The sequence below is a fragment of the Nicotiana sylvestris genome, chromosome 11 (genome assembly GCF_000393655.2).
Source record: "Nicotiana sylvestris chromosome 11, ASM39365v2, whole genome shotgun sequence".
In the NCBI taxonomy this organism is placed as follows: Eukaryota; Viridiplantae; Streptophyta; class Magnoliopsida; order Solanales; family Solanaceae; genus Nicotiana; species Nicotiana sylvestris.
The window spans coordinates 97,944,054-98,016,142 of record NC_091067.1 but is presented as its reverse complement, the minus strand read 5'-3'; the positions used below and the strand labels follow the sequence as shown (position 1 = coordinate 98,016,142).

General features: G+C 36.7%; 5 protein-coding genes and 1 long non-coding RNA gene across 9 annotated transcripts; 4 read left to right on the top strand and 2 right to left on the bottom strand.

Moving 5' to 3' along the window:
• Window positions 1-16,701: 16,701 nt before the first annotated feature.
• LOC104249334 (pentatricopeptide repeat-containing protein At1g26900, mitochondrial) lies at window positions 16,702-20,199 on the top strand. Of its 4 annotated transcripts, none has more exons than XM_070162602.1 (4): window positions 16,702-18,732; window positions 18,815-18,889; window positions 19,036-19,112; window positions 19,360-20,199. In XM_070162602.1, exon 1 carries the CDS (start codon window positions 16,734-16,736, stop codon window positions 18,534-18,536), a length of 1,803 nt encoding a protein of 600 aa, XP_070018703.1. In that variant the 5' UTR covers window positions 16,702-16,733; the 3' UTR covers window positions 18,537-18,732; window positions 18,815-18,889; window positions 19,036-19,112; window positions 19,360-20,199. The 4 variants fall into 4 exon arrangements, with proteins under 4 accessions (XP_070018703.1, XP_070018702.1, XP_070018701.1 ...); XM_070162601.1 differs by having other exon boundaries at window positions 18,815-19,112; window positions 19,360-19,429; window positions 19,895-20,199; XM_070162600.1 differs by having other exon boundaries at window positions 18,815-19,112; window positions 19,360-19,429; window positions 19,757-20,199.
• A 637-nt stretch (window positions 20,200-20,836) lies between these two features.
• Window positions 20,837-25,224, bottom strand: LOC104249335 (uncharacterized). The gene is made up of 7 exons (XM_009805745.2): window positions 25,030-25,224; window positions 24,735-24,770; window positions 23,798-23,935; window positions 22,543-22,629; window positions 21,603-21,650; window positions 21,440-21,516; window positions 20,837-21,341 (listed from the first exon to the last, which is right to left on the bottom strand). Exons 1-7 carry the CDS (start codon window positions 25,102-25,104, stop codon window positions 21,194-21,196), a joined length of 609 nt encoding a protein of 202 aa, XP_009804047.1. The 5' UTR covers window positions 25,105-25,224; the 3' UTR covers window positions 20,837-21,193.
• Window positions 25,225-33,793: 8,569 nt separating this feature from the next.
• LOC104249336 (cullin-3A-like) lies at window positions 33,794-41,465 on the top strand. Its single transcript, XM_009805747.2, has 2 exons — window positions 33,794-34,496; window positions 39,145-41,465. Exons 1-2 carry the CDS (start codon window positions 34,333-34,335, stop codon window positions 41,183-41,185), a joined length of 2,205 nt encoding a protein of 734 aa, XP_009804049.1. The 5' UTR covers window positions 33,794-34,332; the 3' UTR covers window positions 41,186-41,465.
• Window positions 41,466-42,474: 1,009 nt separating this feature from the next.
• On the bottom strand, window positions 42,475-46,735 carry LOC104249337 (uncharacterized). Its single transcript, XM_009805748.2, has 10 exons — window positions 46,549-46,735; window positions 46,285-46,398; window positions 45,376-45,458; window positions 44,583-44,666; window positions 44,437-44,512; window positions 44,267-44,339; window positions 43,880-43,953; window positions 43,549-43,642; window positions 43,011-43,105; window positions 42,475-42,905 (listed from the first exon to the last, which is right to left on the bottom strand). Exons 1-9 carry the CDS (start codon window positions 46,661-46,663, stop codon window positions 43,042-43,044), a joined length of 777 nt encoding a protein of 258 aa, XP_009804050.1. The 5' UTR covers window positions 46,664-46,735; the 3' UTR covers window positions 42,475-42,905; window positions 43,011-43,041.
• Window positions 46,736-48,469: 1,734 nt separating this feature from the next.
• Window positions 48,470-49,016, top strand: LOC138881378 (uncharacterized). The gene is made up of 2 exons (XM_070161600.1): window positions 48,470-48,707; window positions 48,814-49,016. Exons 1-2 carry the CDS (start codon window positions 48,470-48,472, stop codon window positions 49,014-49,016), a joined length of 441 nt encoding a protein of 146 aa, XP_070017701.1.
• An 11,218-nt stretch (window positions 49,017-60,234) lies between these two features.
• LOC138882097 (uncharacterized) lies at window positions 60,235-68,790 on the top strand. The gene is made up of 3 exons (XR_011403600.1): window positions 60,235-60,307; window positions 68,185-68,245; window positions 68,737-68,790. It is a non-coding gene; the product is annotated as an uncharacterized lncRNA (long non-coding RNA).
• Window positions 68,791-72,089: the final 3,299 nt, after the last annotated feature.

Sequence of the window (72,089 nt, the reverse complement as noted above, 5' to 3'; positions counted from 1 at the left end):
ATGGAGGTGTTATATTTTTAAGTCGTCGTTGAAGTCAGGAGCCCGCCTGGAGAATGGAGGTATTATCTTTTTAAGTTGTAGTAAAAGTCAGGAGCCCGCTTGGAGAATGGAGGTATTATCTTTTTAAGTCGTAGTAAAAGTCAGGAGCCCGCCTGGAGAATGGAGGTATTATCTTTTTAATTCATAGTAAAAATCAGGATCCTGCCCGGAGAACGGAGGGTTACAACAAAAATCCCCAGCATAAATTAAAGTCCAGAAGTCGGAAGGAAGGCAACACTAGTCAGAAGAAGGCAGTTTAAGCTTCGAAGGAAAAATAATGCGAAGCTCACAAAAAGGAAATACGCAGTTCAAGTTCGGCAATCAAGAGAGAATACAAGTCAAGTCAGAAGTAAAGAAACATCGGAGGAAACACAAGGCAACAAGACAGTGAGGCAACAAGGCAACAACAGTCACATGACCAAGTTTGAGAATAAATCTTTGTAATTTATAGACTATAGTTTAGTTTAACTTCTTGTTCTCTTTTAGCATGGTGTAATAAGGAAGTCAGTAAGTAGCGGCAGCAGCAACAACAGCAGTATCAGTAAATCCACAGCTCCATGGTAGTCCCAGCTACCAAAACTCCCCGAACTACATTGACCTGATTCCCTTTTAGCCAGGGATATGTAGGAAACCTTTGAAGCAGAGGTTCGGTCAAATCTTTCAAAAATGCTTCACACGGAGAAGCCGAACGGGCAAAAATCGCTCGTATCTGCTCATTTTATCTTTGCACGAAAACCCTTCGTGTTTCCAGACAAAGAGGGGCAGCTGTGAGCACGTGATTTTTGCCCTACGAGAACTACTCCCAGAAAATTCAAAATAAGATAGTTTTGTGTTGTTTGTGATTTATTTGTATTTGTCTGTGCATGATTATTTTTACTTTAATTAAGAAAAAAAATACAAATATATATATATATATATATATATATATATATATATATATATATGTGTGTGTGTGTGTGTGTGTGTGTGTGTGTGTGTGTGTGTGTGTGTGTGTGTGTGTGCATTTAGGATTTAACTTTACAAGTAGGAATTAATTAAACAATATTTGAATTTATAAGAATGAAAATCACAAAAAAATATGTACTTTGCATTTTTAATTTAATCTCCAATTGTGTGATTTTATTTTGGTTGGTATTTGATTGTGCATGATAATTGTTATTAGAAGATAATTAGTATTTTTTAATTTTGGTTGGTAACTTAATCTAAATTTTAGAAAGGAAATAAGAAAAAGAAGAAGAAGAAACAAATAAGAAAGATGGGAAATTTGGACCAGGCCCATACCAAAAATCAGCCCAATACCCGCCCCAATCCAGTCCATCTCAGAGACAAACCAAACAACGTTGTTTAGTAACGCTCAATCTGGGCCGTTGATCTCAGTTGATCAACGGTCCAGATCAACTCCTCCGTCACCCAACCCATTCCCATCCAAGACCGATCCGGTCTCAAGGGTAAACGAAGCGACGTCGTTTCCGTTTATGAATGGATCCAAGCCATTGATCTCATCAGATCGGACGGCCTAGATTCATCCCACCCTTTCATATAAATACTTCAAACCATACCCCACCCCCCAAACCAAACCCCCCCTCGCCCCCATCGTCTCTCTCAGACCCTTCAGAGACGACCCCCCCCAAACCCTAGCCGCCCTCGTTCCCTTCGCCTGAAAACCCGGCGGCGCCGGCTCTGATGACCGTGAAAATAACACCCCTGAACTACCCTGCTCCCCCCTCTCCGATTCCATACTCCATTAACCTCGAATCATACTACAACTTCTCGAATCTTCGATCAAAGATCCTCGTCCCAAACCCTAGCATGTCCACTTAACCCCAAAATCACACCCAATAATCCCCTTGACCTCCTCGTCGCTAATCCCTAACCAAATTGGCTCGAACCTGAGTAAAACTCTTCGAATGACGGATCTAGGGTTCAAACGGTTCGGGAATGTATCAAAGTTGTCAGGGTCGAATGGGTTCTAGTTGGTATTATAAGCCTATTTCTGACGAAATAGACATATAATACTAACTGGAACTCAAGTTCGAAAAGGCATGTTGGTGGGATCCGAGAAAAGATCAGTAAGTTCTTCTTAGCTTCTTCTTTTCCTTTTTTTATATGTTGATTTGTCTGTGCTAGGTTGTAATCAATCGTTTCTTTGGGTTTTCAGTTTAAGATAATTCTTAACCCAGTAAATACTCCGCTTGTTTTTCTAATTCTGGTGTAGTTCAATCGATTATTCGTTTGCCTAAATTAGGTTCGTTGTAATTCGTCTTTTGTCCGTTATTTTCTCCCTTCTCCATCAGACCTTTTTCTTGGTCCAAATTTTCTGTTGTTGATTATATGTTATAAATTGTTTGATCAATTGAATAAGTTTCGTCGATTAGTCCGGTAGGTTTGAGTGTTAGTTTAACATGATAGTAGTTTAATTTTGGTCTTGATTTCATAGTTCATTCCAGTCTGTTTCCCCTCCTGCTTCGTTTCTGTTCTAAATTTTGTGTTGAAATGAGCCTGTTGGTATATTTGAACTTAGCACTGAGCATGTTGGTATATTCCGTTCATCACATTGAACTGAATTCCTTGGTCATTTGTTATCCTAAATCTGTCAATCCCCTTAAAGCTCTTCTGGTTGTTTCTTCTTTTGTGTTCCAATTTAATTAAGCGTATGCTCGTCTAGTTGATTTCAGTTCATTTGTTTCTGAGCTAAATATGATTGGTTCCCCAATATAGTTAGTTCAATATGTGCTGGCCTGAATCCTTAGTCTTCATTTTTTATGCCATTTGATTTGATATGAGTTTCTATCTTGAATTACTGACTGATTTGACAAGTTGAATTGGTTATAGCTATTGTAGTTTGTTGGTTAATTAGGATTCAGCTTAGTTAGTTGGTAGTTTTGAATAGGTTAGAGCTGAAAGGTTTAATACAGATTAAAAGGGATTGGGTAGGACAGTAATTTCAGGGACTTTAAGAGGGTATTTTGGGATTTAAAAGGTTTGAAATGGTTTAAGTTGAATGTTCTGTCCACTAAGTACTAATGTACCATTAAAATAATGCATTAATGGGGAACACAACATAATGGTATGGGGGTAATGATAAAAAATTAAAGGATATACATAGTAGAGGAATATTACAAGCTGGAAAGAAAAAGAAACATGGGGGGTAATAATAAAAGATCCTTCTTACAGCTGTAAAGAAAAGAGGAGGGCTAAAAAGGGTTGAAGAGTTTGGGTTTAAATATAGAGATGAGTAGAGACATAAGGGGGAGACTGGAACGGGCAGTAAGAGGGGAGAGAGTGAAAACACAGAGAGAAAAATCCAAAGATATAAAGAGAAGATAGAGAGTTAAAAGATTAAGTGAGAAAAGATAGAGAGATAGGCATTGGGAGACCTGGAGAGAGGAAAAGTCAATCTGAGAGAACATTTTTGAGTTTTGAATCAGTTCTGAGAGATAGTTTAAAAGAAAGGGTACTGTTCCATTGAGTTCTAGGCAGAATTTAGATTCCAAGCACTGGTTCTTGCCCCCTTTTGATTGTTGAATCTATTTGGCAGTCTATTGATTCTGTTTCTGAACTTATCCGAGCTCAGTTTGTTCTGTTTGGGCGTCCGTATTGCTATTTGGTTCTACAAATCAGTGTGGTCTTTGGTTTGAGTGTATTTCTGATTTAGAGAGTGGTATTGCTGTGTTGGTTTTTGTTTTAACTATTCCATTATTGCTGGTGATTTGTTGTTGGTGTTGTTGTACCATCCGCTGCTACTGACTGCTCTTCCTTCTTTTGTTCTGTTTTCCCAATCCAGGTGCACGCCTGAAACTGGCCCAATGTAGCCGTTTGAATTGAAAGCTGAAATGAAATGGTCTTCTTTGGAATTTATGTGTTTAAGCTATTAGTAGAGTAGTAGTAGATAATTTGTATTTGTTTAAACTCATTTTGGTTTTATGGTGTATAACTGAACTGATAGAACTATTATAGTATTGATTTAATTTCGTTTTGTGTGGTATAATTCCGGAATTAAAAGCATGCTGAAATGGAAAATGGTTTAGAAGTTCATGGATTTCACTTGTATTAACAACATTGAGTTGAAACCAGTAGGCAGACATTGAATCCAGTAGTGTGTTAAAGTCTTAAGCATGTGTGTGATGAGGGTGGTCTCTTAGCTAAGCTGAGATGTATGAAAATCGTTCATGGTGTCTATATCGTTGCTTGAGCCCTGTTAATGTTCAGATATTTAGGTTAACACTTGTTTTGGAATTATGTAGCCTTGTCTAGCCTAACTATTATTAACTAAACGTTGCATGAATTTGAATGTCGAACTGGAACCGAAAAAGCATGATTCATAGTTAGTTTAGTGTATTTACCTGATTTGAGTAAACTATTAGACTAATCTTGATGGATATTTCCTTTTGGTCCTAGTTAATTCAATTTTGGTTCTGAGCAACTTAGCTAGAGAAATCAGAAGGTTTTGAGCTAATAACACTTTGTTCCTGGCCTCTTAGCCTGTTTGGATTGTTTTGCCCACGCCAGGATTCGATATTGGTATGGGGGCTCCGGCTGTTTGGGCCTGTTTTACTCCCCATAGGCCCAAGTAGCCCCCCTTTCTAAAGCTGGGAACGATTCCCATTCACTGCAGCTTTCAAATAGGCCCGTTTAGTGCGTAGATTTGGATCTGTTTTAAAATTCAATGTATAGTTTAGCTTGGTATAATTCAGTTCTTAATTAATTAGGGAAATTTTTTAGAGACAAACAAATAGAAAATCATAGTCACTTTTAGGTTGGCCTTTTAATAAAATGATGAGACGAGCCTCGGCAAATAAAAATACAAAATGCGGGGTCCTCAATAAATATTATATGAAGATACTTAGAATTCGGGAGGGCCGTTTAGCGAATTTCACGACCTTCCCCAAATAATAATGCGTTAGACTCTTTAGGCGTGATTTTAATGAAATTACATTCCTAAACTCGGGTTGCATTTATGCGACCCAAATCCAAATCTCAACGGAGTCGAAATGTGTTGACCACCATGGGTGCATTGATTGCGACGTGGTTCGAGATGCGTTTTCATGACGTTGTAATCCTTTCAAAATAAATATAATAATAAAAGCGGTTTTAAAGCGAATAAAAAGCACATAAGCTAGAGCATGTTTTGAAATCAGATAAAATCAAATACGACAGTTGAGCGACTGTGCTAGAACCACGGAATCTGGGAATGCCTAATACCTTCTCCTAGGTTAACAGAATTCCTTACTCGGATTTCTGGTTCGCGGACTGTTAACAGAGTCATATTTTCCTCGGTTCGGGATTCAATCGGTGACTTGGGACACCATTAATCTCCCAAGTGGGGACTCTGAATCTCAATAATAAATCTCGTTCCGATTGTTCTTTAAGTGGAAAAACTTCTTTATGCCTCTGCGGGCACGGGTAAAAAGGAGGTGTGACAATAGCTACCAGAGGAACCTAGTGCTAATGAACCCTGAACTGAAGGTGCACGAGATGAACTCTAAGCTGGGAGAGTACTGGGAGATGATTGAACCGGTCTAGCACTGTACGAACCATGGCTGGATGATGCACCGCGATGATCTGGACGGGCCATCTGAGCAGGCCTATAAGGCCGACCCCTGCTGTGGTAGGACTGTCCCCTAGAAGGAACACCACTGAAACCACCTGAACCACAAGGCTTCTTGGCCTCCCTCTTCTCACGCTCCTAACTACGAACCATCTTCAACCGCCGAGCGATATTAATGACCTCGTCAAATGTAGCACCTGATACACTCTCCCAAGTCATACTAAAACGGTAATAATAGTAAATGCCATCAATGAACCTCCTAATCCTCTCTCTCTCAGTGGGAACCAACCAAACTGCATGATGAGCCAACTCTGAAAACCTCATCTCTTACTGGGTCACATACATGCCATCCTAACGTAGCTGCTCAAAATGTCTGCGCAGCTCCTCTCTACGAGTCTGTGGCACAAACTTCTCCAAGAAGACAATAGAGAATGCATGGCATGTAAGTGGTGCTACGCCAACTGGCACGCGCCTCTCATAGGCCTTCCACCATCTGAAGGAAGCCCCAGTAAACTGAAAAGTAGTGAATAAGACCCCAATGGTCTCCAGAATACCCCATGTGCGAAGAATCTGCTGGCACTTATCCAAGAAGTCGTGGGCATCCGCAGCTCAGCCCCGCTGAAGGATGGAGGCTAGAGCCTCCCAAAATCTCTCTAGTCTCCTCTGCTCATCATCAATCATAATGGGACCCACCTAGGCCTAAGCAACTGCAATCGGCTGGGCTGGTAATGCTCGCGGTAACTGAAGTCTCTGCATCACCTGCTTTAGAGTACGGGTGAGGGGAGTCTAAGTACCTCCCCCGACCTGAGAAGTGGCTGGCACAGTCTAAATAGAAACTGCCTGAGCAAGGCTAGTGCACACCATCAAAATTTGAGCCAAAGCCTCTTGTAGGCCTGGAATCACAATGGGCACCGATGGTGCCTGAGCTAGCCCCACTGGCTCTACCACATCTAGAACCTGCTCCTGAGCTGGAGCAACTGGTGGATCTACAAGTGTTGCTCTAGCTGTTGTACGAGATACACATTTGCCTCTACCGCGACTACTACCCCAACCTCTCATGGCCCTAGCCGGTGGTACTGGTGGTTGTTCATCCTGTCTGGTAGCACGTGTTTTCACCATCTATGAAAGAATAGAATAATAGAAGTTTAGTTTCTGGAATCAACAAATTCGCACGACAAGAATACAAGAATGTGAAATTTTTTCTAAGGGTTCGGCAACCTCTCGAAGATAAGTACAGACGTCTCCGACCGATCCGCAAGACTCTACTAAACCTGCTCATGACTCGTGAGACCTACCTAGGTTCTGATACCAACTTGTCACGACCCAAAACCATACTTGTCGTGATGACGCCTATCATGGTATTAGGCAAGCCAACTACTCAGACATTTCCAACACTTTCCACTTTGAAATATACTAAAAAGTTAAATAAATAAGAATCTCACAAAAACGGGATAGAATATCATAACTCAAAACATAGGTTTCACCCAAAATTAGGGTGTCAATGAGTACATGAGTATCTATATAATGACATAGTCTGGTACACTGTATAGAAAGTAAAACTAAATAAATAACTGAAAGATAGGGGAGGAGAGTTAAGGTCTTTGGATGCTAAAAAGCTACCTCGATGATCTCCATAAGTCTGAACTCTGCAAATCAACAACCGCCGTGTCCGAAAGCACCTGGATCTACACACGATGTGCAGGGTATAGCGTGAGTACAACCAACTCAATAAGTATCAAATCTAACCTTAGACTAAAAGTAGTGACGAGTTTGATTATTAAAGTCCACATGCAATATTAATAGTATAGAAATTTACGAAAAATATGACAGTAATATCTCAGAAATTCATAATCTACAAGTAAAGGTACAAAAATTTAGACATGTTTTCAGGTTTTGCAATAAAACTCAATACAGAACCGGGCAGATCCAACCCAAATGCAAATAAACTAGGGCAAATCTAGCCTAAAATCTAAATAAACCAGGGCAGATCTAACCCAGATGTAAATAACTGCTAGCATTGCGCCCACTGCGGATATGCAGACTCCGGAGGGGCCGATCCAACCCAAGCACTATAATAAGTCAAATCCTGGCATGAATCAATAAAGCCTGATGCGACGTGCAGCCCGTTCCCATGAATATCACTCATAATAGACCCTCAGCATCATCTCGTCTTAATCTCTCTAATCTCTCGGGCTCACCAGAACCATTATATTCAGCCGAAACAATGATGATATTATGTATCAAATAAAAGACAACAGAGATTGAGACATATCATGCAAATAATAACTGTGACTGAGTGCAAAATGACAAATTAAGCAAATAATTCAACATGTAACACGACCTTTGTGGGTCTCAATAGTACCAACACGGAGGCTAAGCAGGATTTCTAATATGACTGGCAGCTCAATTGCTCTAAAACATGGGTGAAATTACGGTAACAGTAAGATTATTCAATAATACAGTTCCACGAAATCGATCAAGTCACAATTCTTACGGTGTACTCTCATACACCTGTCACCTAGCATGTGCGTCACCTCAACAACAATCACAAAACACGAAATTTGGTGTTTCATACCCTCAGAACCAAGTTTAGAAGTGTTACTTACCGTGCAAAACTCTAATTCAACAAGTCCTTACCCCATGAAACGGCCCCCGAATGCCTCAAATCTAGCCACAAACAATTTGATACAATCAACTCAAGCTATAGGAATCAATTTTATATAAAAATGCTAAGTTCTTAATCAAAAGTCAAAAAATCAACTCAAAAGTCGCCACCCCCCCCCTCCCGGCCCATGTCTCGAAATATGATAAAAGTCACAAAATCCGAAAGCCCATTCAAACATGAGTCCAATCATATCAAAATTATCAAAATCCGACACCAACTCGCCACTCAAATCCCAAATTAAACTCTCTAATTCCCTAGCCTCAAACTCCCAAAGTTACACCTAAAAAAGATACAAACTGTGTGGGAAAATTAATGGGAAAACACAATATATTTAATAAAAATAACAACAAGTGACTTTACCTCAAGAATCCCTTCGAAATCCCTCTCAAAATCACCTTAGACCGAGTATGCAAAGTCCAAAAATGATAAAAAAAAAAAATGCGAACCCTTGAATTAATATGCACTGCCAGTGGTTCCGCTTCTGCGGCACCGCTTTTGCGGTTAAAATCCGCACCTGCGAGCTTACACTCAACCCTCGACCTGCCATCTGTGGCCAAAGACTCGCACCTGCGAGACCGCACCTGTCGTCTCATGTCTGCTTATGTGCGCCCATAGCCAAGTTCCAATTTCTGCACCTGCGACCGTCATTCTGCTTCTGCGGACTCGCAGGTGCGCTCCTTCTTCCTCACCTGCGATACTCCCAAAGCCAGACCAACCTCTCTTTTGTGCCATTACTGCAATACCTGTGGCACCGCACCTACGACTAATACCCTCGCAGGTGCGAACACACTAGAAGGCTCCCAGCTTCAGCAGCTCTTAAATTCCAAACCTTGATCCTTTAACCATCCAAACTCCACTCGAAGCCCTCGGGACCTCAACCAAATATACCAATAAGCCCTAAAATATGATACAAACATAGTCGAGCCTTCAAATCATATCAAATAATTCTAAAACTATGAATCGCACGTCGATTCAAGCCTAATGATCTTTTGAACTTCTATATCCGATGCCGAAACCTATCAAATCACCTCTGATTGACCTCAAAGTATACACACAAGTCACAAATGACACAATAGACCTACTCCAACTCTTGGAACCCAATCCGAGTCCGGTAACCACAAATTTCACTCTCGGTCAAACTTCTAAATTTCTAACTTTCGCCATTTCAAGTCTAATTCAACTACGGACCTCCAAATCACTATCTGTACACGCTATTAGGTCCAAAATTATCCAACAGAGCTAACGAAACCATCGAAAACTCATTCCGGAGCCATTTACCATGTCCAAACCCTCGAACAGTTTTATTATTATTTTTTTAATTTCTTTTTAGCAGTATCATTAACAAAAACCTTCGCAGTAGCATTAGAACCATCAACAATATGAGTAGTAGTAGAAACAACATCAGCAGGAGGTTCGTTGAGCAAAACGTAATAAACTTCTAATTGTTCAAAGAAAATTAAAAGTTTTTGGGACCAACGCTTATAATTATTTCCATCTAAAGGCTCAAGCTTTGACAGATCGGGAAGTGTTTTACTCAAAGTGGTAGCCACTAGTTAATACTATATGTAGGAAGTCGCTTTTAAATAGTAAGAAAAGTTTCTGATAATAATTGACCAAGAAGAAAAAGGTATAAAAATAACTTATCAAACAAACACTGTATAGTGGCAGCCATTGCCTTGAAAGTAATTTTGGCCCGACTGGGTGCAATTCGTTAAGACCGGTCGCTCCCAAGATTTCACAACACTTCCAAACACGCGCACTCGTGCTTGAAAGTTTGGAGTTTGCACAAAAAAATTGCCCAGAAAGTGACTGAAGAAGAAGAGGACGCGATGATGTTTTTATGTGTTTGAAAACTTCACAAACAATTCCTTATATAGGTAAGATGATAGAGATGTTACAAGAAGGAGAATTAAGTTGAGAGCTATAAAAATAAAAGAGTTATTACAGAATTCAAGTAGCAGTTACAACAATATAAAGCATAACTGTTACAAAGCAATAATTAGACATTACTTAACTGAATTCAAAGAATGAATTTGGACACTTTTCTGGTAAGCTTAAAAATAAAGAAATATTTTTTTAGCAAAACCATATTTGGATTAGGCCTCACGTATATCTCGAGCACAGGGCAGGAAGGGGTGCAAATCTATTCGTTTTACCTTCAGGAATAATTTTTCATGTGCGCGAGGCCACTCACTTTTACTAGTTCTTTACAAGCTCAACAAAGAGAAATTCAATATAAAGAGAAGAACAAAACTTTCTACAACCGATGGGGACATTTGTCTTTCATAAAATATAAAGAAGTAAGAGAAGAAAAGGGACCAAAAAGGAATCTTTGACTTTGCATTGCCAAATATATATAATACCAACATGCTTCTCAATAGATAGCAACAATTTAGTAATAAAGAGATCGAAAAAGGACCAAAATTATCCCTAAAATATCGGAATTGGTACAAAAATGCCCTCATCCCCCTATTTGAATAAAAGTGCCCCTCCCGTTATTTTTTGGCTCAACATTACCCTTATTACTAACAGAAAATTCTGAAAAAAATAATAATTAATATCCACATGTCACCGTTCCATTGGCCTGACTTAAACTTCAACCAAAATATAAGTAAACTCATCCATAAGCCATTTGAATATTGATCCGCTTTAATTTTAAAATACAACTCTCTCTCTCTTTATATATATATGCCTTCTTCTCCTCATAGCTACTTGGGCGGAATCCACCGACGGATCCGCTAGAAATAGCAACAAACACAACAGCCAATATCACTTGCAAATTATGAATAGAAAATCTTGTTTTACTAGACTTAGCACAATAATCTAATTGAGAAAATTGAATCCATGATAACAATCAAAAAGAAGAAAAGAAATATAAGTGAAGAAATTATCTAAAAACTTACGAACTATTATTAGTACATCATATAAACCCGGTGTGTATGAGATGTGATAATTGCACAATATATGTTACCCGGTAAAAGAACAAATAGCGAAATAAATTAAAAATAGAAATACACATTACATAAACAGTAAAAAAATTTAAAAAAGATCCTCATATTTTCATAAACGAGTGAAAAAAAAATAGTGAAGAAAACTGCCAAAACTTTTAAATAAAGAAAAAATTATACAATAAAGAATACACATTACATAAACAAAAAGAATCTAAACCTTTTGCATTAAGAAGAATATGACAATTCCTTCCGTTTTTCATAGAAATTATTCTAATAGAGAACTCAATTTTGAGTTTGTCTCATGATTAATCATAGACATACACTCGTAAAAAATATTCATTAAAACGAAATGGCGAAGAGGCAGAGGTGTGCCTGTGTGAGTGTGTGTGTAAGTGAGTGAGAGAGAGAGAGAGAGAGAGTTATGTTTTAAAATCAGAATGGTTCAATATCCCAGATTACGGGTAGGTTTAATTATAATTTAGCTTAGGGTTTACGTTAGGCCAATGAGACGGTGACACGTGGATATTAATTAAATTTTCTTTTTTCAGAATCTTCTGTTAGTAATAGGGTAACGTTGAGCAGAAAAATAGCGATAGGGGTATTTTTATTTAAATAGGTGGACAGAGACCATTTTTGTACCAATTCCAATACTTCAGGTAGTTCCGGTCCTTTTCCGTAAAGAGATTTATAATTCGTTAGAAGCAAACCCTATCGATTGTTATGTTAGTTATGATGCATTTTTTCTCCTTCTAGATTTTTTAAAACATTTTACTAGGATGACCTAGTCGATACATTATTTCTTTATTTTTTGTGATATTGATCAAGAAAAATGATTCTTATAATAGCGGCAAGTAAAATGAAGAGCAGTATCAATCATGAAAATAGAGTCGTGAAGGGCAATACGAGCATCAAGCTACTAGGCGAACTATTATAAATTCTCTGTTATAAAATAATAAAAGAAGAAAAGTATTGCAGAGCAAAGTAGAGAGAGAGAAAATTCTTATTGATATGGGATCATTTACAATGGAATAGAACCCTCTATTTATAGGGAAAGAGTGACTTAGCCACCAAGTAATAATCCCTAGAATCTCTCTAAATATAGACATTCACCATAAATAAAATTCTATTTATAACACTCCCCCTTGAATGTCTATTCAATAGATAATGTGCCTCGTTAAAATCTTAACTAAAATAAAACTTAGTGGGAAAAAGATTCTAGTAAAGGAAAAAGAGTACACATATCTAATAATACGCCTTTTGGTTGCCTCGTTAAAAACCTTGCAAGGAAAACCCAGTGGGACAAAACCTTGTAAGGGAAAAAGAGTACAACGCGTATTAACTCCTCCTGATGAGAGCATCAATTCACATCTTTAAGCATTTGCATTCCAATATTGTGCACCATCTTCAAAAGATCTTTGGTAGAGATTTGATAAACAAATCAGCCATATTAACTTGAACAAATTTGTTTCACCTTGAAATCATCATCCTTAATAGATGTATTGTCTTCATATGATCTTGTTGGAATCGTCAGTTCAATATCTTCACATAGAGGTGAAAACTCTTGCTATCATATTATCATGTTTATAGTTATAGCAAGATACATTTGTGCACAAATTGCACTGAGGAAGTGGTACTTCAACATCAAGAATTGCATATGCTTCAAGCAACTTAAATCATTCATGGATTGTCATATAAGTTAAGTCATATAAGCCATATAATAGATTTTAGATACATATCAAGTTTTCATATCATGCTAGACATATAAGATATCAAAAACTGATTGCACATAACATTGACTTTATACTTTCAAGTGTTTGAACTACATGTTCAAAACTACATGTCTTTCATATGAAACCAATTTTATTTGAATTGTGTCTCTTCCATTTGGCCAATATTTTTGTGTCTGTATTCGACAGACTTAAAATTCTCATCTATACTTAGCGCTATGATAGATGTCGTCGACAAATATTTTATATCGGTTCCAACATCCTTATTTTCATATAGACATAATATAGAGATCTCTTCCTTCATATATTCAGGTACCTGAATCTCTCTTGAGATTTTATGAAGTATTATGTCATGTGATCTTCTAGATCACGTGCCTCCTTTATTATGATCATTTTCTCATCTTCTTTATCAAGAAGTTTATTTGAAACTGATTTGTCTATACGCTTTAAACATACCATAGACTTTGTCCTTCTAGGACTTAATATGAGCATTTGCAATGAGAATATAGTTACTTTCTTTGGATCAGCAAATGCGTCTGGCATGCTTTGCAATATATTGTAAATGAATTATCTTTTTATGAACTTCAAGTTCATATTATCGTATTCGAGGATCCAGATGTACAAATGATAATTCATTCCACGTAACTTTTTCTCAACTGTTTATCATGTCTCCCCCTCATGTTAGAAAACTAACTTTCTTCCTCAATTTTGGGAACCCATCTTTGTGCACTATGGTGTTAATCAAAATATACATCGCACATCAATAATAACAAGATGAAATTATTTGGTTCTTGACCCTGAACCACTTGTGAGGGGAGAATGTAATATACTTTCGTATATAACATATATCAAACTAATATAGATAACTTTGTTCTCATAAGCAATAGTTTAGCTATTAAGTGGAGGCACTCAATAAATTATTTTGCTAAACCAACTGTGATGTAAACCAACTTATCAAGATGATCTTCTTGAATAGAAAATCTGGAAATTATGCTCGAAATTAAATTATTGAGCAAGTTACCTCGCAAAACACCATGTTGCGAGTTAATAATAATTGCACATGTAACCATCTCATAGATGCATCTTATATGGTATATATGGCAGGTGAATGGGCCCATATTCACCTTTGATATTTCCAGCATTCATGGGATTCAATCCCAATTTTAGTTGGTCAATTAATTAATGAGAACAAACAATATAAGAGAATTGATAAAGAACTTTCTAGTTCTTTAATATTTATCCATATGAATTCTCTATTATTTTTGCACATCATACTTAAATTGATATCGCTAAACCAATTATGCCAACTGAATAAATTATTAATATTGATAAACTTCAGATTTACGCCATGATGTGTGCAATTATCTATAAACTTCAACTTTATTATGATATGGTTTTTATATCAATAAACTTCTACTTTATTGTGGCATTCTTTTGTTTGTGTAGTACAAACTGGAGAATAAAGTGGGTAGCTTTTCACATACATATTACCCCGCTACAAGTTATAGTAATAGAAGATATTAAATATTTCCTTTATTTATAGTCTCAATATAATCAACCGCTTTCGCATATGCTTTGGAAACTGAATAAGTTTCTTTGAGACTTACTATAACACAATACCTTATTGGTAATCAATTGTGTTTCTCCAAAATAGTATAATTGGCTCTTCCAGAGCTCTTAGTTAATTTGGTATTACCACATATTCATCAACATCCGTATGGTGACTATCTCTTTTAAAGAGAAAGTTATACCATTATGGTTATGGTCAAGATTATATGCAAGATATGTTTCTTGCATTAATGCTATTCTTTAATAATCACATTATCAAAATATTTTGGCGTGCAACAGGTACATGACGAATGACCATTCATGCCATAATAATGATATTATTTTCTTATATCATCTCAAACCTCCTTCTAGAGGTGAGTGTGGTATATTCACTACCACTAGCACGTTCATATTCTTCCAAGAATGAATATGTATTCATAAATCAGATGTTTTCATATTCACATCATGAATGGACCATGATCATCTATATGTGCTTTATAAAATCTCATGTCAAATCGATGACAAATATTACTTTCACAGAATGAAGGATTATTTTGAGAATCCTTATTATTCTCATTATCACAATTATGACGATTATAATTTCTTCTATTGTCACGTCCACATCCATTGATACCTTCACAGTAATAATTTTATCTTCTTTCAGACTTATTACATACTGCTATCACATTCTCTTAAGGGAATGAGAATGGAGCAAATTCAATGGGACGGGTTTCCACTTCGTGTGCTCACGATCATACATGACTTTGATCATGGAAAGACATAGAAGTTTTACCACTTCGGGTGGTTATAATTTCTTACTAACTCCATTAGAGTTATAATCAAAATTTATTTTCTTTGCTTGTATTTAAAATCACATTATAGAATAAAAGAGAAAAATATGGTAAAATACATACCTTAAATCCAGAATTTAATCATGAAGGAAGTTCATGGAACAATTGACAATCATTATGCCCAATCCCAAAAACTTCTACTCAATTTGTTAGAGTCTCGTGCTGATAACGTGTTATAAAATAATAAAAGAAGAAGAGTATTGCAGAGCAAAGTAGAGAGAGAGGAAATTCTTATTGATATAGGATCATTTACAATGGAATAGAACCCTCTATTTATAGGAAAAGAGTGACTTAGCCACCAAGTAATAATCCCTAAAATCTCTCTATATATAGACATTCACCGTAAATAAAATTTTATTTATAACATTTTCTAAATACAGTGAGCAGTTGACATGTTGAGCCTTTCCTTTTTTTAATACAAGAAAACCATGATCCGCTATGAATATTTGCATTTGGTCAGATACGGGGAATCTTAAAATATTAGGCGTACTTCAAGCTCCTTGGGTTGTTTAACCATGTCATATAAGGATTGTTAACCAAAGTCGATGGTTAGTTTTGTGTTTATTCTTATAGAATATTATTGTTTGCATTCTAACAAAGCCAAAAGCTTAAAATATTAAATTTAATCGAGCTGCCATATTATTATAGAGTTGTAATTTCGGTTTTAATACTTAGGTTTTCATTCCATCAAAGAAGAAGTTTCTATACTTACGTTATCATTCCATTATTGTTGATTATTTCCGTCTATTAATGAGTATAAATAGTAGCCACATTTAGATTTAGAACAGTTGATTGGGTATTTTTGATTGAATTTTCCCAAAGAAAATGATGAGACACTAGTTATTTTAGGTTGTCGAATTGTATTGGATCTCATCAAATACTATAGCTTGCAACCTAAATGGATTGGGGCTTATTTTTCTTGACTTGATGATATGAATGGTTATATACATCCTCATTAAGTTAAGATTATCTTTTTATGCACAGGTTGAGTTGAAAAACTATTCAATATTCATTTTTCAGCTTTCCTTTGGTGCAAAGAGTTAAATGTGGAGTATTAGATAGCAAAATCAAAATTCTCTCGGCACATATCATGAATATCATAAAATTAACCATTACATTTAGAATTATATAATTTGATTTGTATTCTGAATCACATTATTTCTTCTTAACATGCGTAACTTGGAACAAAAACTCATGTATTAAACATTTAAACTTCAAAAAGAAAATAAAGATTTAAATTAAGTTTATCCATGAGAAGAAAGAAAGTGGTAACAACTCATATATATATATATATATATATATATATATATATATAGTTTTGATGACTTGGGACATCTTTTAGAATTTCCTGTAAAAGCAATAACCACCCTTACTTTACCGCGAAATCTAGCTTTACTAGGTCTCATGAACATAGCCGTTAATTCATACTGTTCATATCTAAGACAAAATTTCAAACACATAGCATCAATCATCTTAACAAGACATTATTCTATGTTTTCTTCAGGCCAAAACCTAATTTCTCAGTTACAATCATGTAAGCAAATCTCTGAAATCAAACAATTTCATGCCTTAATGGTCAAAACAGGTCAAGATCAAATTCCTTTTACGCTTAGCAAACTTCTTGCATGTTCAATCCAATACACAAACTATGAAGCTTCAATTTTTAAATACATACAAAGCCCAAATCTTTATATGTATAATATTATGCTTCGTAGTTATTCAATAAGTGATGACCCACAGAAGGGTCTTTTGTTTTTCAACTACATGAGGGCACAAAGTGTAATTCTTGATCAATTTGCTTTTGTTTCTGGACTTAGATCTTGTATACGATTATTGGCGAAATGGACTGGAGAAGCTATTCATTCAGTCATTTTGAGATCTGGCTTTGAATTTTTTCTTGATTTGAGGAATACCCTTTTGAATTTTTATTGTGTTTCTGGGAGAATCCGTTGTGCCCACCAACTATTTGATGATTTTTCAGATAGAGATTTGGTGAGTTGGAACACTTTGATGGGTGGTTATCTTTGTGTACATAATTATCCTGCTATTTTGGAATTGTTTGTAGAATTGCACAGGGATGGTGTTTCTGCTAGTGCCACGACGATGTTGTGTGTTTTGTCTGGGATTGGTGAGTTAAAGATTGCTTTGGTAGGGGAATCCCTGCATGGGTGTTGCATAAAGAATGGATTTTGCTATAGTGTGAAGGTGCTAACTGCCTTGATTTCTATGTATGGAAAGATGGGTTGCATTAGCTCGGGCCGTAGTCTATTTGATGAAGCTTATCCTAAAGATGTTGTCTTGTGGAACTGTTTGATAGATGGATATGCTAAAAATGGCTTGCTAGAAGAGGCATTGTCTCTATTGAGGCAAATGAAGGTTCAAAGATTGAAGCCAAATTCATCAACCTTGGCAGGTTTGCTTTCTGCTTGTGCTTCCTCCGAGGCTCTCAATACGGGTCATTGTATTCAGAACTTCGTAGAAGATCAGCAATTAGCTATGGATCCAGTTCTTGGGACATCATTGATAGATATGTATACTAAAAGTGGCTTGCTTGTGAAGGCAGTTAATGTTTTTGACAGTATGGAGACCAAAGATGTGAAGTGTTGGACATCAATGATAATGGGTTACGGGGTACACGGGGAGGCAGAAGCTGCTGTTGCGCTCTTCCATAGAATGGAGGATGAAGGTTTTTGGCCTAATGAAGTGACTTTCTTGGCTGTATTCAATGCTTGTAGCCATGGAGGACTGGTGGCTGAGGGCATCAGCTGTTTTAGAAAAATGGTGCTGGAATATGGCTTGACTCCTAAAATTGAGCATTATGGATGTTTGATTGATATCTTAGGCCGTGCTGGATTGCTTGAGACAGCACAAGAACTGATAAAAGGTTTACCCATTGAGGGGGATGCTACTGCATGGCGTGCGTTACTAGCAGCATGCAGAGTCCATGGTAGTGTTGAGCTGGGAGAACAAGTGAAGAAAGAACTAGAACAGAGATTCGGCGAACATCCTGCTGATTCCCTACTTCTGAGCAGTACTTATGCCATCGCTGGGATAATGCCCGAGCAGAGAGATATAACAGAGGTGAAGGAAGGTAAATTAGAAAAAGAAGTTGAATGTTCTCTCCCTGGGAAGAAGGAAGCTGGATGTAGCGCAATTGAATTATGTGATAATAGCCAGGTTTTTCATAGCCAAGCTGAAGTACCCTAGTTCATAAAGAACCCTGCCTTTGGCTGCCATAACAAAGTTTTGATTTTCAGTTTAAAAGTTGCTTCTCATTCTTTCCGACAGAGGAGTGCTTTGGCAAGTGGCCGATCAATTATTCTTTGTACTAATTTGGAATAACTACGACAGAAAATCCATTCATTCAACATACAGATATAAGATGAATCTGCACAAGCAGCAGGCATGGCACTAAAAGGAGTAATTTTTTTGTTTAAGATGGTGTTACGCAGACTAACTTACACTTAATTCAACTAATTCTTCAGGTAGTCTGTTTTTGCCTACAAAAGCAAGTGCAGGGTAGCAACAGCAAGAGAGCTGCCCACAAACGCAAGGGCGGGGTAATAACAGAAAGAGAGCTCACATACAACTCTCAAATCAATGTCATCAGCATCAATATGTGATCCTGCTTATTATGCTAAATAACATCTTAGCATAAAAATTATCAAATAACATTTATATGTTAAGAGTAGACTGCTGTTGACAGGAATGACACAAGTGGGGGAACCATCCCTGAATGCCAGTTTGAAAATTTTCACCACCTGCAGCTGCAAGTGGTATCTGGTGTGTCACCAAATCTGTTACGTGTATCTTTAAACACTAATGTAAATTAGTAACATGTCATAGACAATTGCGTTGTTAGCAGGAAAATTATGTTAAATTCATAAAAGAGAAGTAAAGGTGTTAAAAAAACTTATTTGAAAATTGGTCTATGCTAGCTACATTAGTTGCTAGTAATGATAAAGTGGAAATCATATTTTTTTTTTCTAAAAAAAAAAAAAAAACACATCTAACTGAAGAAAAAATGCAGATTCATATATCTGGAAATGGAGACGGATCATCTAGCAGGTTGAACCCGTTGCTTTCACCTCAAAACATGTGTACGTATTCCAAGATATTTTATATATGTATATGTGCTCGCCACGTTTATATGATAACACACGCATATAAGATATTCTAAATCTTGAGATGAAAATTCCTATATATTCTATTCTGTCAGATTACTTGGTTATATTCTTTGGTCAACCAATATATTTATCAAATAACTAATAACTATATAGAACCGACTGAAAATGAAATGTGAGTTAAGATTTGTTGAAGAAACAACATCATCTTTCTTGTCCCTTGTATATATGGCGCATTGTGTTTCATATATGCCTCTGTTTCCCATGTTCTTTTTGTTGTAATATTGAACACTGTTTTGGCAGAAACATAATTTCATAGCATCAGTGATCAATGGGGAAGGCTGTGGATCCAAACATGCATGCTGTTCATATTCCTCAAAAACTAATGTTCTTTTTATCCTGCAAGAAAGCAAATTAACGGTTTCTATGTCATTATGGTAGGGTGAAATAATAGAGTTGAATCGGCAGCACCTGGTTCCCAAGGCTTTGCCCTAGCATCTACCATGTCCTGGCCAACCAGTAATTAATGGCAAGGCCGCAGCTTTTCTTTGTAACAAATGAAAGGAAATCATATTCATATTCCTTTTTCCTTTCCTTTCTAGTGGAGCTTGGAACAAGTAAGCAGAGGCGAATTCAGAATGTATAGTTATAGTGGGTTCAAAATTTGTATTATACACTATGTTCTTTTTCTTATTGTTTATTTTGTCTTTGGGATTGTAATCATCTTAATTTCAGTGCTTACATTTAAGTAGAATATATCTCACTTACCCAATGAAACCATCTAAGAACCAGTTCTAATTCAAAGATGTAAAGAAGATAAATTTACTCGAATATAAAATGAAAATGATGAAGAGATCAAATGACGCTATGCGGTTTAAGTTTAGAAATTTTATTCAAGTACAAGAGTAGAACGGGAGTGTGCAAACTAACACACCAAGTCATTACTACACCAAAACAATAAATCAGAGTAGATTTCAAAATTCTAAATTTTAGATGATTCAAACTTTAAAATATCGTTTTTCTGTCACATATCGAATGTAGCTTAATGTAATCTTTTAAAAGGTAAATATGGCAATAAACAACAACAACAACATACTCAGTAAAATCCCACTAGTGGAGTCTGGGGAGGTAGGATGTACGCAGACCTTACCCCTACCCGGAAGGGTAGAGAGGCTGTTTCCGGGAGACCCTCGGCTCAACAGAAGAGATAATAATTTCAGAAAAGAAACGAAAAAAGAGATAGGTAATAACAAAAGAACTGTGACCGCTAATTTTGCCTCTTTCCTAGCTTCCTTATACTTTACTCTAATGTAAATATGGCAATAAACATTACATTGAATATGTTCGCGCCTTTATAATAGTATAGACTTAACTCATTGTTAATTCAACAATTCTCAAGTTATTTATCAAATTTAATTTCATATTTCTTCTAGTTATATTTGAATTTGAAACTCCGTTACATGTGATATTTAGAAGTCAAGAGACATCTGATCCCATTGGCTGCTGTTTTTATCCAAGGAAAGCAAATGGACTGCACTGCACTATACACAAAATCCTGAACAAAAGATAAAGTAGATATTGTGCACCAAACTACTCTATACATCCCACTACAACAGGAACTCTTTAAGCAATTAACAGAATAACAAAGAACAGATATGCTGTTGAAAAATGGGCCAATAATCCCCAAAGAGATGCTAGATTTGTGTGACTGATCCTGATTCTTTAAATCACTCGACACCCTCAAGTAGCAGTACCAAAGAGGCTCCAATCATGCACTTTGAAACTAGAGACTGCAAGTTTAAAAACCTCAGCCATCGGCATAATTCCAGATTGTGCAGCAGGTACAGCTATGCCAGCCCCGACTGTGCTAGCAGTCTCACTCAAGGGGCTACAATCAGAAAGGTAAACGATGAAAATGTTAAACAAAAAGACCAACTGACTTTAGCTTAAATAACCAGGTGTAAACCGAGTTAGCTCCCAACTTACTTTATTAATAAAGGCTCATATGCAGTTATGAGAATATCCGTTCCAACTTCCTTAAGGCGAAGGTTTGCCAGGTACACCTGAATGGGACACAATCAGATATCATTTTGCAGTTAAAACTACAACGGGTAAGGGTATGGGGCGGAAAAGGAATTTACAAACTTACCTTAACCAAGTTCTGTGCTTCCCTACCTTGTCTTCCCTTAGAAACGGCCTATGAATTGAATAAGGTTGATCTCAATTAGATTGACAACATGAAATGAAAAATTTGACCAACTAACAAAAGCAATTTATGAAGTTTTACAACAAACTGGCTAGCATTGTCCATGACTCTCATCCTAGTTGAAAATATGTGTTCTGGTAGATCTAATAATCTTTACATCTACTTTCATTTCTCCAGAAAATTATTTCATGCAACTGTAAATGAAGAAGAGAAAGTACTTTAGCTTTACTAAAATACTACCTCTTAAAAGTAAAAGAAAAGGGAACTATCTGGCTAGAAACTAAATTCTCTTCTGGAAATATATGCATTTTACATTTTCATCATAAACATGACATGGGAGCACCATCCCTAAGTTCTTTCGCCAATAAAACAATTTCAAGTGTATTTGCTGAGGCACTTAATGCATGTAGTACATGTAAAAAAACGATTCGCTGAGTTGATAAAGGGACCAGGCCCCTCCACAAATTGTATTCAAGGCAAATACAAGTCATCAAGGCCTTACTAAAAAGAAATACAAGTCATCAAGGCCATGAGTTTTAGTTTTCAGAAAATTATACACATGGATTTACCAACTTTGGGAAGATAACTACAAATTCTGAATCCCGTCCCCGTACAGGAGCATAAACTACACAACTTACTGTAAAGAGAATGAAGGTTATTATGGTTTCTAGAGAAGCTAAATAGTCATTAAATAAACAATGCTTTAGCCACAAGGGATGTGAACTCATGGGAACTTACTAAATTGCGATGAGAGATTAGAACAGCTTTTGTTGTTATTTTAAAAAACCATGTCATACACATGAAGATCCATAAAGTAAGATACCAACTGAAGTTGAGAGATCATCAATAAATGCTCAGTAATTCTAAAATAACACTAACATACCATTTGACCAACAGCAGTGCTGATGACAGCAGGCGTGTTTCTATAGCACAATCCAGGAGCCTCAAATACTGCTGACTGCTCGATGATCTGTAGATACAAACAAAGAATCAACAAGATAATTATAACCGAACAACTTATAAATGATTTGGCCTAACCAATTATTGAAGTGCAAGCTTTTAAGAAAATGCACACTTCAATTTCACACATTTTCACGTCAAAAATTTCCCGTTTATATGATTGTAATAGAAGAACAATTATTTGGCAAGGTACTCAGAATAATAGACATTAAACAACTTGAAATCAGAAAATTATTTTGAAAGAAATGGAAATGAAAATATAGAACTAAACAACAATATATGGAGGAACTCTACTGATTTAGTGCAGCTTTTGGATGGTTAGTTCAATTTGGATAAATAATTAACTTAATCTCCGGGAAAGATGCATTCTTCATTTGGGATGTATGAAAGTGAGAAAGATGTAAGAGGTCTACAGACCAGCCTGCAGAGGTTCAAAGTATTCTTTTGATATACGTTCAGACTCTGAAAAAATAGAGCACTTTAGGAGGAAGCAGGGCCCAACACAAATATTGATCCTTATGTCCACTTCCAAGATGTTCTTTCTTTCTATCCCTTGGAAGTAGTAGCCTTTTTCTTAAGGGGCTTTCTTCATAGTTTTGCTAGGACCAGTTGATGGAAAAGGAAAATAAATTTCATTTCACTCTGCCCTCTGTGCATCAGTGTTTTCGACAATTACCAAATGCCTGAGTAGTTTATAAGAATTCACACATAAAACTAGAGAAACACAAAGTAGTTGAAATTTGAAGAAAGGACAAGAGTCACAATATGATAAGTTTGTTTTTGATAAGGTCACAATAGTTGTCATACCAAACAACTGATACAATTTAATGTCCATCTAACTCGATGAGTTTTGCAGTCCCTCCTAGTTCAATTTTAAACTACTGGTTGAATCAATCAAACAACCATGCCTCAATCCAAATTAATAGGGTCGACTATATGAATTCTTTGTGTCCATTATATATGCTGATTTTAATTTATTTGAGCAATAACAACAAAAACAAGAACAACAATCCAAACGAACAAATTAAAGAATGATAGTCATCAGAGTGTCGTCATGTCCCTATAATTGGTTCATATAAGCATATCTGATATTCACCACCTCGAAAAGCAGATAAAAGTGGAATAAAGCAGAAATGAAGAGAACAAAAAAAAAGGTTGCCCGAAAAGAAAGAGCTTACCGTAGCTCCCTCTGCATCTTGTTCATTTGCAAGGTCTTGAAGAAACCAGGTGGCACTTCCACTGTCTGCTACATCCAACTTCAGATCCAGAAGCTCAATTATCAAACTCTCGTCGCGTCCAGGGTCCACAAACACCTCCTGATTCAAACAATCAAAGTAAAACAAATCTGAACAGAAGATGAGAAGAAAAAACAATGAAAAACTATCCAAGATAAACAAAAATTCCAGTATTTCTTCCAAAGATTAACCTTTTATAGATCACATTGCAGGTACGCCTTTCTTAATTCAATCAAAAGTAAACAAGAACAAAGACAACTAACCTCATATAATTTAGCATTATAAGAACAAACGAAAAAACACAATGAAAAATTAAAACAAATCCAGAAATTTCATCCAAGATTAAATTTTTAAATAAAACTGCAAATGGGGGTGTCTCTAATTCTACCAGATTAACCTTTTATAAATAACACTGCAACTTTTTTTTTTTTAATTAATCAAAAGTGAACAAGAACAAAGGCAACCAACCTCATAAAATTTAAACAAACACAGAAAACACATTAAACAAACTACTAGAAACAACAACAACAACAACAACAACGACCCAGTATAATCCCACAAGTGGGGTCTGGGAGGGGTAATATGTACGCAGACCTTACCCCTACCCCGAAGGGTAGAGAGGCTGTTTCCAGGGGACCCTCGGCTCAAAAGGCTCAAAAAAAAAGCAATAGGAGATAATATATTAGCACCATAAAAATGCGTAATAAAATAACAACAATATATAGGAACAAACTACTAGAAACAAAGGAAGAAATACACACGCAAAAAAAAAAAAAAAAAAAAAACAGAAATTTCATCCAAGATTAAACTTTTACTCATAAAATTGCAAACAGGGTGTCTCTAATTTGACCAAAAGTGAAGAAGAAAGAAGGGAACAAACCTGATGATCAGGAACTTGACGCACATTACTGACATCCTGCAAAATCAGTGAAATTCAACAACATCCTCAATAAAATATCTAAAAACGCCTATATGAATCCTCCATGTCCATTCAGTTTTATTCAGACTCATTTCATTTAAGTAGGAGGCTATTTTTTACACCGCCATAACCTATTCCTTTATTCGGGTTTGCCCAATGGTTAGGAGGAGCTCAAATCAGATAGAATGCAGAAAAAAAAGCAATTGGCAAAAAGTAATTTTAGAAAGATAATAGTAATATGTAGAAAAGGAAAAACCTGGAAACGGAGAGGGAAAGTGCTAGAAATAGCGCCGCCAAAGAGAGCACGCTCAGTACAAGAATCTTCAGGCATGTTCAATAATCCTAAGATCTATGTATCAAACTATATGTACAATGTTGTTAGTAGAAAGAACTAGAAAACCTCAGGAAAAATATGGGAAAAAGTGGAAGTCTTCTGCAAAAATATACTGTCAAGCAGTGCTTGCTTTGAACGCCAAATTTTACGAAATGTGACCAAAAATATCAGAGCCTGGTTTCGATCCTGGGACCTGTGGGTTATGGGCCCACCACGCTTCCGCTGCGCCACTCTGATACTGTTGTAGTTATCGGCATCAAAAATTATATATATTTCTAAGTAAGTTTAATCTGAATTTTCCAAACAGTAGGTATGAAATTTCATTTTCATTATCTTCTTTCTTTTTTCTTCCCTAATGTAATCGAATTTTTATGAGACAAAAATATGTGTTTCAAAAACAAACCAAGAAAATCCTGTTTTTTAAGGAACAATGATAAAATCATACTTCATAAAATATATTTTTTAAAATACTTCAATGCAGTAAAAGGAGAAGATAGAAATAGCATCTTCAATGCAGTAAAAGGAGAAGATAGAAATAGCATCTCCAATGCAGTTGTTTAGTGTTAATTATAAAATAATATATAGAATTTTAATAGTTATAATAAAAATATTATGATTAAAATACAAGCAACAAGTTAGAATGAAACATTACATTTTATTCATAGTAATATATTAAGAATAAAAAATTCTCATAAAACATACGAGATATTGATTTTTAATTACAATCAAAGAAAGAAAAAACATATACGAATATTTAATTTATACCATCCTAATGTGCAACTTTTTTCAAGTAAAGAAGCGACATTCTATTTAAAATTGAGAATCTTACATAATTCCAACTTACCAACTTCTAGCCATTAATCATAGGCTTATCAAAACCAGTCAAGCACGTATAAACATTGAAAACCCAAATAAATAAGGCTTTTCCTCTCCAAGAATCATACGCAAAGATCTACTTCCATATTTTTAAGCGTGACTGCAACACTAGATGCAAGAGGAAAAGAAAATTTCATGGATGAGATAGCAAATAAGGTGATGAAATACAAACCTATCTAAGATTCCAAAAATCTAAGCAAAAAAGGTCATTTTCCAATGGGTATGGTTGAAATTCATTGAAAATATATAGATGAGTCAATATATAATTTTTGAGAAAAATTGGAGGTGATTTGGACTAATTTGGCATCAAAATTCATAGTTAAAATCGAGTTTAAAAAATTCTTCTGCGACATGCATCAAATATGTATCACCCATGTATCACACACACAGATATACATGGATATACATGTGATACACCTTTGATACAAACATGATACATATGTGATACACATCATTTTTTTTTTTCATATTTCATCTTTTACTTCGAATTTTCAATTCAAACCACCTCAAAACTCCACCAAATTATCCCAAAACTGAGATTCAAGCTCCTTAAGATGTACCCAATCTTTTCTAATAACACCCACTCAAAAAAAGTAAAGATTTGACATTTTTTGGCTACAAATAGCTAATTGGCTAATATTAGTAACATTTGGCTAATATTTAATAAATTGGCTAATTTTTGTAATAAGCTATTTCTAAAGGGACATAGTTGGTAGTTTCCTTTTTTGAGTGGCATTTTTTGACATTCCAAAAGTTCTAATGACAATTAATTTATTTTTACTGTTCAAGATTTTAAAGTTCATGAAGGGAGCAATGATACGAGTCCGGAACCAAAATGTGGTTCTTACTCAAAGAACCGAAATGTATAGAAAAAAATAGTAATTTTTACCTCCTGTAGCAAAGGTTGATACTTTATTTATTTTAAACAAATACTCTTTAAAAAAATTATATTCCATAGCTACCTTTTGATATTTATAGCCAAATATCTATTTATGGTCACCACTTACCCTTAAGTCCTAAAATACGCTTTGTATTATATTTCTCTCTCATTCTTTCAGATTTTTCTCCACACTCTCTCTCTCTCAACGTCAGTCTTTCTCCATGAATACAACCATGATTCTCCACTGATTCATCTCAATTGTCGAACGAAATTTTCATTGTCAGTGGTCTGGGGCTCTGAATCAATATCGAAATCAAACCCTAGAGAGAAAGTTGGAGGTTTGAAATGTGCTATTGAAAGATAAATTGGGGCTAACAATGAAAATTTAGCAGATTGTGCAATGGGCTTTGGTAAAGGGACCACCGGCGGCAAAGCCGACCAATTCAACGTCATCACCGACTCTTCCGATGACAGCAACAACCCTAAGTCGGGAACCCTCCGTCCCGTTGTCATTCAAAAGAAGCCATTGTGGATCATTTTTGCAAAAAAACATGACCATTAGATTACATTGGGAGCTGATAATGCAAAGCGATAAGACCATTGATGGTCGTGGTGTTAACCTTCATATTGCATATGGCGCAGGTATTTTTGAAAGGAATTTTTAGGGTAAATTGGGGCTAACAATGGAGGTTCGAAATCTGCTATTGACGAGACGACATTAGGATTATTCTTGAACAAAGACGACGGAGTTTGGGGCTGAGCAACTTGAAGAGTCTATTACCTTTTTTTCATTGTATTTCAATGTATCTCGTTGTATTCTATGTATTTCATTGTATTCATTGTCTTTTTTTCATTGTATTTCAATGTATCTCACTGTATTCCATGTATTTTATTGTATTCACTGTCTCGCTATATTACATGGATGTATTCATATATTTTTTTAATTAATATAATTTATGTATTCAAATGTATTTATGTATTCAGATTTACAATTGAGTTTGTTAAGTTATATTAGGAGTCTATTTGTGTTAATTGATTCACTTTCCGTTTTAAAATAGCTGAATAGACCTTGATTTACGCTATTTACGTTACTGTATTCACAAATATATATCGTGAATACAGTCGAATACAATAATTACCTAGATGTACTTCCCTGTTTCACGCCGAGTTTTGCTACTGTATTCATGAATATAATAGCTTAAATACATCGAATACACTCTAGCAAAACTAAAAACATAGTTATAAAAAGTAATATAGCAAATGGTAGCTAGGCTAGCTAATAACCACTAAACAATAGTGATTTGTGAAAATTTCTCAAAAAAATATGGTGACCATTTTATATATAACGCCCTTTTAAAGGGCGTTATATCTTAACGGTCGTTTGCCCAGTTAAGTATAGCTCCCTTTTAAAAGGCGATATACTTGAACTTGAAAATACGAGAAGGTATAACGCCTTTTATTAAGACAGTATATGTATTTTCGTGATTGTTTTGTGATTAATTTAATTTGTTATTTTTATCCGATTTAGATTATTTATTTGCTAAAAGACTAGTAAACTAGATAAATTATTACTTTAGTTCCCTGTAATGGTATCTTTTGGTCTAATGTAGTGCTCATATTGATAATGTAGTGCCCTTTTAGCGTAGTAAAACATAGTGCCTTTTAGCGTAGTATCCTTGTAGTTATAGAAATTAATCATTTAAGTATCTTTTATACCCAATAATATGTTAAAAAGCTGATAGTTCAAACATAAACTATCTCCAATTCTAGTCAACAAACGTAAGAAAATAACATAAGGAAACAACAATATTTATCAAACTAAGTATTGTTATATGAACATTTAATAATTAAATCCTATATAGTTATGAAAATTAATTATTTAATTTTATTATAGTAAAAAATAAGTGAGTAACAAACAAACATATAAAATAATAAAACTAACATATGAAATAATAAAACTACATATAAAGTAATAAATAACATATACAATAATAAACTAACATAAAATAACATACCTGTTGAGTGATAAATCGGGAAATATTTTTCATCATGAACAAAAGAATTCAGGATACCTTGGTGCTACTGGGCCTCAAATATCGTGTCTGGGACCAAAACATAAATATTTAATAATTAAATCATGTATAGGTATGAAAATTAATTATTTAATTTTATTATAGTCAAAAATAGCTGAGTAATAAACAAACATATAAAATAATAAAACTAACATATAAAATAATAAAACTAACATATTAAAGTAACATATAAAATATAAAATTATAATATTGAAAATGTATCAACCTAATTAACAATATAGTAAAAATATCGAATAGAAGTTAATATTAAAGGTATTGCAATATATTTAAGCAATGAAAAAGAAAAATAATGTAATTAATATTGTTCAATTTACAGTAATCGTCATGGAGGTACCGCCTTTGCATCCCAGACCTGCCTCGCTAGAGCTACTATTGCTACAGGCCGAGCATAGGTCTTCCTACATATGGGGGGGACAGTTATTGGCCCGGACATTCCGCGCCAGAAGAGTAGACGATATGTGGAACTTTCTTAGGGTCCACCATCTCCATCCCCGTATAGTCATACACCTCTAGGATATGAGTTTTTATAGGATTGTTGAGATCGGCCGGATGCAGTTGGATTGGTCGTAGATCACGGCTTTGATAGAGCGGTGGCGACCGGAGATGTACACATTCTATTTGCCCATTGGCGAGGCTACTATCATGCTACAAGACGTGGAGGTTCTGTATAGTCTGCCGTTGATGGACATACCTTTGCTTTGCCGCATGCCATGAGAGAGTATACGGAGATCAGTACCTGGAGATGTTGCAGCGGCTTACCGGTTTCCTGCTAGCTGATGAGGGTGCATTGGTTGGGGCTAGTCGTCTGTAGTTGATGCCCGTCCGGCTGCATCTGGAGGCGATGCATGCTGACATTACGGATGATACACCGAATCTTCATATTAATCGATACACGAGGTTGTTGCTGCTGCTTATGTTTGGAGGGGTATTGTTCCCGAACACTTCGGGAAACCTAGTCAGCTTGAGATTTCTTCATTATCTTGAGCGGCTAGATGATTTACATGATTACAGCTGGGGTGTTGTTGTTCTTGGTTACTTGTACAGGCAGATATGTCGGGCAAGCGTGGGCACCCAGCGAGACGTTGCAGGATTTTTGCCGCTGTTGCAGGTGAAAATATAGTCAAATTCTCTCTTCATTATAACATACATCATAAAAATATAACTTAAATTTTACGTCCAAATTGTATATTAGGTTTGGGTCCGGGAGCGATTCCTCCAGTTACATCCACCTCTACCACCCATCGCTTCGGATTCACCACCTTCACCATTTCTCCCTTTATCTAGGAGGTGGGTTGATAGGAGGATACGGATGCGAGTACAAGGCTCGTTATAATCTCCCATATTGCAGGGATTTGTTGGATTTGTTGGAGGTCACGTAGATAATTGTATACTTAAGTTTACTTGTCCTGGATTAATATGTGTTGCGTATACTCACGGTTCTTGTTTTTTACGTAATAGTTCATTTGGAGGCCATACAACGATGAGCTAATAGCCGGTTTGCCCGATTATTGCTCGGCCAGACGACTTATATGGAGCTCTTCTATCTCGTTGATATATCTTGATATTGTCGAGCATCATACCACCGAGCGAGTCCTTCTCCAGTTTGGTCGACCGCAGCTTGTACCTCCACCATCCGCTTGGATTAGGACACATTACCAGCTGGATGATCGTTCTAGGGTTGACCAGACATATGAGGCATGGCTATAGTTGCAGATCGAGATTTGAGACCAGCGGCATAACCTGATTCTGCCACCCCCTCTACCAGAGCGTATAGATGGTGAGCATGAGTATATGGGTTGGTACTGCAGCATTACCCAACTTTTTATCGGGAATCTCGTTAATCACGCTGGCGGTCGGTTCGTTCCATATGCCGGGAGGCATGAGCTGATGGTATGTTATTTGGTATACTTAATTATATGCTGTGCAGGCTATTGGCCTACATCTGTTCTACCAGTTGGGACTGCAGATGCAGCAGCATACCAGCGAGGGAGCGGCCGCTTTGCACAAGTATGGCCGACAGGTTACAGACTTGGCTGCCCGAACATTGCAACAAGCCCGAGATGATGAGCGCTTACGATACGAGGCTGATTATATGGCGCCGGGAGCAGTACCATCATGGGCCGGCAGTGCATCCTGAATATGGTCGACATGGCGGGCGTGCCTAGAGAGGTAGAGGTGTCTCACGAGGTCGTGGGGGTCGGCGTGGAGGTAGTACCCAGCAAGGGGGCGTTGAGGCACCTGTTGAGGATGTTGGAGTTGATCACCTGGGTGACCACCCTGAGCTAGACCATGCTCCTAGTGATATGCCCTCATTTAGCCTAGGGTTTAATCCAGGGACTTCGCATGTGACCCCGTCAGCTCCATTGTTGATCGCGGACACGACCATTACCTCACATGACTGGGATGAGTATTTTCCTAACCCTCTAGAAGCATCGACGATTGCTGATGATCGTCCGGTACGAGATGTGAATAGTGGGCGCCGACTGAGTTATGGCTCATCACCGAGGGATACTGAGGATCTTTCATAGGATTTGGTTAGTTTATATTACTATTATTTATATTTTTGTTTATCTCATTGATTAGTCATAAATATTTAAAGCCTTTTTTTTAAGTCATCATCCTCGCCCGTCACGGAGGCCGCTTTGTGCGACACTGACATGCCTGAGATGGATGATTATATTCAGGAGCCCGTTGAGACCATGGTAAGACATTTTAATTTTTTTAGCTAACACGTACATTACTAATATATATCCGTATACTAAAATATCTTATTATTCTGTAGGTTACTGTTGGACCGACAACCTCTTCTACCGAGCTTGCCAGCCTTATTGACGATCATGATGCAGTGCATTCTCCAATAAAGAGGCGACATGATGAGAATGATCTTGATAGTGTAGCGGGGGGGGGATAGGATGCGCCTCAAGCCAGCGACTGCTTTAAAGCATAAAGGTTGTGGGACACATTGATTTTTTTTTTTGATTTTATGTACATAAGACAATCAGTAAATAATAGCAACATTATTTATGGTTTACATTATATGTGCTTTATGTTTTTATTTCTCGGATTCTTTGTTATTTTAATACTACAACACAAAAACAAACATAGAAACTTAACATAATTTAAATTCGGTATAACTAATGAAAATACATGACACGGAAAACATAAAGATAAAATACTACACTCAACACATATATGTGTTTGTTTAGTCATTATCGCCCATTATTCTCTGCTTCAACTACTTAAATTTCTCTTCTAACTTATTTTTTTCTTCTTCCGCCTCTTGTAGTTTCTCTTCCACTGCCGCAAGTTGTCGTTGCATCTTAAAGATCTAGAGTTCGTATTCACCGGTCATATTCCAAACGTATTGCAAACAATATTTGTAGTATTCCTGATAAATGGGTTCATCATATCATTCTTCAAACCTACATTGATTTTCGTCCTACAAATGGGGATTATAACACAACATTATTAATTAACAAGTTGCTCGCTTTCACTGCACAACCAATAAAATAATGAGGTACTCAAAGTGGTCCATACTTTACATATAACTATATTCACTTACAAATCATAATGTGTTGATATCCCATGATGCACATTATCTTGTCGATGTTGACTCCCGGATGGACCACCATGATCCAACACACTAAAACTAGGCATATTCCAACTGGCCGTTGGTTCCTAACTTGTAAAATTCATATCTGGTCGGTACTCCCCGTGGAACATACGAGTGTTAATACAAATTCAATACACAAAAATATACATCGTAACACAAAGGAAAATTAAAGTTTACCACTCGGCTTGTGGATTATGTAAACTAAGGGAGAAATTATTTCCTCGCTCCTCATTCGCTCGTGGAGATAAGTTTAGATCAAGCTTAACTCTTTTAGCCGGAACCTTTTCAGCTAAAACTGCTCCAAAATAACCACCCGATGATTGAGGGATATCCCTGCTTTGCGCAACTTCATTATTGCGAACGTCTTCGGCCTTGACGTACATTTCTAATAGTTTTATCACAATAAATTCCCGATATTCATCCGAAGTCCTCAAAAAATCTCTCAGAGTTTCATCGTTTTCGATGTTAAACTCAGCATCACAAGCAACCCCTTGCGGAGTCACATAATATGAATATTATCTGGTTACTTTAATATTTACCGAACGTTTGCTCACACTCATTTTTTTACATAACAACGATACCAATGTATCATACTCCATTGTAAGTGGCAACTTAACATGACACTGTGGAGATAAACTATAGCTTAGTGAGTTATTCGCCACCACAACCTCCTCCCCTCCCCCTCCCAATATAATGAAATCATAATTCTTTGCTCTTCAGACATTATGACAAAATGCAAAACAACTTAACGAAGAAATATTTCATAAGACTTGAGAATATTTCTGAATGGATTTTTACAAAATCCTTAACGTCTTTAAATAAGGCAAAAACCAATTCGGGGGTCGAATTTTTTGAGATATAGAGCCTTAAATAAGGGCGCTATACCCATTTGAATTATTGTTATATCAGTTAAGCCTAGAACAATTATTGGTGGGCCCACAAAATATGTTAGCGCGGTAAGGAAGAGCGTTATATATATAACGCCTTTTAAAAGGGCGCTATGCTTAACTGGGCAACTGACCGTAAAGGTATAGCGCCCTTTAAAAGGATGCTATATATAAAATGGTCACCATATTTTTTTTCTACATATTTCGATTCTTTGAGTGCAAACGAACTACATTTTGGTTCCGGACTTCTTTGTTTTAATTTTCTTTTTCGGTGCATAATATATAATTTGAGACGAATATATATAAAGCAAAATAGTGCAGCCCATTTGGGCATGAATCCAGATACCTCTTCTTCTATTTCAAGTTTTCCTCCTAAAATCTTAAACCCAATTGGGTGAGATTTCTTTTACGTATCACTAAATCTTCCTCTTTATTCTTCTTTCAAAACCCTACTCCTCCATTTTCCTGCTTCCCTTTCTTTTTAAAAGCCTTCAATAAAACATTAGTTCTGAATCTAATAATCTGTCTTCTTGTTTTTTTCCCACTTTTACATTGATTTTGTTCATTTAGTGTCTCTAACTTTATTGATCTTTCGTTAGAAGTGATTTCTTAATCCTGTGGTTGTATAAAAATCTCTACTTTTTGGTTGAAATAATCAGTTCTAAATCCAGCTATTTTCTTGATTTTCTCACTTCATAGATTAATTTATTCATTTAAAGTCTCAATCTTTATTTTAAAAAGCCTTTTTCTTCTTCTTGATAGTACTATTGTTCAGGAAAAAGGATAGTTTTACCTCATTTTTTATTCAGATTATTTTCTGGGGGTTAGGTTTAGTTATATGATTTTCTTGGAGTTAGATACACATTGATATATAGGATGAGTAGTAATCAGAAGAAGAGGAATTTTCAGATAGAGGCATTCAAGCACAAGGTAGTGGTTGATCCCAAATATGCAGACAAGACTTGGAAAATACTGGAGCATGCCATTCATGAGATTTACAATCACAATGCTAGTGGACTCAGCTTTGAAGAACTTTACAGGTCCAAATCATTTCTTTTATATATATAAAACTTATTTTTCTTTTTTATTTTCATGTGGTATGATGATGACATGAGTTGAGCTTACTTAAATGGAAAAACAAGGTCAGTGAGGATTCATACAACTGACCCCACCTTGTTTCGGACTGAGGCGTAGTCATGTTTATCTTACAATGAATAGATGATCACAATCTCTGATAAAGTAGGCAGTTACTTAATTTGACTGCTAGAATATAAATATTACTTTTTACTTTAATAAATCCTCTAATTGTGGATAAGTTGGGGATGCCCACAAAGGCAAGCACTATATGTGGACCTCAGGTTAGTGTCTTTCCTATTGGAATAAATTAGTCGTGAATAGAGTGGAATGGTTAGAGAGAATTAAAAAGCCAACTCCAACTAGTTTGGCGTTGATCCGTAGTTGACTGACCAGGTTGAATTATTATTCACGGGTTAGTTAAACCAAGAAGGACTAGTACCTAGTCTGCATATTCAGTTTCCTTCCGTTGTTAGTTGCTTGAGTTTATTCAAGACCAAGAATGTGGAGATAATATATAGTTTCATTTAATTTAGTTTGTTGCAAACATAGGGCAATAAACTATATTACATGCTTACCCTATGTCTGCAACGAGCTAAATTATTAGGTAGTGAGGAAACTATGATCAGGGAAATGCTTTCTTGTCCTCTTCATTGCTATCTAGATATTTTTTGCCTATTTCTAATTTTGTTTGAGCTCTTTGCTTGTCCCTATTAGAAAGGTTATTTGATATCTTATCTATATTTAAGATAATGTGGATCGCATGAAATCTAGGATTTATTATCCTTTCTATCTACTCTTCATGCTCTCATCATCACGGTATGATACCGAACCTTGATTAAGTAATAAGTAGTGCATTACGCTGCATATGTGTCTAATAGCTGCTCTTGCATACAAGTCCATTATACTACAGTGTATGTGCACGTGTCATATCGTAAAATATGTCACCTTTGAAATGTTGTCGGCGTGTAGGTAGTTACTATGCTCATAGTACTTAAGAGTCTTTGGAATCAAAATTAGTGAACGGAATCTTTTCCTCTTTACCATTCTTGTAGCATGTCTAAAGGTTCAGTAATTTGTGTTATTTCATAGCGCTCATCTTTCTTTTATTTGATCACATGGACCATTTGAAAGAGGTGTTTTTGAGCAGATATAGAATATCATTTACTAGTTAGTTGGATGTTGGAATTCTGTATTAATTTGGGTTGATATGTCATTATTCAAGAAGTCAGTTTTTTTAGGAATGGCTACAGATCTCACAACACATTTTGATTACACATCTTTTGCTCTTAATATTTTGCCCAATGTAGATCTTCGTTATGTCACTAAGATCTGCAGGTCATGTTGGAGACGTATCCAAATAATTTCTATCTGTGATAACTATAATTTAAAAATTTCTATGCAATAAATTCTGTGTCTTTAATATCTAAATATGTTAAGATTTAATATTTATAAAGATGGATATATACTACTTTACCTTATCAAAATAAAAAAAAGGATGGATATATATTAACATTGTTTAATCCCGTTAAGTGATTCTAAAACTGTACCCAATCTTTGATATTCGACCAAATCAAATTTTCTCATTTGTCTTTTTAATTCAAAAGATAATTTGAGCATACAGAAGCCTAAGTAATTGAATCTTTTGAGTTGTTTAGATCTAACATGTGAAAATTGATTAGAAGGATATTTGACAACTTTCGTAATAAGCTTGTATAATTCAATGTTTTCTTTTCGTCCAAGATGCACATCTTGTCAAAAGACCTGCTTCCCGGACTGATTTTGATAATAAAAAGGAGTTGTCGAAAGCTTTCTACTCTAATCGAGTCCAAGTTGTTCCAACACTACTTTGCTAGTAAATTATTTGCCTTCTAAAGTAATTTAAATGATGCGAAGCGAGGGGTTATCTCTTTACGGGTGAAGGCATGCGCTTTAGAGAAGTGTGTGCTTCAAACAATGACATGCAAAGCACTCTCAATAAGAAGTGCTCGGTTCTTTGAACCTCAGCTATGAGGAGTTGAATTAATATTGGCCTTGTCGTATATTGAATGCTGAAATTAGTTACTCCCTTTGGTTTTTCATTTTATATGTCTTACTTTGACTTGGCACGAAGATGTAAGAATGTAAAGAAAATTTTAAATCTTGTGGTTTTAAACTAAAGTTTGTATAATAGACCAAAAATATCCTCTCTTTTTTTGGGGGCTTTGATGGGATATCAACTCCTTCTATAGTTCTTAAGGCTAGATATCTTCTATGGTTGTATAGTTGGCACAATTTAGCTCCTAATGGTTGTCCTGTTAGCTTTTTTGATTTTGTCAGTTCTTTAGCTCTTGCTTAGCTCTTTTTTGTTCATAGCTGACTGTCCTTTATGTATTCTCTTTTGTACTTCTTGCATCTTGTGGATGCCATCTATAAATTTCCCCTTCATAAAAAATATACCAAAAATACCCTTTGAATCATATGGTTCTAAACATGCCATGTCATTCATATAATGGAGTATCACCAAAAGTAAAATGGGAATGCTGGAATTAAAAACTTACTAATACAGAAAGATGACATTCCTTTTGAAACAAACTTAGAAGGAAAGTAAGGCACATAGATTGAAATTCAGGGAGTATTTTAATTGCAAGATTATTATAGTACTGAATTCATATGTTTGATATTCTTTTAGTTTTCTGTAAGTTGCACGCGTCACTTCAAAGAAGTTACTTCACACTTTTAACTTCTAGTCTGATGGACCTTGTCTTTTGTTGTGCTTTTCACTTAAAAAACACTGTACTAAATCTCACCGTTAAGGCGTTAACCCTAATCCTGACAAGCACTGCACCTAGGTAAGTAGCTTATATGGATCTTTTGCTTACATGTGAGGTACCTAGATTTAGAAACTCAAAACCGAAAAGAAGTTTGATTACTGCTCAACGGTAGCAGGTAAGTGCTTTAGAATATATCGTATTTTGGGGGGAAAAGTTATGATCCTACAACTTGTTTAGTAGCCAATGATCACAAGATAAAATATGATTCCATTGTTTAATTCCATTTCTATGATTAGCTAAATGATTAGTACCCTTGATTCAATAGTTGCGATTTCAGGATCCAATCTATTTTGCGGAAACAACAAGTTTTCATCCCTTTTGTCTAGTGGGGAGAGTCTTCAATCCATTAAAGGATCGAATCAGGAATAGACTATGACATGACCTTTCTATCTCAGTCTTTTCATGCTCTTTGCTCGGAATCCCTACCAAATAACCATTGACAAATCCCCCATCCATTCCATATATCTATTCCTCTCCACATCGTATGCAGCCTATTCCTTTGCAGTTTTTGCATTTCAGCCATTGATACTATTTTCATTTCATTCAAATTCCATTAAGTTGGCATACCAAACATGATTGAAAATGGTTTGGTGCATCAAAATTTATTTAAGTGTATACTAGTCCCTAGAATGAGACCAATTGGGCTTGGAGTTTAGGATACTAAAGTATCATGATCTTAAGCTCACAATCCATCTGCTACTTATGAAAAAAAGGGGAAAACATCACAATCCATATACAATATCGGAGTGGTAAGGAGGTGTGCACAAGCTGGCTCGGACACCACGAAAAAAAATATCGGAGCTGTAAAGGTTATTCAATGTGTATTACTAGAAGAGGTAGTAAGGAAATTTCTTATGGGTTTAGTGGGCACTCAGACATACATATTATTTGCAAACACTGAATTTTTTTTGCAAATCAATGTTTGTTTTACAATTTTGTCCATTATTTCAGCTCCAACTTGAAATAGAGAATTTGAAGTTGAAAAGCTCGTTTAAGGAGTATTTCAAGTGAAACAATGGTTTTAACCTACGAAACTTCTACATTTTCCCATGTGAAACTCATGTACGAACACAACAACTTCTAAATACTCTTTTTTCAACTTCAACTTCAACTTCAAATGCTCATTTTTCAACTTCAACAAAATACAAAACACCTTATATAAAAAAAAATTGTCCAAACAGGTTATCAATCAATCGCAGCATCTAATTTTTAGACTCTTTCTCAAAAGGCTTTTGTAAAAAAGGACTCAAAAAGCTACACGACTTTAGAATTCAAAATCTGGTAGGAGCAATGCCTAGAGTAGAAGTAACTTGTCAGAAGACGTGCATTCCGAGTGGGCCCAAGTTCAGTTATTCACCGCTCCATTGTCTTTCTTTGTTCTGTAATTTGGATAGATATTTAAACTGGAGGTTATGGAGTTTGTTACTTTAGGGTAAAGAAAGAGGAAGACTGTTGGTTCTGTTCATGGAGAAATCATGAGCAAGCAGAGGCGTGTGCAAACTTCTTACTGCTCACCTCATTCTTCCTTCTGGACTGAAGTTCTGAGATGTCGTAGGGTGAAATAGAATTTCTTAATGCCCAATTTTTAACACTTATCATATCCTGTCATTGTCTCTGTGTTTAGTCTGTGTGTTTGTCGTTATTGATATGTAATGAACCTTTACAATCTTAAAGATCTCTTTCTTTGCTGCATCCTGCTCGTTTTCTTCATTTTCGTTTCCGGCACTGTTTAGTTCCTCTCTTTGTTTTTGTATGCTTGAATATACTATTCTTGATGTTGGGATATCTTCTGTCAATGCAGAAATGCTTATAATATGGTATTACACAAATTTGGTGAGAAGCTATATTCTGGACTTGTATCTACAATTACCTTCCACCTACAAGAGATCTCTAAATGCATAGAGTCAGCCCAAGGTGATTTATTCTTGGAAGAGCTGAATAGGCAATGGGCAGATCATAATAAGGCATTGCAAATGATACGGGATATTCTGATGTACATGGACAGGACCTTCGTTCCAAGTACCCATAAGATCCCTGTTCATGAACTTGGGCTGAATCTTTGGCGGGATAACATAATACATGCGAATAAGATTCAGATGAGACTTCTGAGTACGCTTCTTGGACTGATACTCAAAGAACGGGATGGGGAAGTAATTAACCGGGGACTGATGAGAAATATAATTAAGATGCTAATGGATTTAGGACCATCCGTGTACCAGGAAGACTTTGAAAAACCTTTTCTTGAAGTATCAGCTGATTTTTACAGGGCCGAGTCTCAGAGGTTCATTGAATGTTGCGACTGTGGAGACTACCTCAAGAAAGCTGAAAAACGTTTAAACGAAGAAATAGAGAGGGTGTCACACTACTTGGATCCAAAGACTGAAGCTAAGCTCACTAATGTTGTGGAGAAAGAGATGATTGAAAACCATATGCCTAGGCTTGTCCATATGGAAAATTCAGGTACGGTGAATATGCTTCTTGATGATAAATGTGAGGATTTGAGAAGAATGTACAACTTATTTCGTAGAGTTCCTAATGGTCTTGCAACAATAAGAGATGTAATGACTTCTCACATCAGAGAGATTGGAAAACGGCTTGTTACCGATCCTGAGAAGCTGAAAGATCCTGTCGAATTTGTCCAGTGTCTCTTGAATGAGAAGGATAAATATGATAATGTAATAATCTTGGCATTCAACAACGACAAGACTTTCCAAAATGCCTTAAACTCATCTTTTGAATTCTTCATTAACCTCAATCCCCGTTCTCCCGAGTTTATATCATTGTTTGTGGATGAAAAATTGCGAAAAGGCCTTAAAGGAGTCAGTGAGGAAGATGTGGAAGTTATTCTCGACAAGGTGATGATGCTCTTCCGTTACTTGCAAGAAAAAGATGTGTTTGAGAAGTATTATAAACAGCACTTGGCAAAGCGACTGCTTTCAGGAAAAACAGTTTCCGATGACGCTGAAAGAAGTCTGATTGTTAAGCTGAAGACAGAATGTGGTTATCAGTTCACTTCCAAATTAGAGGGCATGTTTACCGACATGAAAACTTCTCAGGACACAATGCAAGGATTCCATGCAGCATATGGTGCTGAATTGGGTGATGGCCCCTCATTGGTTGTCCAGGTTCTCACGACGGGATCTTGGCCTACTCAACCTAGTATCACATGCAATTTGCCAGCTGAATTGTCAGCCCTGTGTGAGAAATTTCGGTCGTTTTACCTTGGGACCCACACTGGTCGAAGATTATCCTGGCAAACAAACATGGGCACAGCTGATCTGAAAGCGACATTTGTTAAGGGCCAGAAGCATGAGCTCAATGTCTCTACTTACCAAATGTGTGTCCTCATGCTTTTCAACAATGCTGATCGGCTAATGTACAAAGAGATTGAACAGGCCACTGAGATCCCTTCGTCTGATTTGAAAAGGTGCTTGCAGTCCCTAGCATGTGTTAAGGGAAAGAACGTCCTCCGGAAAGAACCCATGAGTAAGGATATCGGGGAAGACGACGCCTTTCTTGTCAATGACAAATTTACGAGCAAATTTTACAAGGTCAAGATAGGAACTGTAGTTGCACAGAAGGAATCCGAGCCTGAAAAGCAGGAGACACGTCAAAGGGTGGAAGAGGATAGAAAGCCCCAGATTGAAGCTGCTATTGTGAGGATCATGAAATCCAGGAAGGTATTAGATCACAACAACATCATCACTGAAGTTACAAAGCAATTGCAATCACGTTTCCTGGCAAATCCAGGGGAAATCAAGAAACGGATTGAGTCACTTATCGAGAGAGATTTCTTGGAAAGGGATAATACAGATAGACGATTGTATCGCTACCTTGCATAAGAAATGGTCTCACGGGTATTTGTCTTTTTGAACTTGAGCAAGTCATAATTAGAGGCTTTCTTAAGTTTCTTCGGTAGAATTGATATGATTTATTGGAATTTTTCCCTACTGTCTTTTAGTAGTATCTACAGCAGTAATTGAGTTTCAATGGCGACATGCATATGCATTTGCTCTGAGAGAAAGATACAAGTATCGTAACACTCACTAAAAAACTCCATGTTATGAGCTAAACTGCCATGGTTGAGTTGTTAGTGCAGCACTGCTCTTTTGTTATTGGTTATCTGGTTTCGCGTAGAGAAAATATGTGAATTTTTGATGGAACAGGGCAAAAAGGGCTATCTGCAGGCTGTGCTCCAAGCTTGTATCAGTCGTAACTGGTAGAGATGGATAAAATGATTAATTGCGGTTAGCTTATCAAAGTTCATGGGTAGTAGTACATGTCATTCATTAGCACTCATTTCCCACTCTAGTTTTTAAGTGCTTGCGAGTAAAAGAATTACTCCCTTTATTCCACTTAATGTGGCACTATTTATTTGTATGTTTGGGAACAATTAACTTTAAGCCTTTTATTTTATTCTTAATGGAATGCTTTCATTGCCGCAGAAATTTCGTGGCATATTTAAGAACATAAGTTTCGAAAGTCCTTTTTTCTGTCGTAAGTTTCGTACCAATCAAACTATGCCACATTAAATTTAAATAGAGGGAGTATATGTTTTGGGCTTGAAAGAAAAAAAAAATTGGGACCATGTAGAAGCGACAGAATACAAGTATAATTTTTCTTTTTCTTTTTCAGATTGACTAGACAAGGAGGAGTCTGTGTATTAACAGTAACATTCATAATATTATTTCGTTGGTAAACTCAGATTCTCTTTTGCCATTACAAAAGTTCTTCAAAAGATGTCTCACTTCTCGTATTTTGTTCATGACCAATGTGGAACAACTTAACAACCAACTATTAAATAAATGTTTATCAATATTTTTTACGTCGCCAGCACACTGAACTTGAACTCTTGTATTATCAACTAAGACACAGACTTCTCATTCTTTATGTGATTTCATCCCTGGCTTTCTATACTAGAAATGCAAACATAAGTTGAGGAGTGCTTCCACATGACTTGTAAGGAGGCCTAATAGTAGATTAGCTACTTCATGTTTGTCAATGGCACTAGTAAATAGTGGAACTTGATTTGCCAAACTAGGATTGAATGAATCCTGAATAGCACACAAATTTAGCCAGACAACAACCAAACATCAACCTTGTAAAACTAAAACAGAATATAGCTTTGGAATATTAGATCAAAACAAATTTGATTATTATCTCAAGTTTTGTAGGGAGAGAAGTTGAGCCAAAATAGGCTATGCAGAGCTGAGAAATTCCAAACGAACGAATGTTGGGGTGACTTTTCATATTGATTAGTGAATCATTTCGTTAAAGGGATACATTTTTGAATGATCTTGCCCTCTGCCCTCTGCCCTCTGCCTTTGTGGAGATGGGGAGGAAGTAGCATCTCATATGGGGTTTTATTATTATAACGGAATGTAGCTGATCACTGAATCACTATGCAGAACTCCGAGCATGAAGCTTATTAAAAGGCGCTGCAGCTTAACTTTATACTTTGGAATTGAAAGATGGTTGATTGATGGAGAATATAATGATCACAAACAGCAATCTTTTGATGCTTCCATCTACAAGTAATACTTGGTTGTAGTCTAGTTCTATCTGCCAGTTATGAAAATAACAGTAGATATTAGTGACATTTATTAATAGGAGATACCGTTTAAAAAGGAAATGAAAGGAAAAAGGAATAGAGTTTCTTTTCCTTACCTTCCAAATGACAGAGCCACTAACCAAAAAACTATGCCGTTGTGAGAAGGCGGTTCTGTATATCTGCAAATGACTTCACGTCTACACCCCATAGCCTGAAAGGCATAATTTTGTGAATGAAAATTTCTTAACCAGATGACAAGGTCACACTCTCTGTATGATTGGTAAAAAGTAACAGAAGACTTTCTTTAAATGCTTCTCCTGATTTGGTATTCAACAGTATCTCCTATTAATAAATGTCACTAATATCTCACTGATGTTTCCATAACTGCAGATAGAACTTGAATACAATCAAGTATTACTTGTAGAGGGAAGCATCAAAATATTGTTTCTTGTGGGTGATCATTATGTTCGTAATCAATTATCTACCTTTTAGCTGTTGAATACCAATTATCATTTTAACAGTTAAAATGATGGTTTTGATGTAGCAACTACAGCATTAAAACTAGTTTCTTCTCTTTCTTTTTTCTTTGCGCTAGATATTAGCTATATCTAGAAATTGTGAAATTTTGAATAAAGCAAGGCATTCAAAAATTACCAGCAGTCAATTCCAGCAGCATTTGCTCCTCCTTTGTCAGCCTTTTCATCATCTCCAACGTGAACAGTTTTTATTGCTTCTACACAGATCTGATCTACAACACCGCAAAACATGATAAGGTCAATTTTTTTATAGCCTATTTCAGGTGTAATTGACAAATGTGTTAATATCAAATTATAGTTTTGATAAGGGGGGGTCATACCTGACAAGAGAGATGTTTAAGAGTCCATTAAAAAGTTAAACAAACGCAGACAAGAAAGAAACAAAACTAAAGTAGAGACGCCTTCTATCATCATGCTAATGAAGATAGATTAGTTTTTGATGCACATACCTAGAGCAGCTCTGAATATCCTAATATCTGGTTTTTCATATCCAACCTCTGAAGATATGATGACAGCATCAAATCTATAGATAGAGAACACAAAAGAACATATTTTTTTTTGAGAAGGATCACAAAAGAACATATAAACGAAACATCTTCTAAATTTCAAGCAGGAGTCGACCCTGCCATTTCATACAGATGAGAATGCTCTGTAAGTTCATAGGTTTAAATTTATATAACTTTTTCCAACTCTTTCAATGCTAAAATTTAAGAGCATTTGAAATGAGTTATTGGCATTCATAACTAAGTAATATAATTGACTACCGACATAAAGTAGTTCAAACTCAGACTGTTATTTAACAAGGAGCAAAAGTATAAGAAGGTATTGATGCTTACAGATACAACACATTCAGCTCTTTCAATATCTTCGTCAACCGGGTGTCAAAGTTGGAAACTACGGCCAGCTTGACTGTCCAAAGTCCAGTACTTCAGAAACGAAAGGATTGGGAGAAAAGTTCAATAAGTAAATCTATATCAGAAGCAAAGTAATGCAGATACATGATGACCTCCGGAACGTTTCAGAATTGATATGGTGTCATAGGCTCCAGGTGGAAGATGCCATGCCTCACCACTTGCATAGTGCTGGTGAAAGCAAAAACTTCAGCTAAAGCAGTCTAACTTCCGATTTCTATAATATGTTTTAGAAAATGACCTGGTATACTTCTTCAAAGTAAGTATCGTCTCTACAACCAGTTGCTTCAGCAACGACAAGCTTCCAGAAAGGTCGGCCATCATCCTGTCAATTGTACTTAATCTTCAGTTGATTGATATTGCCAAAGGAACAGTAATCTGTGATGAAAATATGAACTTTTTAACCGACAATTTTACGTATCTTTTAATACTTTAGTGGCTGAACATTCAACTAGAATTTTCTGAATGAGTGAGAGACAATGGAGGTTCAATGGCCACAACTTTTTTGCTTCAAAAAAAAAATACCAAATAATCCACTCAATAGGTCACCCTGCTCATACAGAATATGCAGAACACACTTATAAAGTACACATCAACAGGACATTTTCCACAAATAAGTAGTATACCAAGAATTCATACATCTTTGTAAGGATACCTGAATAATTTTCGTATTTAAGGTCCTCTGTCCACAACAAAGGCAGGGGCCGCAGGGAAAATGTCAAATTACTTGATTTCCTAATTATCACTTTCTTTGGCTAATTATTTCTAGAATGCTATGTGGAAGAATCAATTCATTACAAGCTGAAATGGGTTGCTAATATTTGTATGGGGGAGATCAGCGAGAGAAAGGCCCTCATCTCCACCCCCAACCCCACCCCAAGAGGGGTATCACCAAGAACAAAACATATCTAACACGAGAATATAAAATTAAATTTTAGTTTTGAGATAAAAAAATAAGACCAGCTAAAACATATGCTGGTTTTCCATGTGACAAACGAGCATGAAACACAATGGAGTGACATTGGCATAATGACCTGATAACGTAGCTTTTCTGGCCATGGAGCAGCAAAAGCTCTTTTGAAACCTTGCTTTATTTCAGCTGGAGTAGTTGTCAGCCCTATAATTGGATAAAATACTTTAGCAATCTCTCGGAAGAAAAATAGACATAGTAGTCTGCTCTCAACCTTTTTCTGCACTAGTTGACAATGTTTGCTTGAAGAAAGGGCTGAAATCACACATTTAAGCCTCACTTCTTAACTTCAAAAGTAACCATTCTAAAGCTGGTCCGCAGTTTCTGTTGTTTTATGCTACACCAAAAATAGGACTTCATCTAGATACCACCAGTGAATTCCAAGTACTAGTTGCTTGATCAATTAGCTAAATGCAGGGGCGCACGCATGAATTTTTGTAAGCGGTGTCGAAATTTATAGAAGAATGGGAATAATAAAGTTAATTATCATACTTCTAGACAAGAAATAGCTTTCGTCTATTGGTTTTGTTGAGTCTTAAGTTAGAAAAAGTCCTGAATTAAATTCTATTTCATCAAAAATTTTAACCACATAGATTCTCTCAAATATTTGCAAAAAAGATGTGCTAGTTGAGGTTAGAACCTCTCACCTCTTAGAGCAAAATTAAGCACATAATCAATGCGCCAAGAGACAATTAATGTCAAGTGGTGCAATTTTATCTTTACTTATGCGCTTTCTCACTATATTAATACATATATTTAGTAAAAAAAAAATCGATGAAGCGGTGTCACTCGATAAATGTGCATCCGCCCCTGGCTAAATGCCAAGCCAGGCTCTGCCAAAATATTGATTGGATATAAAGATAGCTACGGTCAAAATATATCTCCTCTTTTAGCAGCATAGAACCTACTAACAGAAGTTTCCTTAAACCTCTTAAACCCCTGCTACTATAGAAAAAGGAAGGAACCAACAAACCGTATTTCTTGCCAATGGAAGCATATGTCTCTTCAACTGGATTTGTCAATTGCAAAAGTGTATTTGCTGCATCCAAAAGCAGTCCATCGTATGCTCTCTTCCCCATTTCTTTCCCTGGCCCCACCCACAAAATTCAACCTTATAATTACACTATTCACTGCACAGTCAGTTAATTGATGCGAAATTGGTATAAACATATGCATTTTCTAAGTGTATTGGGAATTAAAGCATAAAAAGAAAGAGAAATGAACCATTATAACGAACCGGTGGGATTTTTGGTAGAGGAAGAAAAGGAAGAGCATCGAACAGTGAAGGCCCCATAAAACTTCGCTCTGATTTTGAAAGGATTTAGAGTTCTGAGAAGAGCACCGGCTTCCATTTTCCACTGTTGTTTTGCTGACAAAAACTACAATGCAAAAGTTCAATCTTGCCAACTGAGTGATGAACCCCCCCCCCCCCGCAACACACAACACCCAATTTCACTTTTAACATGTTAAGTACCCGGTGCGGATAATTTAGCTTAATAGTTATCGGATTATAAATGTACTAATCCGTTAGTCATCCAATAAGATAACGGATAAATTAATATCGCATTAATAATTATCGGACGGTTATCGGGCAGCTTATTGACTAAACCAAATTAAAAATTTTTGAACAATTATTTAATCAATACCAACAGTTTCAAATCTTTTAATACTATCAAGATCTAACCAAATGGTATTTTTGAATTGAAGAGTCTTCAAGGCTAGTCATACTGTCATATTCGTGTTAACCAAATTTTTAATACCATCAAGACTACTCATACATACATACACGTATTAATTATTTAGATTTTGATTTTTCGAATTCTCAATTCTCAGTTCAAGAGATACGAGACATACAGCTTCTCTACCTCTGGTGGATGCAGACAATTGAGAATTAGAAAATAGAAAATAGGAATTCAGCCATTTAAGGTTTCAATAGTACTTTATATATATAGGGTAAAAGTGTAAATATAAAAATTCTTAACGGGTTAATGGTTTACCCGATAAGAAAATTGATTAATCCACCCTCAAACAGTTAAGCCGTTAATTATAAAATCTCAATCCGTTCACCAATATCCATTATCCGATAATCCAATACTAATAAATCAATAAATTATCGGTTCGATTTGATTAACGATTTCGGTTCGATTCTGAACATATTAAGTATTAAGTACTATACTATTATACTATTTTTTTATGTACGATGGGTCATCATATTTCACGTTAGAGATGTGAGAACTATCAAACTAACGCTTTAAAATCTTAGTTTGACAGAGACAACGTTTACAATACAAATATTCAATATGTTAAATGAATTTGAATTATATAAAAAATTCTATTTCATTTTTATTCTTTTTTTTTTTCCTTGTTTTTTAATTTGTAAAATCAACTTGCACGAGACACTACTGCTTGATATGTCAACTAAGAATAACAAAATATTTCTTATTGTTATGAATAGAATTCTATTTAGAGTGAATGTCTATTTTGTAGAGAGTTTTACTTTGTGGCTAAGTCATTTTTTCCCTATAAATTGAGGGGTCTTACCCCATTGTAAATCATCCCAAAATTCAATAAGAATTTCCTCTCTCCCTTTCTCTGCAATATTGTTCTTCTTCTTTTATTGTTTTATATCACGTTATCAGCAAGAAACTCTACCGTCTCAAGAAGCACTTTGAGAAGATTAAGGTATAACTTTTCTCCTCTTTTTAATTATGATTGACATTATGAAAAGAAAGTTCGTTGCCCTTGAAATTTCGAGCAAGAACTATATGACATGGGTGTTGGATGCTGAAATCCATTTAGATGTAATGGGTCTTGGAGATGCCATTAAAGACAAAACTAAAGCATCCACCCAAGACTATGCTAAGGCCTTGATTTTCTTGCGCCATCACCTTGATGAAGGGTTGAAAATAGAATATCTCACAGTCAAAGATCCACTTGTTTTGTGGAATGGCTTAAAGGAAAGATATGACAACTTAAAGTTGGTCACTCTTCCACAAGCACGATATGATTGGGCTCATCTGAGGCTCCAAGACTTTAAGTCTGTTTCTGAATATAATTCTGCAATGTTCAGAATTACTTCTAAATTGAAACTTTGTGGAGATACTATCACTGATTATGATATGCTTGAAAAAACGTTCACAACGTTTCATGCCTCCAATATGGTCTTGCAACAGCAATACAGAGAGAAAGGTTTCAAGAAGTACTCTGAGTTGATTTCTCTTCTCCTTGTGGCTGAGCGAAATAACGACTTGCTCATGAAAAATCACGAAAATCGACCCACTGGGTCTACACCATTGCCTGAAGTGGATGAGGTGTATGCTAAGCGTGGAAAAGGCCGTGACTCTATTCGTGGTCATGGTCGTGGCCGTGGTCGTAGACAAGGAAGAAATTTTCCTGGTGTTAATCACCCCAAAGAAAAATAATCACCAAAAGTGGAAAGGAAAAGATGAGAAGCCAAAGGCAAATGGTTCAGAAACTGAATGTTATCGTTGCGGTGGAAAAGGGCATTGGACAAATATTTGTCGTGTACCAAGACATTTGGTTGAGCTTTATCAAGCATCTCTAAAGAATAAAGGCCCTGAAGCCAATTTTATCTCTGACAATGATTTTGACATCACCCACTTGGATGTGGCAGATTTCTTTGAGCGCCCTGATGGAAAAATAGACCACTTGATCGGTGATGGATCTGTGGTTAAAGAAGATTGAGTAGTTTGATTCTATTTTTATTTTGCTTATTTGTATTAGTTAGTGAATAAACATCATGTAATGATAATTCTTTACATGAGTAGTTGTCATTAGTATCAATTCATATTATTTATTTTATGGAATAGTGTTAGTATTCGTTTTAAACAATGTTTCAATTTTCTTAGCTTTCAAAGATTAATATTTTTTTTTATTAAAGTAACGTTATGATTTACAAATAACCAAGAGGTTATGTGAAGGCTAATTAAATTTTTTTCCAAGGAAATTCAAATCTTTATTTTTTTCCGCAACTGACATGCTAAGTTGCTAATTGTACGAAAAAAATTTCAGCATCACACAAAAGACACATGTTCATGTGAACCATTACAGTTTCTTTCAAAAACAAAACTTGGTTATGTTACAAACACCAATACGGATTTTCGCTCAATCAATTAATCATAATTCATTCCTAAATTAGTGTATGCCAGTTTGATTAAATCTGACACATTAATTGAACAAGTCAATGAGTATATTTTTTGATCCAATTTCGTCTGTATTTTCCTATTGTGCAAGACTATTAAGTCATTCAATGAAAGGCATAATTATATTATTTTTTTGCTATGTAATTGTTCGTATCATAAACAAAGTTTGCTCGAAATTGCATTATAAGTCATTATTGAGTTATTGACTTCACTTTTCCTTTATCTTTGAAAATACTTATATTTATTCATATATATTTTTTTGTATGTCAACCTATGGGAAGCAAATATGGATATTCCACAAAGCAAATTTGGATCAAAGTTCAATTGTAAAAATATTTGTTTAATTGATTCATGTACGACACATATAATATTCAAAGAGAAGAAATATTTCTCTCATTTAAGTATGTGTAAGGCAGATGTTACTACAATTTTTGGTAGTAGTAAATTAATTGAAGGCTCTGGAAGAGCTACTATAACCCTGCCTAAGGGAACAATACTTATTATAGAGAATGCAATGTTCTCCTCCAAGTCCAAGAGGAACTTGTTGAGTTTTAAAGATATCCGTCGAAATGGATATCATATTGAGACAATAGATGAGAATAATCTTGAATATCTCATCATTACCAAGAATGTCTCTGGCCAAAAGAGGGTTATTGAGAAGTTCTCATCTTTATCTTGTGGCCTGTATTGGACAAGAATTAGTGCAATTGAGGCACATTCTACCGTAAACCAAAAGGTTACTGATTCCAATACTTTTGTACTTTGGCATGATCGATTGGGACATCCTGGATCAATTATGATGAAACGAATTATAGAAAACTCAAATGGGCATTCATTAAAGATTCTTTTAAATGATGAATTTTCTTGCACTTCTTGTTATCAAGGCAAGTTAATTATTAGACCATCACCAACAAAGGTTGGAATTGAGTCCCCTGCATTTTTGGAACGTATACAAGGGGACATTTATGGACCTATTCACCCACCTAGTGGGTCGTTTAGATAATTTATGGTCTTAATAGACGCATCTTATAGATGGTCTCATGTGTGCCTATTGTCATCTCGCAATCTCGCGTTTGCAAAATTAATGGCACAAATAGTTCGATTACGGGCACAATTTTTCGATAATCCAATTAAGTCTATTAAACTTGATAATGCTGTTGAGTTTTCATCCCAAGCATTTAACGATTATTGCTTATCAATTGGGATAAAAGTGGAACATCCTGTAGCTCATGTTCACACTCAAAATGGTCTTGCAGAGTCTTTAATTAAACATCTGCAATTGATAGCAAGACCGTTACTCATGAAAACGAGGCTGCCCACTTTTGTTTGGGGTCACGCCATTTTGCATGCAGCAATGCTAGTTTGTCTCAGACCGACAAATTATCATAAATATTCCCCGTTGTAATTAGTTTTGGGTCATGAACCTAATATATCCCATTTAAGAATTTTTGGATGCGCAGTATATGTGCCTGTAGCACCGCCATATTGCACCAAAATGGGTCCGCAAAGAAGGTTAGGAATATATGTTGGGTTTGAATCGCCCTCCATTATTCGCTATCTTGAAACATTAACGGGGGATTTATTCACTGCTCGATTTGCAGACTGTCGATTTGATGAGACACTTTTCCCAAAATTAGGGGGAGAAGTTGGTGAAACCAAACAAGAAATTTTGTGAAAAAACCCATCATTATCTTATCTTGATCCACGTGCCTCTATTTGTGAAAAATATGTGCAAAAGATTATCCATTTGCAGAGAATAGCAAATCAAATGCCAGATGCATTTACGGATTTGAAAAGGATAACAAAATCACATATCCCTGCAGAGAATGTTCCAATCCGTATTGATGTCCCTATTGGACAATCTTCTAGTGTCATAGCTAATGAGTCAAAAGCACGCCTAAAACGTGGTAGACCATTAGATTCTAAGGATCGAAATCCTAGAAAAAGGAAAACAAATGATCAAAATGACACTACGAAAGAATCTTACGAAGAAATCCACGATTTAATAAATTCTGAGATTCATGAGGAAACCACTGAGCCCTGATCGCAGCGGACTCAACCTAAGGAAGAGTGGGTGCTAATACTTTTACCCAATAGCGGTATCGGGGTCAATTTTCCACAAGGAGCTTCAGTTTGGAGTTGATTATTTGTATGGTCTAGGACTATGTTTTAGCTCCTAACTGATCTTCTAACATTTTTGGTTTTCTTTTGATTATCAACTACAATATAGCAACTACAAATTTAAAGCTAATTTAGGCTAAGATATTGATTCTAAGTTGTATGCAATATAGTGAAAGGCATTAGGGTCGTGGCATGCATCTAGGTGGTCGACTAACGGGTAGAGATTCCTAATGCAAGAATGATGAATATGGGACTTATGCTATAACCGTTGCACTTTTACACCCACTCTCACACCTCTCGGTAGAGAGAGTGATTTTGCTCAATTGACTCTCTCGAGATCAATTGGGTAGGCCAATTTGCCCAAACAACTTATGGTCCAAGTTGGGTAATTACTCTCTCGAGGTTTAACCCGTTAATTGGGACTACCATTTTCATGGGTCCATCCCAATTCCTTGTTGGAATTAATCTTGGGGTCATAGACTCTCTTTCTCAAAAAGAGTTAAGACTCACTAAGCTAGACTTAGTGTTTGCAACCACCAAATCTTAATGAAAACATAAGATTAATCCAAATAACAAATACTCAACATCATTCATGCACTAAACAATCACACCCATTAATTACCCATACTAAGGTTGAGCCACAACCCTAGCTAATGGGTTTAGCTAGCCATAATAGAAACATAAATTAAAGAAATAGTAGATGAAATTGACATAATAATTAAATACAATGTTAATCTACTCAATTCCACATTAATACTAGAAGAAATTGCACAAATAGGCTAAAACCATGAAATCTCGAGTTCAGCTGCTATCTGATACGAAACCAAAACTCCCCAAAAACTCATCCTAAAAAGTAAAATGTTCTATTTATACTACACAGGAAAAACCGGACAAAAATACCCCTAAGGGTCTGGCATGGCTCGTGCACAAATGACGCGCGACCGCGTAGGGTTTTGGGTCTTCATATCTTGCTTCTGGCACTGGGGACGCGGACCGCACAAATGTGACGCGCGGCCGCGTGAACTTCATCCACGCGGACCGCACTGATTAGGTGTGCGGCCGCATGGGCTTTTGCCTTGAATGATTGGGTCTCTGACACTCTTAGGCGCGGACCGCGTAAAAAGGGGCGCGGACCGCGCATCTTGACTTAAAACTGGCATGGCCTCTAAACTTTCCTGCGCAGCCGTGTGGCAAAACAGTGCGGACCGCGCAGGTTGACCTTGAAAATTCCCAGCCTCTGAACTCTCCTGTGCGGCCGTGTGACAAAACAGTGCGGACCGCACAGGTCATTTTGTTCCCCCTTTCAGTTGTCTTTTGACACTTGGCAGATTTCACTCCTTTTTGAGCCGATCTTTGGTATTTGTCATCTTGTTGTTCAAACCTGCAATCAAGCGCAACTTGTAAGCATTTTGGGACAAATTTATAGCAGTTAATGCACAAAGCTTAGGTAAGAATGGGTATAAAACATGTAAAAATCATAGTTATCAAGCCCGAGACTCAAGAAAATAAGGAATTATCAATAAATCCAATCGATATTGAGACAAATTTGAATCGAGTGGATATAGTGGTGGATTATGTCTTTGCATATAATGTTGCATCTAGCATTATGCAAGAAAGTGAGGATCTTGAACCTCAATCTGTTGGAGAATGTCGACAAAGACTTGATTGGCCAAAATGGCAAGAAACAATCTAATCAGAGTTAAATTCACTTGCAAAACGTGAAGTTTTTGGGCCTGTAGTCCAAACACCTAATGGTGTTAAGCCTGTTGGCTATAAATGGGTTTTTGTACGCAAGGGAAATGAGAAAAACGAGGTACAAAGATATAAGGCATGCCTTGTTGCACAAGGATTTTCACAAAGGCCTGGTATCGATTATGAAGAGACATATTCACCCGTTATGGATGCTATAACTTTCCGCTATCTCATTAGTTTTGCTGTCCATGAAAAGCTTGACATGCATTTAATGGATGTGGTTACCGCCTACCGTTATGGCTCACTTGATAATGAGATATATATATATATGAAAATTCCCGATGGATTTAAAATGCCAAACGCAAATAATCAAAGTCCCAGGAAATATTTTCAATCAAATTGCAAAGATCGTTGTATGGTCTAAAGCAATCAGGACGAATGTGGTATAATCATCTTAGTGAATATTTATTAAAGGACGGATATATAAATGATGTCATTTGCCCATGTGTTTTTATAAAGAAAACAACATCGAAATTTGTTGAACTTGCCGTATATGTTGATGACATAAACCTTATTGAAACTCCTATAGAACTCCAAAAGGCAATTGATTATTTAAAGAAGGAATTCGAGATGAAAGATCTCGGAAAGACAAAATTATATCTTGGTTGGCAAATCGAACATTTGGCAAACGGAATTTTTGTTCATCAATCTGCCTACATAGAAAAGGTATTGAAACGGTTTTATATGGATGAAGCACATCCATTAAGTACTCTGATGGTTGTTCGATCACTTGATGTGAATAAGGATCCATTCCGACCTCAAGAAAAGAATAAAGAGCTACTTGGTCCTGAAGTACCATATCTTAGTGCAATTGGTGCACTAATGTATCTTGCTAATACTACAGGGCCTGACATAACTTTTTCAGTTAATGTCTTAGCAAGATATAGCTCTGCTCCTACAAGGAGACATTGGAATGGAATCAAACACATATTGCGGTATCTAAAAGGGACTACCGATATGGGCTTATTTTATGGCAACAATTGCAGTCCCGATCTGGTTGGTTATGCTGATGCTGGGTATTTATCTGACCCACACAAGGCTCGATCTCAAATAAGTTATGTGTTTACCTGTGGAGGCACTGCCATATCTTGGCGATCGACTAAGCAATCAATTGTGGCTACTTTATCTAATCATGCTGAGATAATTGCTATTCATGAAGCAAGTCGAGAGTGTGTGTGGTTGAGGTCTATAATACATCTTATTCGAGACAAATGTGGTTTGAAATGTGACAAGTTACCCACAATTTTGTATGAAGATAATGCAGCATGCATAGCTCAATTGAAGGGAGGATTCATAAAAGGAGATAGAACAAAGCACATTTCACCAAAGTTATTTTTCACACATGATCTTCAAAAGAATGGTGATATCAATGTGCAACAGATTCATTCAAGTGATAATATGACTGATTTGTTCACAAAATCTCTACCAACGTCAACCTTCAAGAAGCTAGTGTACAAAATCGGGATGCGAAGGCTCAAGGATGTGAATTGATGCTTTCATCAGGGGGAGTTAATGCGCGTTGCACTCTTTTTTCCTTACAAGGTTTTGTCCCACTGGGTTTTCCTTGAAAGGTTTTTAACGAGGCAACCAAAAAGCGTATTATTAGAGATGTGTACTCTTTTTCCTTTTCTAGAATTTTTTTCCCACTAGGTTTTATTTTAGTTAAGGTTTTAATGAGGCACATTACTTATCGAGTAGACATTAAAGGGAGAGCGTTATGAATAGAATTCTATTTAGAGTGAATGTCTATCTTGTAGAGAGTTTTACTTTGTGGCTAAGTCATTTTTTCCCTATAAATAGAGGGGTCTTACCCCATTGTAAATCATCCCAAAATTCAATAAGAATTTCCTCTCTCCCTTTCTTTGCAATATTGTTCTTCTTCTTTTATTGTTTTATAACACTTATTTTTATTTTTGATCAATTCATTTTAATTTTGCATTTTAAGTTTGCTAAATTTGACTCCACTATTGTTCATTCTAACAGATTAGATAATTTAATGAAGCTACAATAACATAATTTATTTCTCGTACATTCAACTAACAATTTATATACTTGAATATAACTGCAAACATATTCCAAATTTTCAAATAAGAAACTATACATACAAATAAAACCGTAAAACATTGCAAATTTTGATTCACAATTCTAAGAAAGCATTATGAGCAGATATGATAAATTATGTGAATCACTCATGGTCTCATACACGCATGGTACGCAGTACGCACACAAACATACACACATATATACATATTACAAAAAGAAAATAAATTATATAAATGACTAAAACGAGAAACACCAATATGATATTAGAACCCCGTTCCACATTTAATAATTAAAAGATCGGTGAATTCAATAAGGATAACCAATAGCGACAACCATGGCAAATTGATGAGTTGCTCATGTCATATAAATCACTAATGTATAGATTTGGTCAAAGTTAATTTTCCATATGAAAACTAAGAATGAAGCAAAATTTCATGTGCATAGCGCGACTCCTTTTCTGTAAAAGAAAAACAAGCTGGCCTTGTGTAACAATAAATTTTCGTCTAGAAAATAAATAAATAAATAAATAATCAAAACTAGAAAATTACTTAACAAATGTAGTATTTGATTTCAATAAATGATGAGTGTTACAATCATAGTATTCCTCTGATTCTCCAATAATATTTAGTATTTTGATGAGCTTGATTTTGAATTGATCCAAGGGTTTGTAAAGCTTGGTCTGGAATCTCCTTACTGAACTTGAATTTGATCACGAACAAATAATTTGTTCTTGAACGCCTTGGTATTTGATTTGCCTTCGTTCTTGATCTTGAACTTGAACTTGTAGCTTGAGTGCTTGAACTTGTAGAGAAACCGGTAGTCTTTGATATACGAGCTCTATACTTGCTTCCTGTTCTCAATTCTAGTGTATTTTAGCTTTATGAATACCTCTATTTATAGTTGTAGGGAGTGGTGTGTCTTTGCAATTTGATTGGTCCGTTTGAACTTACCAATACTATCTAGACACTTAGCGCAACTTTATTAGTTATTGATTAGACTTGGTATGCCATCCTTTCTTGACACATGGTATGATTTCATTGACTAATTTATTGGGCTTGGATTGCCACATCACTTAACACGTAACATGGTTTTATTGGCTCGTTCTTTTAACTTGAATTGTCACATATAGTCCAACTACAACCAACAACAACACATATATTGAATTTAAATAATTAGCCCAATTTACTAGCTATATTATTTGTTTGGACTAATATCTTATCTTGAATATGGTCCAAATTATTTTATGAATTTATATCAAATAAAATTTAAATGCTTTCAAATGCCACATGTTTCAAGACTTGTTGAACCTTGGAAACAAGGCTTGAAGTACGCATTTTAATGGGATTTTATCTCGTTACAACAAGACTTGTTGAACCTTGGAAACAAGGCTTGAAGTACGCATTTTAATGGGATTTTATCTCGTTACAACAAGCAAATTAAATTAATACAATTTTCTTGAACACCTCCAATAGTTAAAGATTAATCTTTCACCTAGTTTTCTTGAGCACCTCCAACATTTACCAAAACCAAGCCAAACCAACTATATTGGTTTAAATTGGTTCGATTTTATCGGATTTTTTTGTGTTTTTCAGTTTTTTTTTGTTACAAGAATATTAATTTATTTTTATAAGTAAATATATTTTTAGTAAAAATTAAAATATTTGACAAACATATGATCTGCTAACATATTCTTGTGAAAGAATTTTCTTAGTAACATATGATAGTTATTTTTTAATTGTCTGACAATAATTTTTCGTTGACGTACACTTTCAAGGTTAATTAAATTTAATAATTAAACAAAAAAATCAACATGATACCTATATAATGATACATTCTATTTAATTTTAAATTATCGAAATACTACTTCAAATTCGAAAAAGATATAAGAATTTAGTAGATTTTGACAGATGAATATGGAAGATCAAAGAGATTGACGCATTTCACTAATACTTGATAAGAAAGTAATCATACAACCTATTATTTAAAGTTAAAAAAAATAGAGCACTTTATATTTAGCTAAATATTACATCGATCCCATAAGAGAATCACAAATATTTCTAAATATTTTTTAAAGAAAATTCTATAAAAATTCTTAAAAGTATATATAAAAATTATATATTTATATGTCGGTTTGGTTCAGGTTTTTTTACTCAATACCAAACCAAATCAAACCAAATCTAATCGGGGGTTTTTAATCAATTTGGTTTGACTTTTCGATTTGGTTTGTACACCTAATGCTTACCGTGTTTACCATCGTAATTCCATAGGGATACATGTAAGCATTCATTGACGTGGAATTTTATAAGTTCTGATCTTAAAATGTTGACATATGAAGTACTACAATCTTCACATATTGCAATGATCATGCTAACCAAATTCTGATCATATTTATGACTATTAAATCTAACGTACACTTTAGTCTTGATATACTCTGGACAATTAGTCATGTCATATTTGATTGTGTATCAAAAACGTCAAATTTTAACAGTCTGTACCATCCCTCAAGCAAGATCCGATACTGTATTCTTTAGAATCTTGATTATCTAATGTTCTTGATTCTTTGCATGTAATAGATACCCAGGAGCAACGTTAGTCTTCTCCCCGTAAAATTCGACAGGTAATTTATCTTCTTTCATGGTCTTTGATGATTTTTTTTCATGCTCGTGAAGTTCGAGAGAGTAAAAAATCTGAAGCTATTAAATTTATCCGCCGAAATTTTACTCACGTTGACAAGTATATTACTTTGTACAAGACCATTTCATTATTTTAAACAAGGCAAAGATCTTACACCATCTCAAGCAGAAGACCCTTTTTTTCGGTGAACACAATTACATCATCTAAGCTAAAATTTTACTTGATTTAAGGTGAAAATCATGATACAATCTAAGCTAAAGATTTTATTTTTTCTGAAGCGAAGACCAATACACCGTTTAAACGAAACACTTTATTTTGCTTGAAGATTTGACTTTACTTTATTTGAGGCGAAGACAATTATACCGTATGAGCTAAAAATTTTATTTTGTCCGAAGCAAGACCATTACACCATCTAAGCTAAAAATTGTATTTTGTCTAAAGCAAAGATCATTACACCATCTAAGCTGAAGACTTTATTTTGTCTGAAGATTTGACTTTACTTTATCTGAGGGGAAGACCATTATACCATTTGGGCCAAAGATTTTATCTGAGGCCTGACCTTAGACTAAAGCGGAATAACGGGTTGCATTGGCATGACACTCGGAACCTGATCTATGGGGATTCGTTGCTATGGAGTACGGGCCGCGGGAGTCTGAGCTCCTCCCCTAGCCTGAGTTGTAGCTGGTGCAAGAGGGATCAATCCCGCCAGAGCTAAAGTGCCGAACATGCTCAAAAACTGTGCTAGGGTCTCTTAAAGTCCAGGGATAATAGCAAGAACCTCGGGTGCCTGTCCCCCAACCAGAGTTACTGGTTACTCCTCGGTCGCTGCTCGGCCAGGTGCTCTAGCTGCAGCATGTGCCCTTCATCAGCCTCTGCCCTAGCCCCATCCTCTCACGGCTCTAGTAGGGGGCGGGGGTGTCTGATCATCTGATCCAACAGGGCGTATCCTCACCATCTGTGAGAGAATAGAAAGACAAAGACTCAGATTTCAATATCAACAATTTTGCACGATAAGGAATCAAAGAAGTGAAATTTTCCTAATAGTTCTGTAGCCTCTCAAAAATAAGTACAGACGTCTCCATACCGATCTGCAAGACTCTACTAAACTTCCTTATGACTCGTAACACCTATGAGCCTAAAGCTCTGATACCAACTTGCCATGACCCTAAATTCCCACCTTATAATGTCGTGATGGCACATAGTCTTTAAGACTAGGTAAGCCTAACACATATTGAAAATCTAACAGAATTAACAACTAAGATAATAAATTTAAGCTGATAACCTTCATAATGAAATCAAACTGGTACAATAGTCACAATGTTACAACCCATATCCACATGTGTTAGTTCATGCCATATATTAGTTAACATAAATCCAAGAAGGAATTATCTTTGAGATGATAATAAGTCAATCCTATTGGTCTTAAGTGATACAAGAGTGTATAAGGGTGATTAACCAGTATTAGAAGTTAAACGAATCAAGGATGTTGTAACTCGTATTTTCAGGTAATCTAGCGGTGCTTAATACACTCAAGAGGTCATTTATTAAGTTATTTTAATCATATAATATCCGTATCATAAGTCTTGAAGTCAAACGAGTGATGAAACAAAAGTCGACAAAAGTTGTCGCAACTTAGGTTCATAATTTTACTTAAACATTAGGTCAAATGTTTCTAATCTTTTCTCATAATTTACAAGGAATTAAGGGGTGATCTACCCACCAAATTAAAGATCTATGAGTCTAGTTTCCAACGCATTAAACCGTTAATCTATACGATCTCGGAGTAGAGAGATATTCGCGTTTTCGCGAGACTGCGCCAAGCACCTCTCTATGGGGCCCACTAAGTCGGTTTAAGATATTTGGACCTATATAGGATGACTCCAACCCGTTTTAAGTCATTTCTTTTCACTATTTTCAGACCTTAGAACCCTAGGAACATCCTCTCAAGGTTCTCTCAAGATTCAAGACCCAAAAAAGGGCAAACAACACAAATCAAGTGTCGGGAATTCCGTGGCGCTAGTAAGTCTCTTGTTCTTCTTGTTGTTGCTCATTTTTGTGTCATTCCAGCCCGTGTGGGAGGTTGTTTTAAAGGGTTTATGTTCTGTAAATACTCCCTCATGTTCTTAATATCAATCCTAGGTGATTTCAAGCCTTCTAAAGTGATTCTAGTGCCGAAAAACACTAATTGATCGCTAGTTTCGTTTTTTTTGTTGTGTGGCAAGCATTGGAGGGATATTTCATGGAAATTTAAGGTCAAATTGGAGTTGTTCTTTCTGTATAAAGGTAAGGAACCTCTTACTCTATATGTATTTAAGATTATCCAAGTTGCGGCTAAGCCATTGAAGCTAGAACTTGTGAGATATATATCGAAAGGTTTGGTAGTAATGTTATTGTTTTGTGGACTGTTTTGCGTTGTTGTTGGGCTGCGTATTTTACTACTATCTTGTGGAGTTTTGGAGGAGGAAGGGTGTGGGGAAACACCATATATATGTAGGGTTATGGGCTGATAGTTATTCGTAACATTTCCAGATTGTTTGACACGACTACGGTGGTCGTCGTATGTATGGAGTGATTAGGCTGTGTGTGGACTATATTGGGAGGCTCAATATGTTTATTATTGATGTTGTTTGGGCTGTTTGGTGACTATTTTGAATGGTGTGAGGTCATATATATAGGGGAGGTGCTGTCCGTTTCATCGTAAAATAGGTTGTGGTCGATACATAATAGTTATGACGCTTAAATGATAACGATAGTATCGTTTCTCTTATTGTAGACTAAGGAGTTTTGACAATTGCATAGCTTGAGATTGGGGAAGTATATACAAGGTATGTGAGGCTATCCCTTTCCTTCTTTTGCACGACTCCGATTGCACATAATGTAATGAACGATCTTCCAAGATACTCTACTCTTAGAAGCTAGCAGTACTTACATTGTTTTCCCTCTTATGGAACGATTGATGTTAATGTTGCTTCTCTTAGTCTTATGTTATCAATGTTGTTGGTACTTCCTGATTCTTATAAGGTTCATAGTGAAGAGTTAGTCCTAATAACGTGTACAGAGGATACCGACCTTACGTCACTCCGAAAGGTTTAGAATGTGATTCCATGAGTCGAGCATGCATTATATATATGTATCTATTTTACTCTACCGAGCCACGCTATAGTTGGCCGGGTACGGCACCTATTGTGCAACCACTGATCAGTTGGGTTTTACCGAGCTCCACGTGGCCGGGTACGATTCTACCGAGCCTATTATGGCCGGGTACGATATGATGATGATGATGCCCACAGAGGCGAATGCTTTAAAGGTTTATGTATTTATACATATGTATCATGCATTTCATGTAAGTAGCCCTCAGAGGTACTAAGATGTTACAGGTGGTATATTCTTTATCCTTGCTTACATTACTGATCGTATTTATGGTTCCTTGCCTTACATACTCAGTACTTTATTCGTACTGACGTCCTTTTATTTGTGGACGCTGCATGTCGTGCTGCAGGTCCTGATAGACAGACAGGTGCAGCTCCCCCACCACAGTAGACTGTCCAGTTCAGCGGTGATTGGCGAGATCCCTTCTCCGGACTTGCCTTGGTCTTGGTATGCAATTTTTGTTATAGACATTATGGGTATGTCGGGGCCCTGTTCCGGCTATGTTGCAACACTTATGTTCTTTTAGAGGCTCATAGACAGGTGTCGGCTCATGTATAGTTTGGTATGCCTTGTCGGCTAGTTTTTGTTGTATAGTCTTTCATAGTAGCGTGGTAGCTCATACCTTACATGTAGTTTCTTGATTGTCTGGTCATCCCCTGCTATGTATATTCATGCCATCATATTTTATTGCTGGTTGTCCATGATCTAGGTCTACCATTTATATTGATCTCGTCAGCCTTAAAAGATAATAATGAAGGTTAGATGAAATGTACGTTGGTGCTCGGCAAGTGTGGTCGGGTGCTAGTCATGGCCCTTCAGTTTGGGTCGTGACAAACTTGGTATCAGAGCAAGTCTGTCCTAGGGGTTGTCTATGAGCCGTGTCTAGTAGAGTCTTGATTATGGATGTGTAGCGCGCCACATTTATAATCAGGAGGCTACATGACATCTAGGGTTGTTACCTTTTTCCTGAATCTAGATCGTGCGTAGAGTTGAGTCGTAAGTGTTTGTCTCTAATATTCACCTTGTTTTTTTCAGTGATGCCTTCGACTAGGAAGCAAACGATTAGTAGACGGCTTGATACAGCAGCGGGAGAGGGTACCAGTCAGGTGCCCCAAGTCAGAGCAGGACAAAGTGAGGCTCAAAGTGAGATGCCCTCTCATACCTCATCTACTCCATCTCCTCCAGAGGATATTAGAAGGCACCCAGCGCCTCCAGTTCCTCCGTCTGACACTCCAGACCAGGATATGCGGAGTGCTTTGCAGTTATTGACTAGCTTGGTAGCTGCTCAGGCTCAGAGGCAGAATACAGGTGCTGCTGAGAAACCAGTTAGTACAAGAGTTCGTGATTTTATTAATTTAGACCCTCCAGTGTTTACCGGATCAGACCCCAAGGAGGACCCACAGACTTTTATTGACCAGGTTCATCGTACACTTCGGGTTATGCATGTTAGTGATACAGAGGCAGTAGAGTTGGCTTCTTATCGGTTACGGGATTTAGCGGTTCTCTGGTATGATAGTTGGGAGAGATCCAGGGGTCCGAACCCTCCTCCAGCTGTGTGGAAGGAATTTTCTGAGGCCTTTCTTCGTCACTACTTGCCAGTTGAGATACGACGAGCTAGAGCTGATAAGTTCTTGAACCTTAGACAAGGTAATATGAGTGTGCGAGAGTACAATATGCAGTTTGATTCTTTGGCAAGGTATGCTCCCCATATGGTGGCCGAGATGAGTGATAGGGTGCATATGTTCGTGAATGGGTTGGGACCACATCTGATAAATGAGTGTACGACAGCCTCCTTGGTGGAGGGCATGGATATTTCCCGTATTCAAGCTTATGCCCAGACCCTAGAGGATCGTAAGCGCTAGCAGAGGGCAGTTAGGGAGCAGGATAGAGGCCAGCATAAGAGGGCGAGATTTGCAGGGTATTCTGATGACTTCAGAGGCCGCATCAGGCCACAGTTTTTGAGGAGTTCGGCGCCACCTGTAGCTAGTGCTCCTCCACAGTTTCAGAGGCCTCGATATGATCGATCCTATTCTGGTCCAGGTCAGAGTTCGCGGGCATCTGGCTCGCAACATCCCAGGGATACTAGTCAGATGAGACCCCCAACACCACATTGTGATCAGTGCGGCAAGGCCCACTTTGGACTGTGTCGTCGAGGTTCTGATGCATGCTATTCGTGCGGGCAGCCTGGCCATATGATGCGGGATTGTCCTAATAGAGGAGGTGATGGTATGGCTCAGCCGACTGGATCTGTGTCTGGTTCTTCCTCATCAGTTCGACCTCCAGCACGGGGTTTTCAGCAGTCGACAGGTCGTGGTAGGGGTAGAGGTGCAGTGCCGAGTTCGAGTGGTGCTCAAAATCGAACCTATGCTCTAGTAGGTCGACAGGATCTCGAGTCGTCTCCAGATGTTGTTACAGGTATTATATCTGTGTTTTCTTATGATGTATATGCGTTGATTGATCCGGGATCTACATTATCATATGTTACACCCTTTGTGGCTAATAAGTTTGGCATTGAACCTGAATTGATAAGTAAACCCCTCGCGGTATCTACTCCGATAGGAGATTCTGTGATTGCTAGAAGGGTATATAGAGGTTGCACTGTGATGATTTGTAGTCGTCAAACCTCGGCAAATTTATTTGAGTTAGAAATGGTTGATTTTGATGTGATAATGGGAATGGACTGGTTGGCCTCATGCTATGCAAATGTTGACTATCGTACGAAGATGGTTAGGTTCCAATTTCCAGGTGAACCCGTCATTGAATGGAAAGGGAACATTGCTACACCGAAAGGTAGGTTTATTTCCTATCTTAAGGCAAGGAAAATGATCTCAAAAGGTTACATTTATCATCTCGTTCGCGTTAGGGATGTGGAGGCGAAACCGCCTACTTTACAATCAATCCCTGTGGTCAACGAATTCCCAGATGTTTTCCCAGATGAACTCCCAGGCCTTCCTCCTGAAAGGGAGATTGAGTTTAGCATTGATGTGTTACCTGACACTCAACCGATCTCTATTCCTCCATACAGAATGGCCCCGGCAGAGTTGCGAGAGTTGAAGGTGCAGTTGAAGGACTTGCTGGATAAGGGCTTTATTAGGCCTAGCACTTCACCTTGGGGTGCACCAGTCCTATTCGTGCGGAAGAAAGACGGGTCGTTACGGATGTGTATCGACTATCGACAGTTGAATAAGTCTACTATAAAGAACAAGTATCCACTTCCAAGAATTGATGACCTGTTTGACCAACTCCAGGGTGCCAAGTATTTCTCTAAGATTGATTTACGTTCAGGGTATCATCAGGTGAGGGTTAGGGAGAAGGATATTCCAAAGACGGCCTTCCGGACAAGATATGGGCACTTTGAGTTCTTGGTGATGTCGTTCGGGCTAACAAATGCCCCAGCAGCTTTTATGGATCTCATGAATACTATATTCAGGCCCTATCTTGATGTGTTCGTGGATTGTATTCATTGATGACATTCTAGTGTATTCTCGTTCGGAGGTGGAACATGCGGGCCACTTGCGGATAGTATTACAGACGCTTCAGGATCGTAAGTTATATGCTAAGCTCTCCAAATGTGAATTCTGGCTGAACTCAGTAGCATTCCTTGGCCATGTGATATCTGATGAGGGTATTAGTGTCGACACTCAGAAGATCGATGCAGTAAAGAATTGGCCGAGACCTACAACACCATCAGAAGTCCGCAGCTTCCTAGGGCTAGCAGGATATTATAGGCGGTTTGTAGAAGGATTTTCCTCTATATCATCACCATTGACTAAGTTAACACAAAAAGCTACCAAATTCCAGTGGTCTGACACTTGTGAACGTAGTTTTCAGGAGCTGAAGAATCGATTGACATCTGCACCAGTGCTCACTCTTCCTGAAGGAACAGAAGGTTATGTGGTATATTGTGATGCCTCAGGTATAGGTTTAGGGTGCGTATTGATGCAGCGTGGGAATGTGATTGCTTATGCATCAAGACAATTGAAGAAGCATGAAAAGAATTATCCAACCCATGATTTGGAATTGGCTGCAGTAATATATGCTTTGAAGATATGGCGGCACTACTTATACGGCGTCCATGTTGACATCTACACAGATCACAAGAGTTTACAATACATCTTCAAGCAGAAAGAGTTGAATTTGAGGCAGCGTAGGTGGCTTGAATTATTGAAAGACTACGACGTTGAGATATTGTATCATCCCGGTAAAGCCAATGTTGTGGCAGATGCTCTCAGCCGTAAATCAATGGGAAGCTTAGTACATATTGAGGCAGGTAGATGGGGGTTGATTAAAGAGCTTCATCAGCTAGCCAATATGAGAATCAGATTGTTAGACTCTGATGACGGAGGTGTTACTGTACAGAATACATCAGAATCATCTTTGGTAGCCGAGGTAAAAGCACGACAATATGAAGATCCTATCTTAGTACGATTAAGAGAAAGCATTCAACAGTGTAAAAGTATGGCTTTTAGGATCGGAAAAGATGGGGCACTGAGATACCAGAGCCGATTGTGTGTGCCTAATGTGGCAGGGTTGCGAGAGAAGATTATGAATGAGATTCATCAATCCCGATATTCCATCCATCCCGGCTCGACAAAGATGTATCATGATGTCAAGGAGCAGTATTGGTGGGATAATATGAAGAAGTCTATTGCTGAATTTGTAGCCCAGTGTCCCAATTGTCAACAAGTAAAGATAGAACATCAGAAACCCGGTGGATTGCTTCAAAATATAGAGATTCCGACCTGGAAGTGGGAGGTGATTAATATGGACTTCATTATTGGATTACCTCGCTCTTATCATAAGTTTGACTCCATCTGGGTGATAATTGATCGACTTACAAAATGTGCCCATTTTCTGCCAGTGAAGACAACTTACGCGGCTGAAGATTATGCAAAGTTGTATATCAAGGAGATTGTTAGGCTTCATGGTGTGCCCATATCTATTATATCAGACCGAGGAGCTCAATTTACGGCTAACTTTTGGAGGTCTTTCCAGAAGGGTTTAGGCACACAGGTAAATCTCAGCACTGCATTTCATCCGCAGACTGACGGACAGGCTGAACGTACCATTCAGACACTGGAAGATATGCTACGAGCATGTGTTCTAGATTTTAAGGGGAATTGGGATGATCATCTTCCACTCATAGAATTCGCCTATAACAATAGCTACCATTCCAGTATTAAAATGGCCCCATACGAGGCACTATACGGGAGGAGATGTAGATCACCAGTTGGATGGTTCGAAGTCGGTGAAACAGAATTATATGGGCCAGATTTGATTCACCAAGCTATTGAGAAGGTGAAAGTGATACAGGAGCGATTGAGGACGGCACAAAGCAGGCAAAAATCTTATTCTGATGTCCGACGTCGTGATCTAGAGTTTGAGGTTGGTGATTGGGTTTTCCTGAGGATCTCACCAATGAAGGGTATTATGCGTTTTGGGAAGAAAGGTAAGCTGAGTCCAAGGTATATCGGGCCGTATAAAATTCTTCGACGGATTGGACAGGTTGCTTATGAGTTAGAATTGCCATCCGAATTGGAATTTGTCCACCCGGTATTCCATGTATCTATGTTGAGAAAATGTATGGAGACCCTTCTCGAGTCGTCCCTATCAAAGATGTACAAGTTACAGAGGACCTATCATATGAAGAAGTGCCAGTGGCAATATTAGATCGGCAAGTCCGCAAGCTGAGAACAAAAGATGTAGCTTCCGTCAAAGTATTGTGGAGGAACAAAAATATGGAAGAAATGACATGGGAAGCAGAAAAGGAGATGAAGTCAAAATACCCTTACTTATTCCAGAATGAAGATAACAAGGATGCTGGTGGAAGACAGGATACATTGGAAGAAGAAACGGCTCTATGAGGTAAGCAATAATTTGAGAATACTCCTCCTTAATACAAAATGGTGATATGTAGATAATGTAAATACGCATAATGCTTTGTGTAGCCTTGTGAAGCCATATGTTGGGATTAATTACTTGCAAGTTTTGCTAGTGACCATTTTATAGGGGAAAATTGATCGGAAATTTCCATTGGAATCCACGATGATTTAAACTCCCCATAAACCCTTACATTCGAGGACGAATGTTCCTAAGGGGGGGAGGGTGTTACAACCCATATCCACATGTGTTAGTTCATGCCATATATTAGTTAACATAAATCCAAGAAGGAATTATCTTTGAGATGATAATAAGTCAATCCTATTGGTCTTAAGTGATACAAGAGTGTATAAGGGTGATTAACCAGTATTAGAAGTTAAACGAATCAAGGATGTTGTAACTCGTATTTTCAGGTAATCTAGCGGTGCTTAATACACTCAAGAGGTCATTTATTAAGTTATTTTAATCATATAATATCCGTATCATAAGTCTTGAAGTCAAACGAGTGATGAAACAAAAGTCGACAAAAGTTGTCGCAACTTAGGTTCATAATTTTACTTAAACATTAGGTCAAATGTTTCTAATCTTTTCTCATAATTTACAAGGAATTACGGGGTGATCTACCCACCAAATTAAAGATCTATGAGTCTAGTTTCCAACGCATTAAACCGTTCATCGATACGATCTCGGAGTAGAGAGATATTCGCGTTTTCACGAGACTGCGCCAAGCACCTCTCTATGGGGCCCACTAAGTCGGTTTAAGATATTTGGACCTATATAGGATGACTCCAACCCGTTTTAAGTCATTTCTTTTCACTATTTTCAGACCTTAGAACCCTAGGAACATCCTCTCAAGGTTCTCTCAAGATTCAAGACCCAAAAAAGGGCAAACAACACAAATCAAGTGTCGGGAATTCCGTGGCGCTAGTAAGTCTCTTGTTCTTCTTGTTGTTGCTCATTTTTGTGTCATTCCAGCCCGTGTGGGAGGTTGTTTTAAAGGGTTTATGTTCTGTAAATACTCCCTCATGTTCTTAATATCAATCCTAGGTGATTTCAAGCCTTCTAAAGTGATTCTAGTGCCGAAAAACACTAATTGATCGCTAGTTTCGTTTTTTTTGTTGTGTGGCAAGCATTGGAGGGATATTTCATGGAAATTTAAGGTCAAATTGGAGTTGTTCTTTCTGTATAAAGGTAAGGAACCTCTTACTCTATATGTATTTAAGATTATCCAAGTTGCGGCTAAGCCATTGAAGCTAGAACTTGTGAGATATATATCGAAAGGTTTGGTAGTAATGTTATTGTTTTGTGGACTGTTTTGCGTTGTTGTTGGGCTGCGTATTTTACTACTATCTTGTGGAGTTTTGGAGGAGGAAGGGTGTGGGGAAACACCATATATATGTAGGGTTATGGGCTGATAGTTATTCGTAACATTTCCAGATTGTTTGACACGACTACGGTGGTCGTCGTATGTATGGAGTGATTAGGCTGTGTGTGGACTATATTGGGAGGCTCAATATGTTTATTATTGATGTTGTTTGGGCTGTTTGGTGACTATTTTTGAATGGTGTGAGGTCATATATATAGGGGAGGTGCTGTCCGTTTCATCGTAAAATAGGTTGTGGTCGATACATAATAGTTATGACGCTTAAATGATAACGATAGTATCGTTTCTCTTATTGTAGACTAAGGAGTTTTGACAATTGCATAGCTTGAGATTGGGGAAGTATATACAAGGTATGTGAGGCTATCCCTTTCCTTCTTTTGCACGACTCCGATTGCACATAATGTAATGAACGATCTTCCAAGATACTCTACTCTTAGAAGCTAGCAGTACTTACATTGTTTTCCCTCTTATGGAACGATTGATGTTAATGTTGCTTCTCTTAGTCTTATGTTATCAATGTTGTTGGTACTTCCTGATTCTTATAAGGTTCATAGTGAAGAGTTAGTCCTAATAACGTGTACAGAGGATACCGACCTTACGTCACTCCGAAAGGTTTAGAATGTGATTCCATGAGTCGAGCATGCATTATATATATGTATCTATTTTACTCTACCGAGCCACGCTATAGTTGGCCGGGTACGGCACCTATTGTGCAACCACTGATCAGTTGGGTTTTACCGAGCTCCACGTGGCCGGGTACGATTCTACCGAGCCTATTATGGCCGGGTACGATATGATGATGATGATGCCCACAGAGGCGAATGCTTTAAAGGTTTATGTATTTATACATATGTATCATGCATTTCATGTAAGTAGCCCTCAGAGGTACTAAGATGTTACAGGTGGTATATTCTTTATCCTTGCTTACATTACTGATCGTATTTATGGTTCCTTGCCTTACATACTCAGTACTTTATTCGTACTGACGTCCTTTTATTTGTGGACGCTGCATGTCGTGCTGCAGGTCCTGATAGACAGACAGGTGCAGCTCCCCCACCACAGTAGACTGTCCAGTTCAGCGGTGATTGGCGAGATCCCTTCTCCGGACTTGCCTTGGTCTTGGTATGCAATTTTTGTTATAGACATTATGGGTATGTCGGGGCCCTGTTCCGGCTATGTTGCAACACTTATGTTCTTTTAGAGGCTCATAGACAGGTGTCGGCTCATGTATAGTTTGGTATGCCTTGTCGGCTAGTTTTTGTTGTATAGTCTTTCATAGTAGCGTGGTAGCTCATACCTTACATGTAGTTTCTTGATTGTCTGGTCATCCCCTGCTATGTATATTCATGCCATCATATTTTATTGCTGGTTGTCCATGATCTAGGTCTACCATTTATATTGATCTCGTCAGCCTTAAAAGATAATAATGAAGGTTAGATGAAATGTACGTTGGTGCTCGGCAAGTGTGGTCGGGTGCTAGTCATGGCCCTTCAGTTTGGGTCGTGACACACAATATACCTAAACCGATAGAACTGAGTCATAAGCTCTACAGAAAGTGCACCGGTAAACTCTGAATACAACTCTATTTGAAATGAAGATAAATAATAGAAAAGACAGTAGTAGAAGGTGACTCTAATGCTTGCGAGCGTCAAGCAGGTATACCTTGAAGTCTCCAAAATATCTGAGCAATCATTGGCATCCGGCACGAGCTGAATTACCTGGATATGCATAAAATATGTAGAAGTGTAGCATGAGTACACCACAGCAGTACCCAGTAAGTATCAATCCTAACCCCGATAAAGTAGTGACGAGGCTAGGTTAAGCCACTTACTAGACAAAGAAACCTGAACAAGATATAATATAATCTAATAACGGAAAGTAAGGAAATAGATGACAACAGAACAATACGATGATATAAGGCAAATTAAAGCAATAAAGGATAACAAAAAGAACACACATATGATAGGAACAACAAGTGATCACGTACCGTGAAAATACAAGTAAAAATACAAATGAATGAAAGACAATAACCATTCAAATCAACAAGTCTTTTCACGTAGAATGTACAACAAGAATCACAACCGAGGTACCACACCTCATTTTCACCTTTCACAAGTCATAATCACAATCTTCCTTGTATCACCACATGAGTTCGAAATAGCTACACGCATTTTAGCTCCCTTATATCACCGCGTGGATTCAAGTAATTCTCTTACTAGCAACACACGTTTAAATTCCACGTTATTTTACCGCATCTATTTCAATACCTACCCTTATACCACCACATGTGTATCATTATCACAATATAATAATCAACTCGCACCCCATGTGCCCATATACCACAATATTTACAGATCAACACTACAATATTACCACAATACATAACCCACAACTCAACTATAATGTGCACAAGAATCTCAATAATAACAAAAAGAATGAAAAACAACTCAACAAGGAAAGATATCTCGATAACCAACAACTTCAACCTCAATGTATTATTAGCTTTCACAACTACAACTTCAATAACTCACAATGAAGGTATTCCCATGAAATGGCAACTTTCAATGCAAGTGCATAACATAAGCTTAACAATTAAAGGGATAGAATGAAATAGAAACTATATATATATATATATATATATATATGTATGTATGAGAATAACTCAACAATGGCAAGAACAACATGTAAAAACAACTACAAATGAAGGCACATAAGGGAAGCCTCGATACTGGAAACTATCACATGTAAATCAACTTCAAATGAGGCATAACTTGACAATGAAAGGTATAACAAATAATAATAACTTCAATTAAGTGCTTATAAGTAACCTAGGAGTTAAATAGGTCAAATGTCACATATAAACCCATGTACATACTCGTCACCTCGTGTACATGACTTTCACATGATTCAAATAGCACAATCAACCCAAATCCTAAAGGAAAGTTCACCCACACAAAGTTAGGCAAGATATTTACCACAACTAAGCCAATCAACACTCAAAAATAGCTTTTTCCTTAAAATTCACCTCCACCTGGCTCAAATCTAACCAAAAATGACTTAATAATATTAAACAATGCAAGAGAAACCAATTACGACTAATAAAGCTATGATCTTTACACATTTTTCCAAAGGTCAACCCCGGGTCCGCACGGTCAAAACCCGAGATAAGGGTAGATCTTGACTACCTATAATCCCACGAGTCCATATATGTGTTTTGTTTCCAAATCCGAGTCCAGTTCTACTCTCAAATCCCAAATTTTTATTTTTTCAAAACATAGACAAAAATTTCCAAAACTTTTCTCTTTTATTCTCAAACTTTTGATGTTAAATCTCATATATAATCATGTAATATAGTTGAAAATAGATCAAAACCACTTTCCCAATGAATGTAGGTAAAAATTCTCTCTCCTAACCTCCTAACGAATCTAGGGTTCTAAAATAAGATCAAATCCCGTCTTCCCAAACCTTTTGTTCAGTTGCAGATATCACAATTGTGATACTGGATTCGCAAATGGCGAACAAAGACTCGCATGTGCGACACCTGACAACCTAAATGACGGGAGATCACACTTGTAATACTGCTCCTATTGCAAATGCGACAAAAATGACGCAAATACGAACCTACCCAGTCTAGACTACTCTTCACAATTG

Coding starts and splice junctions, on each gene's coding strand:
- LOC104249334 (XM_070162602.1), top strand. CDS start 16,734: ATGAACATAGCCGTTAATTCATACTGTTCATATCTAAGACAAAATTTC.
- LOC104249335 (XM_009805745.2), bottom strand. CDS start 25,104: ATGCCTGAAGATTCTTGTACTGAGCGTGCTCTCTTTGGCGGCGCTATT. Junction 24,771..25,029: donor CTTTCCCTCTCCGTTTCCAG/GTTTTTCCTTTT, acceptor CTGATTTTGCAG/GATGTCAGTAATGTGCGTCA. Junction 21,342..21,439: donor TATGAGCCTTTATTAATAAA/GTAAGTTGGGAG, acceptor TTCTGATTGTAG/CCCCTTGAGTGAGACTGCTA.
- LOC104249336 (XM_009805747.2), top strand. CDS start 34,333: ATGAGTAGTAATCAGAAGAAGAGGAATTTTCAGATAGAGGCATTCAAG. Junction 34,497..39,144: donor AGCTTTGAAGAACTTTACAG/GTCCAAATCATT, acceptor CTGTCAATGCAG/AAATGCTTATAATATGGTAT.
- LOC104249337 (XM_009805748.2), bottom strand. CDS start 46,663: ATGGAAGCCGGTGCTCTTCTCAGAACTCTAAATCCTTTCAAAATCAGA. Junction 46,399..46,548: donor CTCTACCAAAAATCCCACCG/GTTCGTTATAAT, acceptor GGGTGGGGCCAG/GGAAAGAAATGGGGAAGAGA. Junction 43,643..43,879: donor GATATTCAGAGCTGCTCTAG/GTATGTGCATCA, acceptor GCGGTGTTGTAG/ATCAGATCTGTGTAGAAGCA.
- LOC138881378 (XM_070161600.1), top strand. CDS start 48,470: ATGGTCTTGCAACAGCAATACAGAGAGAAAGGTTTCAAGAAGTACTCT. Junction 48,708..48,813: donor ACAAGGAAGAAATTTTCCTG/GTGTTAATCACC, acceptor GCGGTGGAAAAG/GGCATTGGACAAATATTTGT.